This window comes from Pinus tabuliformis, chromosome 4_1 (genome assembly GCF_031772625.1).
Source record: "Pinus tabuliformis cultivar Carrire ecotype Pingquan chromosome 4_1, CPIR1, whole genome shotgun sequence".
Lineage (NCBI taxonomy): Eukaryota > Viridiplantae > Streptophyta > Pinopsida > Pinales > Pinaceae > Pinus > Pinus tabuliformis.
The window spans coordinates 188,158,403-188,230,491 of record NC_142303.1 but is presented as its reverse complement, the minus strand read 5'-3'; positions in this window follow the sequence as shown (position 1 = coordinate 188,230,491).

Here is a 72,089-nt window from a genome sequence, read left to right as displayed (position 1 = left end):
TAGCTACTTCTTGCTCCTCAATTTAAATTAGTTAAACTAAAGTAAAATTATTGAATTCAAATTAGTGTTAAGGTTAAGAATCTCGTCAATATAAGTTTTACTATTAGTAAATTAATGTATTTTATTAATTCTAATTATAATACAATGTAATTATGCCCAATTAAATTTTAATTGTTATAATATTTACCATCTCTGCGGTAATAATTCATGATCTCTCTACGGTAATAGAAAAACAATCTGCGATAATAATTCACGATCTCTCTGCGGTAATAGAAAATAATTTGGTTCATGTGCGTTTGTGGTTTGGCTTACTGATATTGATATCAGGTGCACATTCCTTATATTTTTCTAATATATATCTACTCATATATTTTCAAGTATGAATAATTCACCATAATTACCAAAGATTACCAAAGGTGAACCTAGCACAGTTACTTTATAGAGCTTCTATGAGTATATAGAGTCTTTAGAGAAATGTAAAGAAAGAGAAGTCAAGCTACAAACAGAGTTAGCAGTCATGTTGGAAAATAAATTCACATCTGTTACACTAAAAAATGTCACCATGACTATTTGCAGTTAGTATGGCTCCATCCACTGTCATACTATCCTCCTTGGCAAGTCTCATGCCTCTGCTCTTCATGTCAAACTTCAAGAAAGAGAGAAAAGTCATTTAAAGTCAATTATCTCTGGTACGTAGTTTCTCTTAGCCTTACCTGCGTGTACGCAACCCAAGTTCACAATACCTGCGTACTTGTACGCTCTGTATGTAAAGGGGTGGGTGCGTACCCCTGTAAAGGTCAAAAGGCACGAGTTTCATCTTAAAAAAGTTACTTGTGGTCATTTCTAGAGTCTTCTAGAAGCTTGTTTGACGTGTATGAAGCGCCTCCAGATGGTTCATGCATCCCTAACAAAGAGGAACTTATCCCATCAAGAGGGGAGCTATCCCATCCAAAGAGGGGCTTATCCCATTGATGGTGGACCTGAATAACTTCCTCTAGAGCACTATAAATACAGGCATTGGGCCAAAGGGAGGGGAGGTTGAAAGCTGAACATTCCTAAGGGTAGATGCTGCTGGAATTAGGACTTCCTTATAGAAGCTTGTGAGGAGAGATTACCATCTTTGCTTGTTTCATTTGGAAGTGGGTGAGCTGATCAGAGTAAAGGAGAACTCTTGTGGACCCTGGGAAGGACCTGCACAACACCAAGGCTCAGGTTGTAATGGTTCCTTTTGTTACCTTTTAATACAAATTAGTCCATTCTTCTCAACAATTTGTTATTTATGAGTTGTTTCATATACTCCTTGGTCTATATGTTAAATATGTTTTATTTTATGTGATATTCAGGTGCTATTTAATCGTTTGATTGTTAGTGAATTCAGGTTTTGAAGAGAAGGAGGAGCTCATCCGGATCAACGAAGCTAGACTACTACAACAACGTTGGGTTACAGGTAGGATCTAAACACTTGATTTCTCATATTGTAAATGCATATTTAGTGAAGGATTGCTCTTATTTGTCTTGTTTGTCACTAGAAAGTCTTAGGCTTCTAGGGAGGTCGGTTGTGTCCGCACTAACGACTCTTTCCGTGCGACAAAATGGTGACTCCACTGGGGACTCCATGAATGTGTTTGAGTTCTTTTTGATTTGATATTTTGGTCTGAGAAAAATCGCTTGTTTTCTGATTTTTGGCTGTCTAGCTGTGTATTTGGGTGGGTTAGCTTAGAGTCAAATTAGATTTTTATTTTTCTTAGCTTTGCCAGCAGTACACAGTCTCTGAGTTAGGCACAGTGCGTACTTGTACGCACTGCATCTTTGTGCACAGGGCGTCCCCGCGCCTATGTCAACAGATCACCTGCGTACCCCTGTCAAATTTGAGAAAATTTCATTTTTCCTCTTTTGCTCTTTAGATTTTGTTTTTACTTTGTTTTTACTGCCCAGATCCATTAGTTTACTGTCAGAGATCTTCACCTGAACTTGTCCCGTTAGTGTCGAGGGTTTTGGTGGAATTCATAGGGATTTTGCCTTAGGGTTTGATTTTTAACTGGTCCTGTAGTGACTTTGATGTTAGAGGTTGTCAAACTTTGGATCTCCTTGGTTTTGGTCAGTCCTCTTAGGAGTCGGGCCTGTCATAGAAGTCACCCTTGTGAGAGGCCTACCTTTGTGTCTTCTCTTTGCGAATCTCGAAAAGTTTGTTGGTAAAACCTTGAATTTCATTCTTGAGAAAAAAGAACAAAAAGATTTCGATTTTGTTTTTTGATTAGTTTATGGTTCTGCATGAACTGATCCTTAGTTGCATTTTGACTGAGTAAAACATCCGGGAATTATCCTTGTAGGCTTTTGTCCTCATTATTTTTTGCTTTTAGGTAAATTTCCTTTTAATTTGCTTTTGAGTGAATTTGATTTGATTGTCTTAGATTTGTTAAATTTGATTTGATAAATAGTTTTACATGCTTTATTAATATATAAAAAAAAAACATAAAAATTCTTTTGGAAAAAGTTTGCTTTGGTAGCATTTGTAGTCTCTTGGGAGAAAAAGGAAATTTCATAGAGTAATTAGTGGTCTTGAGTTGTGTGTTTTGAAAAGATAAAGAGATTGTTTCTTTGATTGTCTTTGCAAGAAAGTTGTTTTCTATAAAATTTGCATTTTCCAACTCTCTTAGTTAGGAGATTCATTGAAAAAGAAAAGTAGTGTAAATCATCTTAGGTGCATTTTTGTAGTGGTTGCGAGTCGAGTCTACACACCACCAGTTTCATCTCCACTACCTTTTTGTCTTTAAGAAAAACCATAAAATTAACGCTTAAAGTAAAATCAACTTAGTAACTTTTATTTACTAGGGCTCTGAAACACCAATTTAGATCAGGCTAGTGTCTTGGAGTAGGAGAGTAATTAACTCTCCAAGACAACAAAACCAAACAAGTAGCTTATCTTGTGATAGAATAAATCCCATTGTTTCATTTGTACTCTGTGAAAGCTCCTCTTAAAGGAGAAGCACGAGCTCGTGTCCGAACCAGTGAGGGGATCAATCCTCCCTCATTGGGAACGACGCCAGACACGCACGTATTACAAATGGTAAACCTCGGATTAACCATTGTTGAGGAGTCAGGGGTCACTTGTCGGTAAACCTTGGATTATTGTCAAGGAGCTGGCAAGGGGATTGAGCTTGATACTCTGCCCTTGCGTGCTGTCGGAGTGTAGACTGTTCCCCCAGGTGCATTTGTTGCTATTGGTAACCTTAGTGACCATTATCTTTAGGATTCTACCGAGGTGACGGTGGAGGGAAGATCCCACTGTACCTGGAGCAGACGTCGGCTAGACTCACTTGGATTTTCCGGGGGGTTCACTTCACTCGAGACGGTTAAAGTGGAGGAACTTGTGCCGGTCTATTCATTAAGCAGGTTGCCGGGGTAACTGTTCCACCCGCCACTTCTGTACTGAATCCAGCGATGTTGGGTTTCATCTCCAACTAGCGTTTTTGGTCCGGAAGGCTACTGTTTGTGCTTGGTTTGACGCCCTAGATTCTTTAGGCGTGTGATTCAAATTTGTTTGGTTCTTTAGAGACTTTAGGTGGTTTGCTTTGAGATTTTACTTTGTTTGCGTGTGCAGTAGTTAAAAGTTTTTAACTGTGGCGGAATTACCGAGACAGTCCCGTCGACTTCGGGGCAAGTCTCCTGAGGTTGTTTCTGTGGCCGAATCCTTTCGGCCCGAAGCTTCAAAGTCAGAACGTCGAAAAATTCGATTCCAGTCCCAACAGTACAAAATTATTGGAGATACTCTTTATCGTCGTGGGGCGGACTTGGTTTTTCGTCGTTGCTTAACTCATGAAGAGGCAGAAAGGGTTCTGAATGACTCTCATTCTGGAGCATGTGGCGGTCATATGTCTGGGTATGCCACAGCTCAGAAGGTGTTGCGTGTTGGCTATTTCTGGCCGTCCATGTTTAAAGATTGTATCATTGTGGTCCGGAAATGCCACAACTATCAAGTGTTTGATCGCAAGATGCGCGCACCACCTGCTCCTCTCCACCCTATAATTGCTGTTGGTCCTTTTGCTAAATGGGGTATCGATTTTATTACATGTAACCCTCACTCGGCCGGGGGGCATGCGTATATCATCCTTGCGGTTGATTATTTTACTAAGTGGGCCAAGGCGATGCCTACATTCGAGGCAGATGGCAAGACAACTGCGATTTTCGTATTCAATCATATTATTGCTAGGTTTGGTGTCCCACAAGCGATAATCACTGACCATGGGCGCCATTTTCGAAACATTATGATGACAGAACTCACAAGCCAGCTTGGTTTACGCCATGATAGTTCTACTCCTTATTATCCTCAAGCAAACGGTTTGGTTGAATCCATCAACAAAGTTCTAGTTATCATGATCCGACGAATCATTGGTATTCATCAGTCGAATTGGCATAACATGTTATTTTCAGTGCTTTGGGCATACCGAACCTCAGTGAAAACATCAACAGGGTTCACTCCTTTCCAACTAGTTTATGGTTTGGAAGCAGTGTTGCCCATTGAATGCGGAATCCCATCACTTCAAATGGCTATCGAATTACTCCCAGCTACTTCCGAAGAGGAGAAGCGTTTGTTATACTTAGCTAAATTAGACGAGACTCGACGTGATGCTGCTTTGGCAATCGAGACTCATGCAAAAAGAATGAAAGCTCAGTATGATCGTAACGTGACTCCTCGTAATTTTTCAGAAGGAGACCGAGTGCTATTATATGATCAAGCTAACGATAAGTTCGGTGCTGGAAAATTCGTTCCCATGTGGCATGGGCCCTACATTGTCAAGCGAAAGCTAGCAAAAGGGGCCTATGAGCTGGTAGATTTTGATGGGGACTCTTTGGATAAGCCCAGAAACAGACTTTACCTAAAGAGGTATTATGCTTAAATGGTGGGTATGGAGATTCAGTTAGTTTAGTTAGGTTAATTTTTCTTTCTAGCTGGTATGTTTTGTTAGTTTAGACAGTCTGCTTAGCTTAGAGAGTGTGTTTTTCGTCGCTATTCTGGCTTATCTTGGTTTTACTCTTGATATTGCAGATGTCGACGCCTCTCCAAACGTACATTGGATTTGCTGATGGTGCTTGTCGTAGTACACAGAATATCTCTTCCGCAGCTTGGGTTATCTATTCGCCCTCTGACGAGTTAGTTTCTATGCATGGGGTGAGCCTCGGTCAAACAACAAACAACATTGCAGAATACAGTGCAGTGATTGAATTATTATCTGAATCTATTTCATTTGGGATTCGGAGTTTGATAGTGAGGTTAGATTCTGAACTCGTTGTACTTCAGCTTAATAGAGTCTATGCCATTAGAAATCCAGTGTTATTAAGATTGTTTTTGAGGGTGCGTCTCTTGGAACGTGAATTTGATTACATTGAATATCAGCATATTCCAAGGTCTTTAAATACATTAGCAGATGCAATGGCGTCTCGAATGTTAAATAGACATTTGTAACAATCATAAATGTAAATTTATAAACATTTCATCACACATGTTTAACAAAATAAGCCGGTAATAATGATATATATAGATAGGAGTGTGTCAAAAATATACATCGTCTTCGATCATAGGTTGAAAAACACCTTATGATCGACAAAATGATAAGTACAAAAAACCAAAATGTCACATGTGTCTACAAAAAGTGACTAGCCAATCACTGGTGGTGCTCTCTATATGAGACCACTGCCCGTGCTACCCTACACAGGAACCTCCTGAAAGGTCCTGGGACTGCGACCACATAGCGCTGAAGTCGGATAGGAATATCGTCTATAGTCGTCTCTGGTATGCCCGCCGTGAGACGCTCTAGGTCCTGTTCCAGCTCGGCTAAGGTCTCTGCGGCCGCATCCTGTGGGGCTGGTGCTGGTGCAACTGGTACTCTTCTCTCAAAAGCCCGGAGATTGGCCAGACGCCATGGGCCTACATCTGCATTTTGAAAATTTTTGCTGTCAATTTTGAGAAGATATATAAAAAACAAAAAAAATAGATAATTTAAAAACTTGTGAAAAATTAAGTACCTCTGTCGTCCCATTGTTCTCCCTATGGAAGAACCATGTCCGGATCATTGTGAAAATCCATTCCGGCATAAGGAAAATCCTGAATCGCAAAGACCTGGCTCTCCAACCAGTGAAAGTAACCTGCAGGAAATCGGACAACTCCCGTTCCCTCATCAGGATGCCGGGCCATTACCGAAACCCATCGCGTGAACTTAGGCTCCCGAGGAGGCCCAACTGGAACAGTAAGATGCTGGGGGATCAGCATTGGAACTCTTTCTAGGGCAAAGCTCACAACTAAAGACCCATATCCAAAGGTCTTCAGTTGTCCGTTCTTTGCCCTAGTCAGTTGGCCTTTCATATTGGCCAGCACAGCATCGCACCAGTTGAAAATGGTGCCTCGGAAGCAATCTATAGCCATCCGCATTTGGGAACCAGTGGCTATGTGCAAAGCGGCAGCACTGCAAAGTCTGGTAACTGTAAAGGCAATTACCATAAGTTCAGGTCGGGATATGTATTTGATTTCTATCCCCTTCTCCTGGTTTTGATTGTTGCACCACTCTAGCCGGAGACTAGCAAGGGATTGGCCACCCGGCCTAGTCCCGAATAGAGAGAGTTGCTCGCCCCTGTTAGGCAAGCCAGTGAGAAAATATATGTCGGAGGACTCTATCTCGAGCTGGTGTTCTCCGATGTAGAAACATTGATCTTGAATATTCCACCTTTCAACCAGCCACTCTAAGAATGGCACCTGGGCCCTCATGCCAGGTATGGCCCAGTACTTGTAGAGACCGCATGCCTTTAAAGCATCAATGGAAGGTTGATGACCTATTGCGGCCAAATCGACATCTTCGTGTTCCCTTTCACGCCAATCTAGCATGGTGGGCAATCTACACACCAAAAAACATTGATTAGAATTCATTAAATCAAATTTTGATGGTTAGGTTTTGAGTTTGGGTTTTGAAAATCTGCTTTGCGCGGAGTACGCACCCCGCGTTTAGAAAACAGAGCGTGGGGACGCAGCTGTTCTGAAGGTGGGCTGCGTACTCCGACCATTTTCCCATATACGAAAATGTCGGGGTACGCAGGTCACCCATGGGGGACCTGCGTCCCCCGAAAAATGGACCCTAAAACCCCAAACTGTCCAAAAAATCAAACTAGAACTTAAAATGGAATTCTAAACGGAGGAAATTGAAGAGGAGGATGTTGTGAAATACCTGAAAGAGACGGCGCTCGATTCCGATGGTCGTATTCTCCACAAAGTCCATGGGAAGTTTCTTGTCAAAAGCCCTTTTCTCACCCTCAACAGTAAAATGGTAAAAATGACAAGGTAAAAAGTCTTTTTATAGGTTTTTTGGATAAATGAATGCTAAGTTTTTTTATTTTTCACCATGAAAGGATGTTTTTCAATGTATTTTTGCCCATATTAAATAGGTATGAGTAATGTGTTGTTTTTGTGCAGGACAAAAGGACTTTAGGGTAAAATCATCATTTTTCACGAACCAAGACATTAGAGTCATATTTTAAGCCCTTTTCTGACTCCTAAAACATGAAAAGATTGCCGAGCGTTTCTTTTACACTCGTTAAAACGAAATTAAAAGACGGTCCTCTTACAGCCCTTTTATGACCGTAAAAACAAGAAAAGATTGCCGGATTTTTGTCGTTTCAAATTCGATACTGGAAATAAAACGACATGCCTCTGATCGCTTTTTACTTTTCAAGTCAAAGGCATTAATCATGAAAATACTCCTTGGTCGCAAGATCAAGCGGTTCTCTCAGGTATTATTTTATACTTTTTCGGGCTTGGGAGACACAAATTTACGAAAAAGTTCACCTTGGAGTCTTCTTTAGTTTTTTCAGACTCTCTAAAAATTGAAAAACGTCGAGTTTCTCCTATATTGGACTCGTTAAAATTTCACAGTAAAGGACCTGTTCGATTACAAACAGGAACGGACCACTCCTTCTTAGGGTCCGAATCTAAACTAAGTTGGACTCATCTGAAGGATGAGCTTATAATCAAGCATATGTTATCCTCCTCAAGCTTGTAAAAAATAAAGAGGTACTTGCCAGAAATGGTGGGGGAAAAGAGAGAAGAATGAACCTATTTGTTATCCTTTGTTACAAAAGAAACTTATCACCGCTCTTGAACACGACACATTTCATTCACCTGGGTTGGGGAATCCTTTGCCTTAAAGCTGATAAAACCACTTTGAAAGTCTTCAACCGTTTCTGGGTATTAACTTTGGGTCAATCGTCACCAAGCCATCTGTCGTGTCGTTATGTGTTCAAGAGGTCTCTGCAAATAAACCATTCATATGCAAAATACTTGTCATCCATTTGACCATCCCTGAGTCAGTCCTTACAGCAACATTTCTTCAACTTGAACAATGATTTCGTGTTGTGGGCTTGCCTGCAACGGGTCGCTTTCTATCGACATCAGCACATTATCTAGAAACATGACTTAGAAATCGTCAGTACCTTGAAGTCTACATGCATCAATGGCAGGTTTCTCGCCTTTGACGACAGTTTACATCATTGACTTTCGATCAAAGGATTCCATGACGTGTTCGACATCAACCCATTCATTCACATTTCATGGATTGTACTGGGTACTTTGAGAACCATTGACATTACTGGTGGTCTCTCTCACACTTGTTAACAGTTTACATCATCGACTGGTAATCAAGTGGTTTCTACCATGTTCGACATCAACTCATTTATTTGCATGGATAGAATCGTACCAATTCAGGAAGTAGAGATGAAGACCTTGGATCTAGTTTCCACCATCCAGGCTGCGAGGAGTTTTGTATTCATTATATAGTAGACTAACCATAAACAGATGGCTGCGTCCATACTGTGTCTACAAAAGTCTACGATTGTGATGTACTACAAAATCATTCTTGTATCAGAACAATAGTTAGATTGTTAGTTAAAGTTTTCAATCTGAGTATGGGAATGCCTACCTCAGCGATGATATCATCTTATATATATATATTTTGTGTTGAATATTTGCAGGTTCTGACCGGGCTCTCCGCAAGATACTCCTTGAAATGATAAAGTACTTCACCCTTCCTAGATCATATAAAACCCTAATCTACTACAGGCTTCGCACTTTAGGGGGCAATCTGTTACACTAAAAAATGTCACCATGACTATTTGCAGTTAGTATGGCTCCATCCACTGTCATACTATCCTCCTTGGCAAGTCTCATGCCTCTGCTCTTCATGTCAAACTTCAAGAAAGAGAGAAAAGTCATTTAAAGTTAATTATCTCTGGTACGCAGTTTCTCTTAGCCTTACCTGCGTGTACGCAACCCAAGTTCACAATACCTGCGTACTTGTACGCTCTGTATGTAAAGGGGTGGGTGCGTACCCCTGTAAAGGTCAAAAGGCGTGAGTTTCATCTTAAAAAAGTTACTTGTGGTCATTTCTAGAGTCTTCTAGAAGCTTGTTTGACGTGTATGAAGCGCCTCAAGATGGTTCATGTATCCCTACCAAAGAGGAACTTATCCCATCAAGAGGGGAGCTATCCCATCCAAAGAGGGGCTTATCCCATTGATGGTGGACCTGAATAACTTCCTCTAGAGCACTATAAATACAGGCATTGGGCCAAAGGGAGGGGAGGTTGAAAGCTGAACATTCCTAAGGGTAGATGCTGCTGGAATTAGGACTTCCTTGTAGAAGCTTGTGAGGAGAGATTACCATCTTTTCTTGTTTCATTTGGAAGTGGGTGAGCTGATCAGAGTAAAGGAGAACTCTTGTGGACCCTGGGAAGGACCTGCACAACACCAAGGCTCAGGTTGTAATGGTTCCTTTTGTTACCTTTTAATACAAATTAGTCCATTCTTCTCAACAATTTGTTATTTATGAGTTGTTTCATATACTCCTTGGTCTATATGTTAAATATGTTTTATTTTATGTGATATTCAGGTGCTATTTAATCGTTTTATTGTTAGTGAATGCAGGTTTCGAAGAGAAGGAGGAGCTCATCCGGATCAATGAAGCTAGACTACTACAACAGCGTTGGGTTACAGGTAGGATCTAAACACTTGATTTCTCATATTGTAAATGCATATTTAGTGAAGGATTGCTCTTATTTGTCTTGTTTGTCACTAGAAAGTCTTAGGCTTCTAGGGAGGTCGGTTGTGTCTGCACTAACGACTCTTTCCGTGTGACAACATCTCTTGCAGACAAGATCCAAAAACAAATAGAAAATAAAATAGAATTATTGGAGAATAAGATGGAGGCAATGGAGACTAGGTTGCAGGTTATAGAAAAGCAAAACCAAGATATGAACCAAATATCCCAGCAAGTAGATGTTGATACTTTAGAGAGTCTTAAAATGAAATACATAATTAAAGAGCTAGAAGAAAAAGTTAATAGCCACCTCACCCTAAATAGTGTGGTAGGTAAATTAGATATCAAACCAATTAGAGATAAAATGAAAAAATTGATAGAATTAGACCATAAGCGTAACAAAAGGGCCTTGAACCTTATAATCTTCGGTTTGAAAGAGGAGGTAGACGAGGATAATTTAGCCATAGCCCAGACAGAATTACATAACAGATTACAAATTGAAACAACATGTCTCACAGAAGCAACAAGGTTGAGGAAACTAACTGAGAATAAAGGAAGGCTGATCCGAATAAAGGTGAGCTCTACTAACCATAAGTATGGCATACTTAGTAAAACCTCAAGTCTGAAAGGAAGGGGAATATTTATAAATGAAGATCTCATTCCAGAAGATCAAGCAGAATTGAGAAAGGATCAAGAAGAATTGAGAAAGGAGGTTCAAAAGGTAAAGGAAGCTAGGAAGGAAGGAGAATGAGCAATAATCAGAAATAGAAAAGCTGTTATTCGAGATAGAAACCAAAAAGATAATAATAAATAGTAATTCAACATGCTCCGGATTCTTTCTTGGAATTGTCGGGGCTTTCCATGGAACAAAGGCCCCAAGCTAAGTTGGATCTCGAATGATGTTGATATTATTTTTCTTATTGAAACTTGCAAGCACAAAGAATCTAAGGTCCCTGACATAGATGGCTTTACATTATGGTCTACTTGGAATAAGCAATCCTCCTATAGAGGCATTGGGGGTATAGCTTGTTACATTAAGAAGAACATCTCTCCCCATGCTAGGATTTATAAAAACGACCCTTACAACCAATATAGTTGGATAGAAATTACTGACATTTATGATAAAAATACCTACATAGCAATCTGTTATTTCCCCTCCATCAATTCTAACTTCTATAAGAAAAAGAACCTAGATAAAAATAGTCCTTACAATGGTTTAGAGAATGATATTTCTAGCCTAAGGAATGAATGCAATATCCTTTTAATGGGTGACTTTAATGCTTGAACTTCAAGCAACCAAGCTATTCTTGTAAGAAATCATTCCAACCCCAATCCTGTTTGGTTAGATGAAGATCTTCCTCTGGCTAGCCGGTACAAAAGGAGCTCTGAAGACCTTGGGGAGAATTTGTTTGGGTCGGAGCTAGTCAAGCTATGTAGTGCTCAAGATCTCATAATTTTCAACGATCTAAAGAAGTGGACCAATTCTAGTCAGATTACCTACATCCATGGGCTTGGTAGCGGCGTGGTAGACTATGTTATCTCTGATCTCCCTCTATACAACGAAATAACAAATTTTGACATCTTGAATGATCACGAGCATGACTCTAATCATAGGTCTTTACTTATAACTCTCAATTTTGTCATGCATAGAGATCCCATAGAAGATAATCCTTATAGCCAAAAGAAGTTAATCTTTGATAGAAATAAAAAAGATCTCTTTCTAAATGAATTAAAAACTAATTTGCTTCCTTTATCTAGTATAGACGACATAGAAGATCTCTATCATAAGTTTACTACAACCCTCTCATATTCTATTAACAAGTTCTCAATTGAAGTTTCAAGTAATAAAAGAAATAGCAAAACCAACCCATGGTATGACAAAGATTGTAAAAGTGCGAGGAGAGAAATTAAGGAAGTTGTTGATGAATCTCTTAAAATCGGCAAGATAAAAATATACAAAGCCCTAACTAAAAGGAAAAAAAGGCAGTATATTCGTAAAAGACAAGAGAATCTCTTAGACCTCTCTAAGGTAGCTCCTAAGAAACTCTGGAGGTAGATTCTAACTAGGAAAACTAAAGATAATAATAAAATTGCTTTACACGATTGGAATTCCTATCTTAAAAAGTTTTATGAATCTCCAAATGTCATGGATAACTTTGAAACCCTGCTCACAACGAAAGAATTTTTCTCATTAGAAGACATTTATTTTGGGGTTAATCACTTGGCTAGAGGGAAAGCTAAGGACATTGAAGGTTACCAGGTAGAAATCTTAAAAACTGGAGGTCCTGTCCTCATCCTTCACATTCACAAGCTTTTCAATCAAGCGGTCAAGCAAGGGTTCCCTAAACCATGGACTCAAAGCCTCATTATCCCTATTTTTAAAAGTGGGGATACAAATAACCCCTCTAATTATCAGACAATTATGATCAACCCTCTTCTAGCCAGGTTATATGGTATTATTTTGGAAAGGAAGTTGAGCATATGGCTTGAAAGTGAAGGTAAGTGGGCTAAAGGCCAAGCAGGTTTTAGAAAGCAACACTCAACAACAGACCACCTCGTTACGCTTAGGATCATTGTGGAGGAATGTCGCAATGATAAATCCAATCTTTTTTTTTGCTTTATGGACTTTAGAAAGTCTTTCGATACGGTTCCTAGAAACAACCTTTGGAATAGATTAGAAGAGCTAAAGGTTCCTTTTGAGTTGAGAGCTGCCGCTATAAGGTTATACGAGAATGTAATTGCCAAGTTAAAGAGCAATGAGGGGTGGTCGAAAGATATTAAGTGTAATATCGGAGTTAAACAAGGTTGCCCCCTCTCCCATACCCTATTTGGCATTTACATCGACAAGCTAGAAGGTTGTTTAGAGGAAGCAGGATGTTCTGACACGATCTTAGCTGGGATAGTCATCATCCTTCTTCTCTACACTAATGATATGGTTCTTCTCGGAAGGTGCCCATCTGATCTTGATAAGCAACTTATACTTCTTAAAGATTTCTGCTCTACCATCGGTATGATTGTTAACACTGACAAAACAAAAGTTATGATTATCAAATCCAAGAAGGACACTTACACTAATTTTATGTATGACAATAGTAACTTGAAGAAAGTGTCTTCCTACAAGTACCTAGGAATTGATATTCATCACAAGCTCAACTAGAACTATAGCATTGAGAAAAGGATTAATCAGGGATGGAAAGCTTATTTTGGTCTTGAAAATAATTGTAAGACGGCAAACCTCGTAATGTGGGATAGAAAGAAGTTCCTCTTTGAAACTTTAGTCACTTTGGTTATCTTATATGGATGTGAGGTTTGGGGTTGTAGCATCTCTAGAGAATCCTAGAGAAAGATTGACCAAATCTAGAAGCGTTCTATAACGTATAACCTCAAAATTAAAAGCAACACACCCTACCCTATTCTCCTTATAGAAGTGGGTCTTTCCCCTATCGAGAGCCTAGCTATGACTAGGTTTCTATTGTACAAGCACAAACTCAATAACATAGGAGACCATAGACTTCATAAGCTAGCTTTAAATTCCAGCCAAAACCATGTAAGGCTCAAACGAGGTTGGTATAAAGACACTAGGGCCTGGTTAAACCATTGGGAGATCGATGAGAATGTTGCATTGCAAAACATTAATAACATTAAAAATATTGTTACTTCTAAGCTCAAAGAAAAAATGTGGCGTGAGAAAGATTTAGCAGCTAAAAGAAAATTAAGATATTATAAGGAGGTCATTAACCCCACCCTAGAAGATCAAAAGTATCTCTCTATTTTATCTAGCTCAAAGAAGAAAATTAATATACCCAATATTAGAACAAACTCTCATGAGCTCCATAGTGAAACGGTTCATTGGGCAGTTCCTAAAACACCATGGATGGAAAGGTTCTGCCATCTCTGTTAGAATACGAACATCGAGGATGAAAATCACTTCCTCTTTACAACCACTCTCTATTTTATCTAGCTCAAAGAAGAAAATTAATATAGCCAAGATTAGAACGAACTCTCATGAGCTCCATAGTGAAACGGGTCGTTGGGTAGTTCCTAAAACACCATGGATGGAAAGGTTCGGCCATCTCTCTGAGAATACGACCATTGAGGATGAAAATCACTTCCTCTTAAAGTGCCCTGCTTAGATCTCAGTTTCAAAATCTTTGTTGCAATACTGACAGTCCTAGCCTTTTACGTTGTCAAAATTACAGTGAACTCGGGAGGATTCTCTCCAAGCTTTTTGAGCATAGGAATAAAATCTTAAATCAAACTAAATAATTCGTTTCTTTAGGTCCAATAGACCAAATATCATCAAATTGGATTTTATTTCAGTTTTTTTTTTTGTTAAGAGAAATTTTTTTAAATCATTTATCAAAAATATTTTTAGTTAAATTTTAATTTCTACCATAAAATTATTTTAAATCTTAAATATAAATTTGTTTTATTTAAATCTTAAATGCTTGCTTAATTAGATTTTATTTAAATTTTGGGCATCTTGTTTGATGTCCAGAATTTATAAAGCCTTGTGGCATAAAACCCTTTTTGTTGCAGATCAGTAACCAAAGAGTTTAGATGATCTTTTTTACATTATACATAACAAAGAATTCAACCTCATAAAGAATGAATTTTTCTTTAATCTCTGGTAACATAGCCCTAGTCTTGACTTTGATTTTCCATTAAATCTAAAGGGATGATAAAGGAAATATACAAAATATTTTAGAAGTATTTAAACTCACACACACTAAATACTTAACAAACTGCATTGCGTTGTCACGAGCTTGATACTTGCTAAGTCTCTTCGTTCTGAATCTGAAACCAACTCCTGATGAACCAGTGGTGAACCTACTCAAAAATTTCACACTTTTGCGGCTTTTTCAACGGCTTCCTCACCTAACACAGCCTTGGCATCCCTTCGTTCCTTTGGCGAACTTCCTGCGAACTTCGGATGAAGATACAGAGGCAACTACTACCTTAGCAGACAATTTTTGATGCACAGACAATGTATTCAGATGAAATGTATACTCATTTTATTGCAGAATGTATGCAAAGATTACAGAGAGAGTAGATCTTTACAGAGATCGACTATCTTTGCATTTATCGGACTTATGTCGTTCTCAAGGAACAAGCAATACCGAAGGCTTCCTAGCGATAGATAGACTCTGCCTCAGATTCAGACCACACGCATTTATAGACTGATAGACTCTGCCTCAGATTCAGACCACACGCATTTACAGACTGATAGACTCTCTGAATGATTTAGCCACTTTAGGTTCTCACCAGTGCCGAGCACACTGATGCACAGGCTTCCAAATCACCTAAGGACTTGAGTTATTCTCGTGGTGCAAGCAGATTAGACGTGATGTCCGCAGATGCATAGCAGGAGAGATACTCGACTCAGACACAAAACTTATACTGACTCCCTATGAAACTCTAAATGCCGATGCCTTGGTAATGAGCCATACCCTCCTTATATAGGAAATGAGGGGGGGACAAACCTCACTATAGGACATCTGTGACTTGTGGAAGTATCTCTTAATGCTGTAAATAAATGTTTGAACAATTTACAGTTTGATTCAAGTTTAATTTCTTCTTATACAAGAGAATCTTTGACAAAATTAGATGGAGTTGAAGAAAAATTAGTTGATCATCTAGATTCAACTAAAAATCTTATTACTGGTTTAAAATAAAAAGTTGACAAAATGAGTCAGTCAAAAATAGAGAAACCAGTCCCAAACTCCTTTTTAGTCAAAAGAAGTATCCAGATTCAAGACCCTGTTAAAAATATCAACAAGTTTCCTTTACTCTTTCCTAAAGAAGTCGCCTCTTCTTCAAAAGCAAAGCATACAGACAGAATAACCATTGCATCCTTATTCAAGGAAACAAATGAAGAGGAAGAAAAGGGAAAGAAACAAGAAACACAAATTCTCCCTATCTATGAGCCTCTGGAGCATAGGTTCACTAGATATTCAACACCAGACCTTGAGGGCAAAGGAAAGCTTCCTGAAGCTCACACCTTTTTTCCAGACTCTCATCGAGAATGGAATATAGATAACATGAGTGTTGGTAATATCCGACAGTTGATAGATCTAATGTATACAGAATACAAACTCATGTGTCTTAGAGGCAAAAGTGAAATAGATGCTTGCAGAACTATTATCCAATGTTTTACAGGGACACTCCTCAGGTGGTGGGAGATAGAATCCTCTCCTAAGCTCATTGAAACAAAGGAAGCTGAAGTTATTAAAGATGAGAAAGGAGATATAATTCATAATCCAGATGGCATAGTCATCAGCAATATGATTGGCGCACTTACATCAATGATTCTTGAACATTGGTGTGGAAGTGAAACTAAGATTGCTGATAAAAATGAAGTTATTTTGATGAACTTAAAGTGCCATATGATGTCCCAATATGATGACTTTCATAGAGACTGGATGCAGAGGATCTATGAAGTCAAAGACTCTAAGAACTTGTTATGGAAACAGGTATATCTTGCTACCCTGCCATCAAGATTTGTTGATTATATCAGAATGCAGGAAATATTTCAACTTCCTTTTGAGTCTTATACATGGGGTGAGATATATTCTCACATTACAAAAACTTTGATCAGCCTTTGTACAAGTTCAAAAGTAAATAAATCTTTGGAGAAACTCTCCAAATTGCCAGACAAAAAGTCCATCTGCAGCAAGTATGGACTTATAGCTGATGATCCTTTGGTTAAAAGAAGAAAAGCCAAGAAGAGAGCCAGAAGAGAATTCAAAGAAATCTTCTATAAAAACAGAAGAAATTATCCAAAGGATAAGAAAAGAATTCCAAAACCACCAAGAGGTCAAACCTCCCAAAGAAGAAAGGGGTATTATAAATATGTTCCAAAAACCCATTACTATCACCCCTCTGACATCCACCTGCACACTTCTAAGCAGGATAAATGGAACAAACTCACTTGTTGGCTATGCGGCCAAAATGGCCACACATCCTCTAGATGTCCCCAAGGAGAAGAGTCGAAGTTAAACAGAGGCAAAAGATCTCAGGAGATTGCTGGAAAAGCCAAGCAAGTGAAACAAGAAAAAAGAGAACCAATGCTTTGCATGAAATGTGGTTCTCGGGCACACCGCACAGAGCAGTGTCAAAATCTTGTTATCAGGGAACGTGCCCAACAACACCAGATAGAAGAATCTTCATATGATTCTTTCAGTACTTCTTCAGCAGAAGAATTACATGCTCACATAGAGCAATGCTCAGATTCCAGTTCTTCTAATTGCTTATGTTCTGACCCAGAAGAATGTGCTTGTCATGTTCAATATGAATCTGATTCTTCATATTTCAGTGATTCCAGCGAAGAAGAACAAGAGAGGCCCAAGCCTCAGAAAGAAAAAGTCCTCATGGCTGCTACAGAAGAAGACGAACTGAAAATCCTATCACACATCAGAACCATGGAGGAAGGAGACATGAAGAATCGCCTGATTGAAGCATTTACAGATCAACTCAAATCTAAAGCTTCAAAAGAATCAGGTAAGAAACCCCTATTCATTGATGCATCTTATGAAAGGAATACAAATTCATTTCAGAGGCATCATCAGAAGCTTGGACAAGTGATCAAGCTCAGCCTCAACTTCGTTCTGCATCTTTCTCATCAACCGACAGAGTCTAACCATGAATTGCCAGCTTGCAGCTGCTGTTTCAGCAGGACTTTGCAATAATTATTGACATGATACATATAACAACCACGAAATAAGCGAGGCGAGGATTTTCTTTACTCATTTATTAATTTTAGGAAAAGAATTTTACAAAACCAGGGAAATGAACCATTATCATTCATAGTGGAAGGCTAGAGTCGTCAACATGGATGACTATGAAGAGACACCAACGACTGCAAAGTAGCCGAGAGGGGACCACATATCCAAAAATATGATGCTCAATCTGCCATTACATTAAATTAAAACAGATATAGATAGAGAGAGGCAAGGGAAGGGTGCCCACAAGTTTTGGCTATGTAGATAAGATACGAGGAGCACAACAATTCCACAGGAATATCTTAATAATTCTCGACTCTAGTCATTTCCTTCAGTTTGTCTCCGGAGACTTTTAACACTCATAGCTGTGATTTAAATATCTATATTTTGCAGAGATTTTGTCACCAATTTTGAATAAGTTAGTGTGGTTCTTCATAAGGCCAGATGAAGATGTATATTATGGCACAAGGTTAAATAAAGGGCATTGTAGAAAACAAAATCACTAGTTTATAAAAAATAAAATCCAAATCAATCAACAAAATAAAAATAAATAAATAAAAATAAAAATAATATATATAAAAGAGGAGTCAAAATTTGATTAACGAGTCAAAATCCTATAACAAAAATAATAACTAAAGGGAATTAAAATTAAAATAAAACAATAAAAAAAGTAAATTTTTTATTTTATTTTTTATAACCGATAGTTTATGAAAAATAATATTTTAATAATGATTGTTAAGATCAAATAATATTCCTATAATGACTAGTTTATATATATATATATATATATATCCTATGGAAGATCTAAAAACACATAAAAATTAATAATAATAATAATTAAATGAGACTAAAATTAACACAAAGCAATCAAAAGGGAAGGTAATTTTCTTTTTCTTAAAGAAAAGGATCAAAATAATATTAACGTTAAAAGCAAATAAAACAGAAAAAATTCATAAATAGAAACGTCAAATCCTAAAAAAAGAAATCCGCAAACAAAAACAAACTAGGAGTATAGAACAGGGACCCATCTTCTACTAATTTTCCAACCAACATCTCTATTTAAATTATTGGGCCTTTTTTCGATTTCCAAGGCCTCCCTGAATTTACGACTATGGAAATGGATAATGTTGGCAATGACATGGGCTTCCTCAATGCAGATGTGATGCCTAGATTTTTCTAATTGTTATGCCAAAGAAGAGGATCAGGTTCTTCCATGCTTGATGTCAGTTGCATGCTCACGAATATTTTGATTAATCGAGCGACTAGTCTCACCAATGTACGAAGTCCCACAAGAGCAAGGGATAATGTAAACACCTTTCATATTTTTGAAGGAACCTCATGCTTCTATAGGATCCTCACAATCATGCCTGTAGTTCCATGGATAAAAGGGAGATGAACTCCAGAAAAATGATCCTTGGTTTCTTTCTTAGCCTTAGGATCTTTTTTAGCTTTGAGGAAAAACGAACCCTAGTTTCTTTCTTAGCCTTAGGACCTTTTTTAGCTTTGAGGAAAGCCTTAGTACATTGGTGTCTACTATACCCATTATTAAAGAAAACACTCACAAGGTGTGCTTTCTCCTCATTGAGATGGTTATCATCAGAAACCCTTAAATATCTAATCGTTAAAGTGTTGAGAACACCAATATTTTGAGCCGGGAAATGATGAGAATTAACATGAAGATATTGCTCTGTGTGAGTTTTCTTCCGAAAGACTTAATGAGAAAAAGATTCATCTTCATTCCTTGAGAGGAGGACGTCAAGGAAGGGCAGAGTATTATTACTTTCAAATTCCATGGTGAACTTTATAGAATTAGACTGATTATTAAGATGAAGGAAAAAATGGTCCAACTCTTCCTTGCCATGTGACCAAATGACACAAGTGTCATCAAAAGTTTTAAATTTTATATAAGTTTCAAATTATATATATATCTATATATCTATATATATATATATATATATGATGGTACTAAATAGAAGTGCATGGAGGCCAGACTCCATCATAGTCTTGGCATATGCCATAACTGGTGTTTGTGCACTACTCTCAGCTTTTTGTTACACATAGTTTGTAGTAGAGATAACATTAGCAAGAGGCCCCTTTAGTTATCTTCATATCACTTTTGGTACCATGGTTACTCAATAATGGTTATTTATTTATTATTTATTATACATGTGTTGTATTAGGACACTAGAAGACATGTTAGTGCTTTGAAAGGGGCCGATATTTTTACGGTGCCTTAAAAGTAATGTGATGGCACCTGAGTTGGCCTGACATGGGAAATTATGGGGATTAGGTGAATTTGCAGGATATTTTGTTGGATCCAATCTGCTCATCAAGCATGTCCTCTCAAACGTTGTTGTGGCTCACAATTATACTTCATATTTTCCAAGCGTATTTAGGATTATTCATAAAGATGCGTGGCAGCTAGAAGCGAATGGCCTAGCAGATGGGCACAACATGCTTGACTTTCCTGCCCTAGCTATTGTGATTTTTCTCACCATATGCCTTTGTGACAGGTGTCGTGAATTTGAATTTTATTCCTTGTCTGAGTTATTGGTTTGTCTCTTCCTTTGAGCAGAATAATGGAACTTATTAATTTCTTGCAACATAAAAGCGAGCTCAATACTAAACATAGCTGTGATGTCCTTTCACCTCCTCTTTTTCACATTTATCATCTTTGTTGGGTTCACTAACAAGGATGCCAAAAATCTCACGAATCTTGCAAATGTTTCACACCGAGGTGGATTTTCTCCATTTGGAGTTAGAGGCATTTTCAACAGAGCTTCCATTGTTTATTTCAATTATATTTGTTAGTGTAAATACACTTCGTTAGCCTTAATTAGCTTCATATAACTCTAGTTCTTTCATGTGATGTGCACTTAGTTAGAATTAGTTAAATCTAGTGCTTACATGTGGTGTGCAGTTGGCTTTAGTTATTTAACTCTAGTGCTTGCATGTGCATATTAACATAACATAAAACACTCTTAGTTTTAATTAGATTTAATTAGCCTTAGTTCTTGCATGTACAACTAAGCTTAACTTAGTTTTTTTATGTATTGATGCTCAAATCAATATTCATGAAGCAAATTCATTCTCTATTCAAATGTTCTTTTTCAATTCTTGCAAGTTTGCGTGTAATGCCACCTCCCACATTTACCCACTTTCACCAGCTTGTTGAGGTAAACATGAGTGGAGGACTACTATAACATGAATCAAAATCCTAAATACAGTTAAGGAAGTGGAATCGATAACTTGAAACTTTACTAACTTCCCTCAGCTGCTACAGGACCCCAAGAGTTAACCAACCACTCTAAGTACCCAACCCCTGAGTTAGCTTTCCTTTTGAGTCAACTGGAGCCTCAATCGCTCCCATGAAAAGGAAAAAAAGCATGTGTAATGCTGCAATTTCTCCCATGAGCTTGCTGCCGAGCGATTGCAACATAATTTACTCAGTTTTGTGCCAGCAACCCCAAGATCCGAGCCACTTTTTCAGGGCTAGGATCTAGACCTTTGCCTAGAAATTAATGAGACTCCAAGAAATAATAAATAAAATAAGGACAAAGGCTTTAACACAAAACTTGATCAGGTACTTAACCTAGCCCATTCTAACCATGAAAATCATTACATCAAACACGTTGATAATATGTAATCTATACGTCCTGAATGCATATATGAACATAAATATTTAAAAATTATGTGATGTTTACCAAGAAGCAGTAATGCCCTCTCATAATAGCTACAATAACATCTATTAGGTTATGCATTCAATAACCATTCATTTTTCAATCAACACATGATGAGAGTCATGACTAGAATTTGTCATAAAACCATGCTTATAACCAGCATATAACCAGAATGATAACAATGATAGAACAACCATCAAAGCCACATAATAAAAAGTACATTTACTCATAAAATACAAGAGTAACTTATCTCTTATTAACATATGTAAAATCCAACCAAGTCAGGGACTTCCACGTACCACCCTGCCATAGCTTAGGTTGAGCCAAATCTTTCTTTCAATGAATCACCCTCGTGCCATATTCCACGAACTAATGTGGGATCTCATGGGATAAACCAATTCATAGACAACCAAGGGAATCCAAAGGTTAAACCACCTCCACCCTCACCTTATCGTGATCTCACCTAAACCGGCCCCGAGATCACAAAACGAAACTGAGCTTAGATTCCTTAGTATTCCTTCACCATACCTTGAGGAATTTCGATCTCCATCCACCTGTCGAGGACTTTCAGGAGAAAACCATCTCCACCCCCAACCTTTGGGATTTTCTTCATAACACCTCACCTGAATCCAAAACCTTCCATAAATTCAAAGCTCAACTAAGAATGAATCCCATCACACTATGGCTATCTGAAAATGGAAAGGCAAGGCTGAAAGCACTGTCAAATGAAGAAAATCACATGTCAATGACAACAAATGAGCAAAATACACACATGCATATACCATGCCTTCCAAAACCATCTAGGAAATAATACATCCAACTAGTTAACTACAAATATTCTCATTGAAGCTACTTGATCCAACTCTTCCTTGCTTGATCCTTGCTTTCCTTATCCTTCCTTTGTTTTCCTTGTCTTTCCATTGATTTCCTTTTCTTTCCTTTGCTTGCTTGCTTTCCTTCTCCTCTTGGTGCTTGTTTCCTCTCTGAAACTGATTCCAAAACTCCAATGGAAAAATGCTCCAAACTGATGCTCTAGTGTCTTTTTATTATTGATGCCTATAATTTCTTAATTTTCCCTTTATTTTCCTTGAATTTCCTCCTCACATGCAACCTGTGACCTTTCGTCTCCCTTTTCTCCTATTTTCCATTATTTTCATAAAATAAATGCCAATAATGTCTTTTTGTCTTTTCAAAGTCTTTTTCAATGTCTTTGAAAACTTCCCCTTAGCCATAATAAACAACAAGTGATGCCCACTAGGATGATTTTCCTAACATTAAACTTGGAATATGTGTCCCATGACCTTGGTCTTATTTTTCCTTTATTAATTTTATTACATGAACTTTTAACCCGGGAATGTTACAGACCCCCCCCCTTAGGGGAGCACTGTCCTCGGTGTCCAATGACACCTATAACCAACAAGACTGCTGAAAACAAAAACATACTACCCATGGAGATTTATAACTTAGCTCGTTGTAGTATTTACAATGAACAACCTCCTCAAAAGAAAAACCATCATGACAAACATGACAATCGTACCACTTATTAGAGATTTATAACATAACTCATTACTATATTTACAATATCATCCATACATAAATATGTACATATACCAAAACCTCATTTTGTTCCATTGGTAAATAATGAAGGATACATAGCCCGCATCTGATCAACCATCTCCCATTTAACTTCTTCAGGCCCAAAGTGCTTCCACTTCACTTTAACTTGCTCAATTGCTCTGTTTTGGAGCATGAGTTGTTTCTACTACAATATGCAATGAGGTTTTGGCTAGAATTTTCCTTTTGGCTCCACTTGTAATACATACCAATCAATAACATGATCAACATCTGTGTTAAGAATTTTTTTGGTGATAATCAAATTAGAGATAAATTTTCGATGTGTTTTGAACCATCCAGTGTGGTTCATCATTAGGGAAAGAGAGAGAATCAAATCATGGCATCAAATTAAATTAGTAGGGCGATGTAGAGATAATTACTTCTAATGGGTAGATCTAACGACTAATTTTGAACAAGGAAAAATTATTTATTAATAAATAACAATATAATAAACATAAAACAAAAAAGAATTAAAAATAGAAGTTATAAAGAATAAAAGTAAAAATAAAAAGATAAAAAAAGGGACCAACCTATGATCAACATCTTTCACATATCTTTTAAGTAATGAAACATAGAAAAAATCATGGACTTTCACTGTCAGAAGTAGTCCAATTATGTAGGCCATTGATCCAATCCTCTCAAGGATCTCAAAAGGCCTGCAATACCAATGTGTCAACTTGACACATGATCGGTCCTCAAGGAGCTTTTCTTGTGATAGATGCGTAAGTACACATGCTCCCCAACCTGAAACTCCTTAAATGCCCTGTTCTGGTTTGCCTAACTCTTATGTTTGTTCTATGTTTCCTTTAGATTCTTCTTTATAACTTGCATTCCATTTTCCATCTCTGCTAACATGTCCAATCCTATAAGTACCTTATTCACTGGATCACTCCAGTTGATGGGAGTATTACAACTCTACCCATAGAGTGCCTCAAATAGATTCATACTCGGTGACTCTTGATAACCATTGTTGTAAGAAAACTCCACCAGTTGAAATACTCCTCCCACCTTCATTATGGATGCATAACATACATCCTCAACATATCCTCCAGTATCCTATTGACCCTCTCTATATATTCGTTTGTCTGTGGATGATAAGTTGTACTGAAGGCCAACTTTTTACCCAAACCCGTGTAAAAACCTGGAAGTGAACTTAGCATCTCCATCTGACACATTCTTCTTTGGAACACTGTACAACCTCACTATCTCCTTGATAAATACTTTTGCTACCTCACTAGTTGAATAAGTAGTCTTCACTGGAATGAAGTGAGCTACCTTGCTCAACCTATCAACCACAACCATGATGGAATAATTCTTATTTGATGTCCTCAAAAAACCTGTAATGAAATCCAAGGAAATGGCCTCCCATTTCCACTCTCGAATCAGAATAGGTTGTAACAAACCAATTGGGTTCTTACACTCAACTTTCACTTGCTGACAATCCCAGCATCTAGCAACAAACTCCACCACTTCCTTCTTCAAATTTGGCCAGTGTAGAAATTCTTCATACCTGTCAAAGTCTTTTGATATATTGGGTGACCTGAATATGGCTTGACATGAAATTCCCTCAAGATAAGCTCCTTGATCTCACTGTCATCCGACACATAGATCTTGTCCCTAAATCTCACCAATCCATTTGTCATGAGATGATAGTCCACATCATGTTCACTTGTACTCTGTTGTAACCTGTGCTTAATTTGCTGATACTTGTGATCTTGTTGTATTTCCTGTAAGATTCGATCTTGTAAATATATCCCATAAGAGATCACAACTGCAACATGGCTTACCTTCACTCTCATACTTAAAGCATCTGCAACCATGTTCTCATATCCATTAATGTATCTAATCTCAAATTAAAATTCACTAAGTGTATCCAACCATCTAGCTTTCCTAGCATTCAGATTAGGTTGGTCAAATAGATATCTCCGTCCACTATGGTCACTCATCAATACAAACCTCATACCAAGAAGATAGTGCCTCCACATTATGAAAGCATGAATAATAACTACCAACTTAAGATCATGTGTCACATAATTCTACTCATGATCATTCAATTTCCTTGATTCATATCACACCAGTCATCCCTCCTGAAACAGGACTCCACCAAGTACTCTCTTGCAAGCATCTATGCACACTATGAACTCTTTATCCAAATCTGCAATATTTAGAACTGGAGCATTTGCAAGAAACAACTTTAACTGCTCAAAACTTGCTACAAATTCATATTTCCTTTCCTCCATAATGATGTAATAGGTTATGAAATCTATGAGAAGTTCCTGATGAAATACCTATAGTAGCCTACTAGCCCCATGAATGATCTGACCTCATCCACATTCTTAGGAGTTGCACACTACATGATATCTCTTATCTTTTTCAGATCCATTGTTATGCCTTACTTCGAAACAACATGACCCAAGTAATTTACCTTTACCTGAAACGAAATTGCACTTGCTAAGTTTGGCATACAACTGATGCTCTCTTAGCAATCTCAATACTACTACTAAGTGTTCTGATTGCTCTTCCTCATTCTTAGAATATATCAATATATCATCAATGAATACAATAAAAAACTTGTCTAGATAAAGGCACAAAACACTATTCATCAAGCACATGAAAGTAGTTGGAGCATTAATCAAACCTAAAGGAACAAAAAAAACTCATAATGTCCATACCTAGTCCAAAAAGAAGTCTTGTAGATGTCCTCTTCTATGATGCGTACTTGATGGTATCCTGATCTCAAATTGATCTTTGAGAACAACATTTCTCCCTTCAACTATTCAAACAAGTCATCAATCCTTGACAACAGATACCTAGTATTTATGGTCACCTTGTTTAGTTGCATATAATCAATATACAATCTAAGAGTACCATCCTTCTTCTTCACAAGTAGCACTAGTGCACCCCGAGGTGATACACTTGGCCTAATGTATCCCTTGTCAAGCATTTCCTTCAACTGAAAATTCAACTCCACCAATTCTGGAGTGCTCATTTGGTATGGTGCCTTTCATGCAGGTGCTGCCCCTAGTACCAACTCAATAGAAAATTCCACTTCCCTGTGGGGAGGAAAATATGAAATATCTACTAGAAACACATCTTGATATTTCCAGGAAATAGGGTACCTCTGTAGGACTTCCACATCGTCAACATCCTTACCCTTATCACTATAAATATTAACTACAAATAGTACACACCCCTTCCCGTGACTACGCTTTTCCAACATAGTTGTAACCATACTCACTGATGTAGGCTTCTTATTTCCCCACAAGATTCTATTTTCCCCATTATCATCCACGCACTCAATAGACTTTTCATATCAATCTATTTTGTTCCTATGGAGGTACAACCAATCCATAACCAGAAGCATACTATATGATCCAAATAGAATCACATTTAGATGTGCTAATGTAGGGATACCATTCAAATCAAATGCCCAAGCCCTTACCCAATAATGAACTCTCTTATTAGTACTTGTAGTCAATTGCACCAACAAAGACTTTACAAGCACTTCTTTTCTCAAACCACACTTATCCACCAAGACAGAATTAACATAACTATAATTTGATCTAGGGTCAATCAAAATAGAAACAACTCAATCATAAAGCTTACCTTCCATCTCAATAATGGATGCATGGTGATCTACCTGCTTGTTTTCCACAACTACATAAATCTTAGGAGTGCTATGAAAATATCCCCAACTATATGCACCTCTCGAGTATTATAGATATGAATATTTCCACCCTGGTACAATGGAAAATCTTTCTTGCGATGCTCTTTTCCACAAATCCAACACTGCAATAGTCACCTACCACCACCTCTACTCTGATGCTCTCCAGGCTGTGACCCATTTCCCTTCTCAACTACATTAAAATTCTTGTAAGGAACCACATTCTCTTTCTCACCTGCATCCTAAGGTCTTCCCCACTTCAGTGACCACATCCCTTTAACTTTATCATTCCCTTCAATTCATGCTTAGGCTCATCTTTACACTTTGGTTGCTCATAACAATGCTTTAGTTTCCTGATGGCTTCCTCCAATGACTGTGGCTCATTAAATTAAATCTGGTCTATATATGTTATTGGAAACCCACTAATGAATATATAAATCTTCGCTTTCTCATTGTTGTGGTAAGGCACATGCCTCAATAGCTCCAGGAACCTGCTAGTATACTCATCATCTATCGTAGAACCCATTTGCGGCTCATAAAACTCCTTAGCTTTGTCATCATAATACGTCTCAGACAGGTACTTCTTCTTGAAGAGTCTCTCGAACTCATCCCAACTCAACTCTTCTTCTGGAATTCCTCTTACATTCTTCACATATTTCCACCAGATATTTTCTTTCCCTTTAAGACTAAAGGTGGTTATTTTGGCTTTCATGTTCTCTAAGTAGTTATGCAATCTAAATAATTTCTTCATCCCAAGCAAACATGCCTCTGCATCTTCTGACTTCTTCATCTCTCCATCAAATGTAGGGACTTAACTTTCTTGAACTCGTTAGGCATGTACTCATTCCTCCTATAAGGATGATGGTGGTGAGACTTATGTCTCATGGATGAGGAAATAGAATGAAACTCATACATACTAGTCCTCCTGTCAAGGGTACCCAATGATATACCACCTTTGACTATATACCTTCTATCCAACATGTATTATGACTGAGACCTACTACCATATGCCCCATTAGTCTTCTCTTCCAATTCTTGACTAATCCCCAATTGTCCCTGTCTCTGCAAGTCTGACAAACTATGAATGATGACTGCATTAGTCTCTACCTTCTTTTCTTGAGCCCTTGCAATTATTTCCTAAACCTCAACCAATTTGTCATTATTTGCCTTGAAACTTCTGATCTGTTCCCTCAAACTCCTCAACATATCTTCTATATCAGGAGAATACTCGTCTCCTTGCATCCCAACTGATATGTAAGGAGAGTCATGTGAACTGTAGTCCACCATTTTTCTCGTCATATTTGATTCTCTTCTTCCTACAAGTATACCATGTCAAATAAACCAAATAGATACCACAACCAAAATGATACCTAAATGACATTCAAGGGAGTCTTCTTTCATATACAAAATGAGTCCACATTAGCACGATACATGTATAATCATAATTACATCAATATGCAAACATCATGCATGACAATACGAACTGCATACTATGACCTCATGCATGAAATCAATAACCATGACAATGCATGCATAGCCACATGCATCTAGCCCATCTAGTCCAAGTGTTTGAACCATGCTCTTATACCACCATGTGATATTAGATACTACTCAAAGAGAATGCAACCTACTTCGATACCACTTTACAATGCCACCTCCCACATTTACCCACTTTCATTGTCTTTCTAGGGTAAACATGAGCGAAAGGCTACTATGACATGACTCAAACTCCTAAATGTGGTTAAGGAAGTGGAATTGACAACTTGACACTTTACTGACTTCCCTCAGGTGTTATAAGACCCCCAAGAGCTAACCAACCACTCCAGGTGCCCAACCCTTGAGTTAAATTTCCTTTTCAGTGAACTAGAGCCTCAATCACTTCGATGACAAGGAAAGTTAGTGAATGTAACCCTCTAGTTGATCCCATGAGCATGCTTCCCAGTGACTGCAACCTAATTTACTTAGTTATGTGTCAGTGACCCTCAGATCCGAGCCACGTTTTTTAGGGCTAGGATCAAGACCTCTACTAAGAAATTAATGAAACTCTTAGAAATGATAAATAACACAAAGACAAAGCCTTTAACACAAAACTTGATCAGGGACTTAACCTAGCCCATTCTAACCATAACAATCATTCTATCAAACACATTGAGAACATGTAATCTACAGTTCATGAATGCATATTTGAACATAGAGATCTAAACTTATTTGAGGTTTACAAAGAATGACTAATGCCCTCTCATAACAACTACAATAACATCTAAATTTAGGTCATGCATTCAATAACCATTCATTTTTCAATCAACACATAATAATATCCATGATTAGAATCTGTAATAAAACCATGCTTGTAACCAACATATAACCAGAATAATAGCAATGATAGAACAACCATCAAAGCCACATAATAACAATTACATTTAATCATAAAATACAAGAGCAACTTATCTCTTAATAGCATATGCAAAATCCAACCAAGTCAGGGACTTCCATGTACCACTCGACCATAAATATGGTTGAACCAAATATTTATTTCAGCCAATCACCCCAGTGCCATATTCCAAGCATGAATGTGGGATCTCATGGGATAAACCAATGTATAAAAAACCAAGGGAATCCAGAGGTTAAACCACCTCCACCATCACCTTATTGTGATCACACCTAAATCGGTCCTGAGCTCACAAAACCAAACTGAGCTTAGATGCCTCAATATTCTTTCACCATCCCTTGAGGAATTTTCCTGTCTCCCCCCACCTATCGAGGGCTTCCTGGAGAAAACTATCTCCACCCCCAACCCTTGGGATTTTCCTGAGACCACATCACCTAGATCCAAAACCTTCTGGAAATCCAAAGCTCAATCAAGGATGAATCCCATCACACCAAGTTATCCAGATATGGCAAATCATGGCTAAAACCACTGTCAAACCAAGAAAAACCCATGGAAATGACAACAAATAAAATACACACATGCATATACCATGCATGCCAAAACCAGCTAGGAAATCATACATGCAACCTGTTACCTACAAATATTCCGAATGAAGCTTCTTAATCGAACTCTTCCTTGCTTGATTCTTGGTTTCCTTGTCCTTTGTGTTCCTTGTCTTTCCTTTGATATCCTTGTAATTCCTTTTCTTGCTTTCTTTCCTTCTCCTCTTGGTGCTCTTCTCCTCTCTGAAACTAATTCCAAAACTCAACTGACAAAAGGCCTGAAAATTATGCTCTGATGTCTTTTTATTATTGATGCCTCTAATTTCTTAAAATTTCATCTATTTTCCTTCAATTTCCTCCTGACATGTAACATGCGACCTTTCACCTCCCTTTGCTCCTATTTTCCATTATTTTCATAGAAGAAATTCCAATAATGTTTTTTTTTCCTTTTCAAATCCTTTGCCAATTCCTTTTCCAATTTCCCCTTAGCCATAATAAACAAGTGATGCCCACTAGGATGATTTTCCCAACACTCAGCTTGGAATACATGTCCCATGAGTTTGGTCTTATTTTTCCTTTATTAACTTTACTACATGAACTTTTAACCCAGGGTTGTTACATTGTGTCTTTATTCTTCGGCTACATCCGTATCTATGATCTAATAATTTTACATGGTATCAGAGCTATAGGGGCGTCAATAAGGTGCACAAACAATCTTTCATAGGTTTGAAGATCAAGAATTGGAAATTGTTGGGAGATTTATTTTTCTAATCAAAATTTTAGAGAATTATTGCATTTTCTCCTACAATTGCAAGGTGAAAGAATGGAGTTCCCATATTAAGCTATTCTCACTTCATATAACTACGTCTAATGGAAGCCAAATATTTTTCTTCACCTTAGAGGAAAAGACTTGTATCAAATAGTTATAAATACAAAAGTTGAACCCAATCCAGCCATTGAAAATTCTAAATACTTCAACAAGATGGATGAGGCTTTCAGTATTCTATTGTTGACCATATGTCCAACATTGCATTTCCATGTGGACACATGCACCACTATGAAGGAGGTGTCGACAACCTTGGAGAATTTATTTGGAAAGCAAGACGAGATGTGGGCTCATATTCTCGAAAATGAGTTAAATTCTTTAGATCCAAACAACTTTGAGAACATTCATGATTTCTTTACAGAATTAAAATCATTTCTTCTTCAATTACAGGACTGCAAGATCAATAAATCCAAATAGGAAGGTCAATTGATATTTTTTGTTTTGTCTAAATTAGGTCTTGAATATGTTTTTTTTCTACCTTTCATATAGTTAGACTTGCAACCACAAATAAATGGAAAATGGTCAAACTTGATGCATTTATCGAGTCTCTCATTCATGAGTAGGATAAGTTCATCAATATGGGTTCATTAAAGTCTTCAAATGCACATGCACTTGCCATGCATGAAAGAGGAAAGTCCAACTCGAAACCAAATCAACAATCCAAAGGCAAAGGAAAGGAAAGAGATCCAAATCCAAGAAAGAGAGGAAAGCCAAAACCTCTAGGTGATTTTTCCATGTAGGTTTTAACCCTATAAAAGAATTACCTGTATACGAATTCTAAAAAATAGAAAATAAACAATGGCGAGAGCATAAAACATAAAATAGATATACACAGAGATTTTACCTTGGATCCCAAAACCGGGACTACCAGATTTATTTTTCATTATATTCCTTTCAATGTTACAATACATGTATATACATGTTGAAGCATCCATAACCCCCAATCCATTAACCATGTATTAGAACATAACTGTCGGACATAAAACCATCATGCCCAAAACCATGTGTGAAGTCCATGCACAAAACCATAGGTAGGTCTGCCCCCCTAATATACGGTCCAAAAAAAATTCCTGGGGCACTGCCCCAGACCTTGTGTAGGGGGGCTACCCCCCCCGTCCATATCCCCTAACAGGGGGGGTAGCCACCCCCCTTTGACCCCCCTGCTCATGGGGTAGTCGTGGAAATAATATAACACACATCAAACATTCTCCCCCTTGTTGTTTTCTTTCCATAGGAGAGATTAGTCATTGATCCAGCCCTGCAATGCCCATTGTTTCTCTACACCAAGAGAACTTCTCAGTGCTCACATACTTAGTCAATCCATCTGCAGTATTCTTCAAAGTGTCCACCTTTACTAGCAACACCTTTTTGTCCGCAACCATATCCATCACAAAGTGATACTGAACATCAATGTGCTTTGTCTTTGAATGATAAGCAGGGTTATTTTCCAAGAAAATTTCACTTTGGCTATCATAGTCTATCCGTATAGCTTGTTGTACTAACCCCATACTTGAACACAATATTTGCAAACAAATTGCTTCCTTGCTTGTATGAGTGGATGCCATGTATTCTACCTCTGTAGTTGAAAGTGCCACGAGAGACTGTCTCTTACTCATCTAACCGATTGTACCTCCAAATAGGTTAAACACATACCCACTTTTAGATCTTCTCTGATTCTGATCTCCAGCCCAGTCTGCATCAAAAAAGCCACAAATGTCCAAAACTCTGTCCAATCCTGGTCTTCCTTGGTAGCACAAACCATAATCACTAGTGCCACGCAAATACCTGAAAACCCACTTCACTGTTGTCCAATGCTCCTTCCCTATTTTTGACATAAACCTGCTCAATACTCCCATTGCATGTGCAATGTTTGGTCTAGTGTAGACCATTTCATACATCAGGTTACTGATTGCACTTGCATATGGAACATGGGCCATTTCCTCTTCCTCTTCTTGTGTCTTGGGACCAATAGATAACTTTACACCTACAAGAATATGAACCTTCACTAGTTTACTATCTTGCATATTAAACCGCTGTAGTATTGTCTTGACATACTTCCTCTGGTTTAACCAGAGCTTCCTCTTTTCCCGATCTCATTTAATTTCCATGCCCAAAATATAGTTTGCAGCACCAATATCTTTCATGTCGAATTTGGAGGAAAATTGGGTCTTCAAATCTTGGATAATTTCTTTGTCATTTCCAACCAGCAACATATGATCCACATACAAGATTAGATAAATAACACAGTCACCAATTAATTTAAAATACACACAGTGATCTTCTTTTCTTCTGGTGAAGCCAAGTCCCCATATAAATGTATCAAAATTTTGATACCACATCCTTGATGATTGTTTTAACCCATACAGGGACTTTTTTAACCTGCATATCAGGTCTTTCTTCCCCTTCACTGCAAAGCCTTCAGGTTTCTTCATGTAGATCTCTTCTTCCAGATCCATGTGAAGAAATTGTGTCTTCACATCCATCTCTTCTACCTCAAAATCAAAAGCAGCAATAATAGATACAAGTAATCTAATAGAAGCTACCTTCGCAACAAGAGAAAAAATATCACCAAAATCAATTCTTGGCACCTGGGAATAACCTTTTTCTACCAACCGAGCTTTGTATTTATTCACCCTACCTTCAACATTCATATTATTCTTAAACACCCATTTTCTTCCAATGGGTTTCCTTCCAGCTGACAACTCCACCAGATCCTAAGCCTCATTTTTTAGCAAAGATGCCATTTCATCAACCATGTCCTCTTTCAAGAGTTTTTCATCCTATGAATCTATTGCCCCCCTGATAGTTCTGGGATCATCATCAGTAAAGAAAAAGCAAAATTTGAACAAAAATAAGATGGAGTATACCTTTCTAGTTGCCTTATTTCTCGAATTGATCTTCTCACAGCTGGAGTTTGTGGCTCGTCATCTTCTGATTCCTCTTCTATTGTAGAGTCAGATTCTTCCTCCTTTAGCTCAAACTCTATCTTCTCATGTTCCTTTGGTCGGGCTTCATGTTTAATAACATCCTTCACCTCTCTAAACACTACATCTCGATTGTATACAACCTTCTTTGTTTCTGGGTTCCAAAGCTTATAACCTTTTAAACCATCCTTATACCCAATAAAGATGCACCTTTCAGATTTACTATCCAACTTTGTTCTTTTCTCCTTTGGAACATGTACATATGATTCACATCCAAATACCCTCAGATGTAAAAGAGAAGATTTCTTACGAGTCCATACCTCTTGTGGAGTCTTATCCTCCAACACTAATGAAGGTTATTTGTTGACCAGGTAACATGCAGTCTCCAATGCCTCTGTCCAGAATTCATGTCCTAACATGGCACCACTTAGAATGCTTCTTTCCTTTTCCATCAACGTCTTGTTCATTCTTTCTACAATTCCATTTTGTTGAGGTGTGTATGGAGTAGTCTTATGTCATGCTATACCACACTTCTTACATAACTCTTCAAATTTCGTCTTGAAAACCTCTCCACCGTTATTTTTCCTCAACACCTTTATCTTCTTCTCTGTCTGGTTTTCTACCAGAGACTTAAATTATTTAATCCTATCAAAGACTTCAGATTTCTTCCTATGGAAATATATCCATGTATTCCTTGAGAAGTGATTTATAAATGATACATAGTACACAGACTTACCCAGTGATGGAACTGACATAGGTCCGAACACATCACTGTGAACAAGCTCTAATATCTATTTCACCCTCTTAGCACCAGAGGGGAAACTCACCCAATTCTGCTTCCCATATACACAATTTTCATAGAAATCAAAATCCAGAGAGCAATTAGACATACCTTATACCATACCATTACCATGAAATATTCAAAGGCCCTTCTTTGCAATATGTCCAAGGCTTTGATGCCATAGCATGGTCTTTTTTCCAGAGACCACTAGATTTTCTACTTCAATTTCAGGAACTATAGAACTGTTGCACCCATCAATAACAATGCTACCCTGAAGCTTGTACAGTGTTCCAATTTGAACTCCCCGCATCAATACCAGTGCTCCCCAAACCATCTTGCAGTTATCTTTCTCGAACACTGTTTTTACACCTGCATCATCCAACTTTCTTACAGAAATCAAATTTCTGGCCAATGCAAGAATATGTAGAACACCCTGAAGTGTTATAATCCTTCCACCTTGCAACTTCAACTTGAATTTTCCTTGACCAATGATTCTAACCTTCCTTTCCTCCCCTAAGAAGACATCACCACCATCATATTTCTCATACTCACAGAACCACTCTCTATGGGGATTGAAGTGAAAGGATGCACCTGAGTCAATCAACCATTCCTCATGATCTATGTGTGTACTTGAAGAAGAAGCCAAGTACATATCCCCACCTTCATTTGAGGTGGTTTCACCTCTGGAGAAGGATCATCATCAGATCCCTTTCCTTTCTCAAGAGTTTTAGATTTATAGTCCCTTTTGAAGTGCCCTTCCTTTCCACATTTCCAGCACATCTTTAGAATTTTTCCTAGAGATTTAGATCTCCCACTACATTTAGATCTCCCACTCGAAGACTTATTTTTGTTTATGTTCTGGAACTGTCCTCGTACAGACAAGGCATCACCATTCTAGTCCCCCATATTTTTCCGTCTCATCTCCTCTGACAACAAGGATGAGACTATTTCATCAAACTGCAAGGCAATTGCATTGCTACCTATTGCAACAACCAGACTATCCCACAAATCTGGTAGAGAACACAAAAAACTGATGCACTTATCTTCATTTGAAATTTTAATATCAATAGATAATAACTGGCTTACCATAGTACTAAAGGCATTTAGATGCTCTGTCACATAGTCTCCATCTTTCATCCTCAGGTTATACAAATTTTTCCGTAGGAACAATTTATTCACCAGAGACTTAGATTGGTACAAAGTCCCTAACTTATCCCACAAAGCCTTCACCGAAGCTTCCCCTAATACATTCAACAATACTAGATCCAAGACACATAATCGTATTGTGCTCTTTACCTTCCGGTCCATCTTCGCCCAGTCTTCAGTTAGCATTTTTAGTTGGTTTAGTACCTGGTTGTACTATGATCCACTGATCTTTATCCACTAGTAGATCCTCCATCTTGACTTTCCACAACTCAAAACTTTGACCATTAAATTTCTCGATCTCTATCTTTCCACTACTCACCATCTTCTTTCACCACAAGAATTGATCCAGCAGATGTCCCACTAAACATGGTCTACCATAGGCCCGAGCAAAACCCCTCAGCAACAAAAGCGTCCCCTTGAAGCCAAAACAACTTTGATTCCAAATGTAGGTTTTAACCCCGTACATAAATTACTTGCATACGAATTCTAAAAAATAGAAAATAAACAATGGTGAGATCATAAAATATAAAACATATATACATAGATATTTTCCCCTGGATGCAAAAACCGGGACTACCAAATTGTTTTTTCATTATATTCCTTTCAATGTTACAATACATATATATACATGCTGAAGCATCTAGAAACCCCAATCCATTAACCCTCGATTAGAACATAACCATAGTTCCCTTGACTGTATCTACAAAATACCATGGACAGAAAAGCATCATGCCAAAAACCATGTGTGAAATCCATGCACAAAACCATAGGTAGGTCTGCCAACCTAATATAGGGTCCAAAAAAATTTTCCTAGGGCGCTGCCTTGGAGCCCGTGTAGGGGGGCTACTACCCACCAGCATACCCCCCAACAAGGGGGACATCCGCCGCCCCTGTGACCCCCCTACTACATCTAGTGCAACGTACAGGAGTGACTACCACCCCTCGCGCGTGGGGTAGTTGTGGAAATAATGCTACACACACCCAACATTCCAACTCCAAGGGCAAGAAGGGAAAGAAAGGAAACTCCAAGTGTCCTTATTGTAATAGAGGCTATCATCCTGAATCCTCTTGCATGCAAAAGACAATAGATCTAATGGAAAAGACTCTTCAACAAAATAATATTAGTCATCACATTCCAAAAACTGCAAGGGAGAAGACAGAGGAAAAACCATTAGAAACAAGGGGCAATGGTCATGGTTTTATTGACCTTAATTATACACTGTAACAATGGATCATCGATTTATGAGCTTCACATCATACAGATTCATTAAAGGAATCTTTTTCTTCTCTACATGCACACTTGGGACCTCCTATTCTCATGGGGGACAATTCTACAATAGAGGCAACTCGATAAGGGAGAGTGCAATTCAAAGATGGAAGTTTTGAGAATGTCTTGCATATTCCAAGGCTTTCTATGAATCTTAATTTAATGTATCAGATGACCCACACCGACACCAGAAGAAAAGTGGAATTTAACTTGGATTTTGTGAGAATTTATGATATGTAAACCAATATGAAGATTACATCTGGAAAGGTAACTGATTAATCTTGTCTATATACATTTTCTAATTTTTTTCCTCACTTAGACTCTGTTTTTCTATTTACGCATGAAAATGAAGAAAAAATGATTTGGGATTACAAATTTGGACACTTGAATTTCAGATATATGCAACAGCTTAGCAAGCAATGGATGGTTAAAGGATTACGAACCAATGAATTTTCAAATGGTGTTTGTAATGGATGTGCACTTGGAAAACATCCACAAGACAAGTTCGAGAAGGGGCATACATGGATAACCTCTTTTCTTTTGGAGCTTGTACATAGTGATCTCATGGGTCCATTTCCAGTACCTTCAATGAGAAAATAAATATTTTTGTTGTCATTTATAGATGATTACACAAGATTCACTTGGGTTTACTTCATGAAACTCAAGTATGAAGTTTTTCAACATTTAAATATTTTCAAAGAACATGCGGAAAATCATTATGGAAAACGCATCAAGATCCTCCACATAGATAATGGGAAGGAATATGTCAACAAAGATATCCAGAGTCTTTGTAATGAAGTAGGCATATAATTGTAACATACAGTTCCTTACACTCCACAACAAAAAATGGTAGTTGAGAGGAAGAATAGATATTTGAAAGAGATGGTCAGTTGCATGTTTCATGCAATATCTTTTCCATCAAAATTGTGGGCTAAAGCTATCAATCATGTCTCATACATCTATACTAGATCTCCTCATAAATATATTACTGGAAAAAACCATTTTGAGGGTTGGAATGGCATGCAACCTGAAGTTAATCATTTCTGCATTTTCGGATCTCGACCATGGGCCCGCATTCTTATAGAGAAGAGAAATGCTTTGGAGCCTTAGAGGAAGGCATGCATGTTTGTTATATATTATGATGAATTCAAAGGGCATATATTTCTTTATATCAATTTTCAAGAGCTATTTATCGAAAGGAGTGTAAAGTTTGAAGAAGATGCTTTGCATGCACCACTAGATGAACTTGTTACAAAGTTTCCCTCACCACTAATTGATGAGTATGTAGATGATACTTCAGATCATAATTCTAATCTAGATGAGCCTTTTCCTGTGACACTTGTTATACCACTAGTTGTTGAACATCGAGATAATACTTCCTCATGCAGTTCAAAAGATTCTTGACCACCTTCAACACAAAAATGGCACAACATGAGTGATCTCTTAGATGATCCTGCCACTATACCTCAGTTTGAGGAATCTCCAGAAGCACTCTTAGCTATGGAGCCATACATGCCCATGAATTCTTATATGATGCATGTATGTAATCCAAAAACTTATGTAGAATTAGCTGGGCATCATGAATGGGACATAACTATGGATGAGGAATACAACTTTCTCATTGAGAACCATACTTCAAACCTAGTTTCACTACCTTCCAATTGTAAACTTGTCATGTGAACATGGGTTTAATGGACCAAGAAAGTAGAATATGGCCAAGTTAGTTGATATAAGGCACGATTGGTGGAAAAAGGATTTAAGCATGTACATGGTTTTGACTATGATGAGACTTTTTCTCTAGTGGGAAAAATGGATTCCATTTGGATAAATCTCTCCATTGCAATAGCAAGAGGATGGGAGGTGCATCATATGGATATGAAGAATTAATTTCTTCACGATGATATCGAGGAGGAAATATACACGGATCAGCCATAGAGATACGTGAAAAAATCATCTCTAGTATGCAAACTAAAGAAGTCTCTCTATGGCCTTAAGCAGGCACCTAGAGCATGGTATGCAAAGATGGATTCCTATTTGTTATCTCAAAATTTTATCTGCTGCAAATTTGATTCCAATTTTTATTTGTTAAAGAAAATTCACTCCCTATTGATCATAGTACTCTACGTCAATGATCTTTTTATAACAAGTAGTTGAACTTCTTCCATTACTGAGATTAAAACTGCATTACATAAGTGGTTTTCTATGATAGACATGGGATTATAGTTTTTTTTCCTTGGATTGGAGATCAATCAAAGTGGTTCTGGGATTAGCATTTCTCAACCAAAGTATGCTATATATCTTTTGGCATGATTTCACATGAGTCACTACAAGTCAACAACCACACCTTTCTCATCAAGGATAAAGATTGAGAATGGAAAAGACCACCATTGGTTGATTGCACATTGTACTGTCAACTTGTGGGGAGACTTCTTTATCTCACTCACTCCCATCCTAATCTCTCATATGTTGTAGGAGCAGTTTCCAGATACATTCAGAAGCCACATGAGTTACATTGGAAATATGCAAATTACATCCTTCGATATGTCTAGGGGACAATCACTTATGGGATTTATTATGCAACACATTGTTCCTTGGATGTGATTGGGTTTACAAATTCATATTGGGTTGGTGACATCCTTGATCATATGTACACCTATGGTTATGTACTCAGTTTAGGATTCAAACCCAAATGTTGGTCGAGTAAGAAGCAGGATGCCATTGCATTATCATCAGCAGAGGCCAAGTACAAATGAGGAGTCAATGCAACTATTCAGGACATTTGGGTACAACATTTCCTTTCTGAGCTTGGTATGAGTGTTCATCATCTCACTGTCATATGGTGTGATAATCAAACCACACTAAAGTTTTACAAAGATCTAGTGAAGCGATAACGAACCAAACATACTGAGATCCACATGCACTTCATTAGAGAATTGATTCATGATGGAATCATCAATCTATAGTACTGTCACAGTTCTGAGTAGAATATCGACATATTCACCATTACATTCACTATGTAGAAGTTTCAATTTTTTCAAGATCGTCTCAAGGTGAAGTACACAACTACTTAGCATGTTGTCTTTTATCTAATTTTTACATTATATTTTGAAGGGGGCCTTTTCTTCCCACTAGGTTTCCCCCCTTTCCACTTTTCATGCATTGTACATGGGTACCTAGATTATGGCCTTGTTGCCGAGACTCATTTATTTTTTCTTCATACTCACCTAGGTTATGCTTAAGGGGGTGTGTTGGTGTACATGAACTTAGTTAGCCTTAATTAGCTTCATTTAAACTCTAATTCTTTCATGTGATTCACACTTAGTTGGCATTAGTTAAATCTAGTGCTTACATGTGGTGTGCACTTGGATTTAGTTAGTTAACTCTAGTGCTTGCATGTGGTGCATGTCCACGTTAACATAATATAAAACACAATTAGTTTTAGTTAGATTTAATTAGCCTTAGTTATTACATGTAAAACTAAGATTAACTTAGTTTCTGTATTAATTATAAAATCAATATTCATGAATCAAATTCATTCTCTATTCCAATCTTCTTTTTCAATTCTTGCAAGTTTGTGCCATTATTCTTCTGAGATAGATCCGTATATGTGTTGTAATAATTTTACATGGTATTGGAGCTACAGGGCCATGGAGAAGGTTCTTGAACAATATTTTGTAGGTTTGAATATCAAGAATTGAAAATTGTTGGGAGATTTGATTTGTAGATTAGAATATTATATAGTTGTTGCAATTAATGATACAACTGCAAGGTGAAAGAATGGATTTCTCATATTTAGCTATTCTCACTCCATATAACTAATTCCAATGGAAGCCAAAGATTTTTCTTTACCTCAAAGGAAAAGGCTTGTATAAGATAGTTATGAATAGGGAAATTGAATCCAATTCTGCCATTGAAAAACCAAATACTTCAACAGGATGGACAAGGTTGTTGGTTTTCTATTGTTGACCATGTCTCCAACATTTCATTTCAATATGGACATGTGCACCACCCTAAATGAGGTCTGGACAACCTTGGATAATTTATTTGGAAAGAAGGATGAGATGCAGGCTCATATTCTCGAAAATGAGCTAAATTCCTTAGATCCAAACAAATTTGAGGACATTCAAGATTTATTTACAAAATTCAAATCATTTCTTCTTCAATTAAAATACCGCAAGATTGATAAATGTAAACTGGAAGGTGAATTGATACTTTCTATTTGTATAAATTAGGTCCTGAATTTGTTGTTTTTGTTTCTACATTTCATACAGTTAGACTTGTAATTAGAGATAAATGGGAAATGTTCAAACTTGATGCATTTATTGAGTCTCTAATTCATGAGTAGGATAATATCATCAATATGGTTTCATTAAAGTCCTCAAATACACATGCACTTTCAATGCATGAAATGGTAAAGTCCAACTCAAAACCAAATAAGAAATCCAAAGGAAAAGGAAAGGCAAGAGATCAAGATCCAAGAAAGGGAGGAAATCCAAAACCTCCAGATGATTCTTCGAACTCCAAGGGTAAGAATGGAAATAAAGGAAACTCCAAGTGTCCTTATTGTAACAAAGGCTATCATCCTGAATCCACTTGCATTGAGAATAATATTAATCTGGTGGTAAGGAGTTTTCATCAAAATAATCTTGGTCATCCAATTCCATAAAGTTCCAAGAAGAAGATGGAGGAAAAAAACATTAGAAACAAGGGGTAATGGTGATGATTTTATTTCCCTTCATTCTACAGTACAAGAATGGATCATCAATTTAAGAGCTTCACATCATATGCCTTCTTCAAAGAAATCTTTTTCTTCTTTACACGCATACTCAGGACCTCCTATTCTCACGCGGAGAGGGGGGGATTTTGCAGTTGAAGCAATTGGACAAGGAAGAGTGCAATTCAAAGATGGAAGTTTTGATATTTTTTTGCATATTCCAAGGATTTATGTGAATCTTCTTTTAGTGTATCAGTTTACCCACACCAACATCGGAAGGAAAGTTGAATTTACTTGATCTGAGTTGACTCAACTCCCAGATTTAACCAAGATATTTTACTTCGATGTCATTAGAATTGCATTTAGAAGAGCATAAAGGAACATATATGCATGTTGTAAAGAAGAGGGAACATGACAAGAATCAGCAACATAAAACAAAAGACGTTGATAACGGAGTTCGTCCAGGAGGGACTACGTCTTTGGGCCCCAGTGTCAAGATGGTGTAGGCCACTGCATTAAGTGCTGGAAAGAGTGATGATGTACATGGATGTGTTTTCTCTATCATGCAAGGAATATGCCCTCACAGAGGAGTGGCTCCATGAGATGTTTCGCTACAGGAACTCTCATTCACAAAAGGGCTCCTATCAGCATGACATAATTTCACATATGATAGTAATAAGCATCTCGCCAACATGGCATCAAAGGGATCTCAATTCAAACATACATGGCGATAAATGAGTATCCCGTCAACATGGTGGAAAAGGGATCTCAATCAAGACATGACAATAAGTACATCTCACATTAAGAACAAAAAAATAACCCACATCATACATCAAACAGGGATCTATACAGCACAATGCATCGCAAGCAAAGAGATAAAGAAGTACATGATCACACTGGATATAACTCATATCAAGGAGTTATATGAAGAAGAGGATGATAAACTGTTGGATCTGGCTGTACCATCAATCTCACAGTGCCAAATATCATGGAAAGGATTGCTCTCACATTGAATGTTGATACCTACACTCTACTTTGAAAAGTGTCCGAAAAATGGAATGATCAAATGGAAAATCTGATTACACCATCAGATTTGTGGCGGCGAATAGTGTAGAATCGACTGTCAAATTTTTGAATTCTAACAAAGTGAAAATCCAGGGCTACAGGATTATTTTAGATTCCCCCTAGATTCTTCAAATATTCCTTCCTCCGGGTCATCTGAAGATATGTTGCTCAGATTAGAAAACTGATCTCACGATTGATATCATGGCAAATTTTGAGAAGAATGAGTATAAAGTTTGTTGCATTTTGACTATGGCAAATTTCAGCCTCCAAGGAATCTAGAAGATTCCCTCAAGATTCTTGAAGATTCTCCTCTGCTGGGAATCTGAAAATCCACTACTCAAAAGGTGAATCTGACCTTGCCATTGTGTTCCCTGCAAAAATATGAGAAAAATGACTGTAAACTTGATTACATTATGATAAAATGAATTTCTACCTCCCCTAAGAATCTTTGGGCATCAAAGAATATTCTACCTCAAAATACATGCAAATCATGGTTCCGCCTCAGCTCTGCAAATCATGGTTCCATTGTACGGAACTCCTTTGCAGCACCTCTATCCCGTTGGCTCTCTCCCCATTCTGTTCTACCTTCATTCCATCGTTTTGTGCTCCCCATGCAAATGAATTTGAAGGTTTTTTATAAACGTAGTTGGGTGGAGTTTTCCAAAAGAGTACCATTGGCGCATTCATAAAAAAGGTTAGTTTGTTAAGGGGAGGTTGGGAGATCAAATCCCACCTCCCCACGGAATTCGCGTGTGTATTCGTTTTAGAGCAAAGTTTGCATTGGCCGTTGGACCCATTACATGTTGTATGCCTTAACATGGTTTGGAGTAGTTACGTTGATGTTGTGTCGTGGGGTGTTAACAAACCCACTTGTTCTTATATTTCATTCCTTCATATTCATTTGTAACAAACTATAATAACAAACCCATTATATTTATGATGGTTTTTTTTATTTCATTCAATTATATGGAATCACATGAACCATATAATGACTTGAATTTTGTTAAATGGTTATTGAATTCACCATTTTTTTTTATATTTAAATGATTTTCCTTTTTTTTTAATGGTATTTTAATAATAATTTTTGTCTTTTTGTGTGGTTAATATGGGAGTTCCAATAAAAGGGTGCCATATGTCAATGGCTGATGGGTTGTCATGTGGGTCCCACTTGTTGACTGGGATGCCATGTTGCACACTGTGGGCCCCTCCTTTTTCCTTGTCTTGTCAAACTTTGAAGAGCCCTAAGTTGGTCACATGGAGTCGAATTTGAGCATTCTTCGCACCGTTGGAATCAAGGTGATGAGCACTTCGATATGGTGATGGTTTGGAAACATCTGACCACTTTGAATTTTGACCATTTTCGAGTCCTCTTGGACTTTTGCCTGTGTTTGGAGCCACCTGGATCAATCCTCCCCACTGAGGAGATTTTGGTCCTCCAAAAGCATGAAAAATAATCTGCAACTTCTTTGTACCTTGTCTGTGTGGAGCGATAAAAAGGTGTCTTTTTAACTCCTAACTACCTTCACATTAATTATCAACCCAGGGACAACTTTTTATCTCAAGAGTGTACTCAGTCTGAGGCGGCTATTTACTCAAGAGTAATGTTTTGCAGTATAGTGCTCAAAATCCAAAAGTAAATGAAAGCTAGAAATAAAATCTATTTACAACAAAGCACTTTAAGACTTAAATCATGCATTCGGAAAAATAAGCAATGTATCAGTCAAGGGTCCAGTAGCAATAACTCATCCCTTTGGAAACTGATGTAACCAAAAGTAATAAAGGAATAGATCATCAATCTGGGGACTAGACAGCAAATGCCAATGCCCACTACAGTTTCAGATCGTTATTCACACCAAAGCAAAGATAATGCGAATAACAGGAAATGGAACAGCAGATAAGAAATGGAATAGCAAGAAACTGAAATGTTCTTAAACTAAATCATTCACTCAAACAACCATCAATCGAGGATACAGTAGCAATAACTCATTCCTCTGGATATTGATGCAATTGAAATCAAACTGGAACAAGATAATCAATCTGGGAACGAGGAAGCAATAACCAATGTTCTCTACAGTTGACAGTCCTGCTTTAAAGCAATCAAAAGGAAATCGAAATTGAACTAAAGCTGTCATTGAAAGTAAACTAGGAAAACTCTTCAAAAGCACTCTTGCAATGAATCAACAGAAATGAACAACAAAGATTCATCTAACAAAAATGATTTATTAATGAAAAGGAATAGCAATGCTAAAATACTAAAATTAAACAGCAATCTTAAATAGAACCGAACAGCAAAACTAAGTAATTAGAAAGACACAACAACTATAAATGTAATTGAATCAGCAACCTATCAGCATGAACATTAATCGCAGTTATTGAAGCAACAACAATCGTAGTTATAATTGAATAGTAACTTAATTGAACAGCCATTGCAATTATAAATGAGCAGCAATTAAATGAACCATAGTCTTAATTAGATAGCGCAACATTAGATCAGAATTATCAGCAGGAAATTTCAAGTTATAATTAATAATTCTATCACTGACGCAATCCAATTATGATTTCAACGAAATGTTCATAAACAAAAGATTACTGAACAAAACAATTTAAAGAAATGAAAAGGAAATCAAACCATCACATGAAAGCAATTGTAAAGATATGATACACAACAGCAACAGCGTACTCCACCAGAGGCTGGGCCCTTAGCCGCCAGCGGATGCTGCTGGGCTACTTCAGATGAAAAGAATGAACAACAACTTCCAAATCAGGGATTAATCATTAAATGGTAAAATCATTACAACAGCAGCAGCTTTGAGACTTACAGCCTTAAACAATCCTTTCTTCCTCCTATCCTATCATGAATTCTTAATTCTAAATCTCTAATTCTAAATCATCAATTCCATCATTTTTCCATCATTCGAATCCCTCCAAAATCATCCCCATCTCTGATCTCTGTTCTGATTTAAATAAAGAGAGATCAGAGAGCAGTTACAATAAAGATAAGTACAACATGATTTCTATTACAAAATTGGGTTGTTTCCAACCAATCGATAAACAAGAAGATATATTTCCATCCAGCTTTCAACAAGAGCAAGACGAATTTGGCTTTGTAGCTCAGATTTGGAGGACGGCCGCAACAACAAATCTGAGAAAATCGTGCTCAAAGAACCCTGCGTTTCTCTCAGTACAAGCCGAATTTGGGCAAACCGTTCTTCATTAAAGTTAATTGGGTCCGTTCTGGACAAAACCCATGTTCTGGATTTTCCATATTCTGCTTCATTTGCTCAGAATCTCAACCGCAAAACCATCACTTCTTATTCCAGCGAATTTCTGAGTTGGCACTTTTAATGATCAAATCTTCAATTTGGAAATTATCTTGGAGGCTAAAAATGGTGAATAATGTTACAACTGATTTATAAAACTATCATTGATAAAATCATGCATAATCATCAATTTATTAGAAATAAAGGAGAATAAATAATATTCATTCATAGAAGCATAAATCATCATAAAATGGATTTATATAATAAATTATGACAAATGACGTGATGAAAAATGGTAGAAATGGGTGGAATAAGTGTTCACAAGTGATAATAATAATGGCATATTAACGACCCAACATACCCCCACACTCAATATGTTGCATGTCCTCATGCAACGAAAACTGAATATATTGCATGTCCTCATGCAACCCAAAGACAAAAACCCATGTGTTCACCAAGCAATAAAAAATATGTTCATCTCAACTCATGAAATGGATAGAACAAATGAATTCTTTCTTAATTAATGAATATTCACTTTTAGTAATCTTGATGAAGGCATAACAATTTTTACATTGACATTCAACTATATGTATATATGAAGTTGCAACAAAATATGATATAAATAACAGCAAACTTCATTAACCATTTTCTCAAAAACTAGAAACCAGATTTTGTTGAAATGTTGCAAGTAAATGTACAATATATGAATGCCTCTATGATCCAAAAATCAGATCGTTTTGATGCACGGATCATGAGATATAAACAAAATGGCTGTAGGTGAGAGTGCATGATTTCCGAAATTTTATGAACCAATTTATCTTGAAATTATCTAGGTATGTGTATTTTAATAGTATGTCTGTGTTTCCTAGAGATCACAAGAATTGAGTTCATAGTTTTAAAAATATTATGGAAATCAATTTCTACACTGAAATTGTATGCCTTAAATGAGAAAGAAAATAGAAAACATCCATCATGCGTAGCAATTCCTCCCCCTCTCTGAAAAATTAGCATGCCCTCATGCGATGCTAGAAAACAAATAGAGGTGGTTGCTACCAGCTGTTGAATTCTATGCTTGGTATAAAACAACATGGAAGAAGGGAGGTGGTGAGAAGGAATAAAAATAGCAATGGATGATAAAGAATATGAATAACATGGTTATAAGAAAGAAATGAATGAAAGCAACACTCCCCCAAATTGAAACATAATATGCCGCTGAAAAAGGGGAAGTGGTAAAGATGTGGAATGAAGGATGATAAATAATGCTTAAAATGGATTTCATTAAATTCTCCTAAATTCGTAATAAATAAGAAAATTATGCTATTTTACCTCAAGTTTTACCTCCAAAAAGAAAAATGTGGAATGACATATATGTACTAGCATTTGTTGAAACTGATGTAGGCAGAGTTGGCACTGAAAGTGATGCAAAAGGTGGGATCTAGGTAAGCACATCATGTCTGAAGAATTGTTCACGTTCACGAGTTGCTCGAGCCTCTTCTGTTAGTTGCAATAGTGTGGTCATGCTGCGAATAGAATTTCCCCCCATACTTGTTGTTCTCCTGTAAACAAATCACTATTTTGCATACAATGTTCTTGAATCCATAGTGTTAGCTTTGAAGAGAAATAGATAAGATGCATACAAAAATTTCAGTCAGAAAAACTTTTGTATACATGCAATATTAATATTTTGTCAAATCAACAAGTTATGGCAGAGTGCAGTAATCATATCGCATGCAATCCCATAATGCATACATTCCCCCCCCTCTAATTGGAAAATGAATTCCATGACCATAAAGCGTATGGGAGGGGTTATGTTGACGGCAAGGCACAAGAATGAACAATATATCAGTAAATGAAGCAGAGTACACTTATCAATGATAGGACAGCGATAATTATGGTTATAATGAGAGCAGAGTATGTAAAGATAGTTATGAATAAGAGATAGGACGCTTAGGATTGATGATAAGTTATGAAAAAGATAAAAAGAACAACAATATGCCAAAAAGATGCTTTACTGATAGTATGCTAGCTGAAAATGATGCGATTGATCATAAAACAATTTCTCATGCATAAAGGTTCAAAATAGGGAAAAAACAATTAAGGAAATAACTTCTCTGATAAAAAGAAAAAATAAGAAAAGGGTATTATAGTAATAATTGACGATAAGATATAACTTCAATACCATAAGCAGAGCCTCTGCTGCCAGCAGGCGTCCATAGCCTCGGCAGGGTTGCTTTTTAACCCATATGAGCCAGAATCCTCAATTTATAACTAGAGAGTTTCAGTGCTATTCTTACAGAAGAGACCAGTGCGCTGGCGTGGTAACAAGGTAACCACACTGCCATTCACTGGGATGTAGCAGAAGTGATCAGGCCGGCTCGTGATGAGACCTCTTGTTCCAAGGATAATCTGGTTATCCAGTGGATCATAACCCTGGTGTGGTGGCCATAATGAGAATGTCACTTTGTTACAGCCTTATGAACATGGTAAGCTGGCTCGTAATGAGACCCCCTATCCTCCATTTGCGAACAAAATTTTGTTGTTATTACACATTTTTATGATAAAAAGAGGGAGGCTCAGTACTTCTTAAGAGCAGGGATGGCGGAAGAAGTTGAACATGTCAATATAAAAAAATATACCCATAATCTCATTTATTATAGACAGAGAAGATTATAACCAGGAAGGGTGGAACCAACATGGTATTAAGATGATCAATCAACATCATGTTCAATAGAAAACAATGCAGTAAAGTAGTATATAAATAATTGTGTCCATTTGAAAATAATCTATCATCAAGAAGTTGTCTTGTTAAAGATCATAACATGAATGATATTAACTTGCTTCAAAAGAATCCATAATTCTTGTCCTCATAAAAATAGTGTACTTCATGCCATGAAAGAGAATCAGGAAAATATGGTTGAGATGAACTAGGAATACTCCCACAAGAGGAAGGAAGGGTTTCTCTCAAAAATAATCCCAAAGTGTAGCTTCTTTGAAGGAACAGCAAAAACACTCAAAAAAAGTGTTGTTCCTTGTAGGGAGCAACAAAGGAAATGCACACCAAAAAGCAAAAATACACATAAAAAAAGTGTGAAAATGCAAATGTCGTTCCTTTGGAAAAAGGAACAACAAAAACTAAAAGTGTCGTTCCTTTAGAATAGGAACAGCAAAAACGCAAGTGCCGTTCCTTTGGAAAATGAACAGCAAAAATCAAAAGTGTCGTTCCTTTGGAAAAGGAACAGCAAAAAAGCAAGTGTCGTTCCTTTGGAAAAGGAACAACAAAAAAGAAAAGTGTCGTTCCTTTGGAAAAGGAACAGCAAAAACGAAAAGTGTCGTTCCTTTGGAAAAGGAACAGAAAAAATGAAAAGTGTCGTTCCTTTGGAAAAGGAACAACAAAAACGCAAGTGCCGTTCCTTTGGAAAAGGAACATCAAAAATGAAAAGTGTTGTTCCTTTGGAAAAGGAACAGCAAAAACGCAAGTGCCATTCCTTTGGAAAAGGAACAGCAAAAATGAAAAGTGTCGTTCCTTTGGAAAAGGAACAACAAAAACGCAAGTGCCGTTTCTTTGGAAAAGGAACAACAAAAATGAAAAGTGTCGTTCCTTTGGAAAAGGAATAGCAAAAATGAAAAGTGTCATTTCTTTGGAAAAGGAACAGCAAAAATGCAAGTGCCGTTCCTTTGGAAAAGGAACAGCAAAAATAAAAAGTGTCGTTCCTTTGGAAAAGGAACAGCAAAAACGCAAGTGTCGTTCCTTTGGAAAAGGAACAACAAAAATAAAAAGTGACGTTCCTTTGGAAAAGGAACAACAAAAACGCAAGTGCCATTCCTTTAGAAAAGGAACAGCAAAAATAAAAAGTGCAGAAGTGTTGTTCCATTCGAAAAGGAATAGCAAAACGTGAAAGTGCAGAAGTGCTGTTCCATTCAGAAAGGAACAACAAAACATGAAAGTGCAGAAGTGCTGTTCCATTCAGAAAGGAACAGCAAAATGGACAATCATAAAATGCAAACATGCAAAAAAAACAAATTAGCTGTTCATGGCATTGATGCTGAGGATGAGTTACACTTTGAATGAAGTAATACCTGAAACACAAAATATAAGAGAAATTAGAAAAGAAACAACATTTTATTTAAAAACAATATGTAAAATAAATTAAGTTACAACAACTATGATATTATGTAAAAAAAAATGATCTTTTTGAAAAATGTTTTGGCAACAAAGACATGACATGAATCTTCAAATGGAAATCAATTCTTCATTTCTTCTATTATGAATCCGTTGGGTAATGACTTGGATGAAATTCCTTTGTTTCATTAAAATTTCTTTCAAAAATCACTCGTCCGTAAATTGACCTTCTTTATTTTCCCAAGACCTTCAAAAAACGAGTGTCTACCTGCAATAAAACATCAAATCATGGAGAAAGAGAGGTGATCGGGCTCCCCTAATCCAAGAATTATGCAAAAAACTAACAAGTAGTTACTCTATATAACAAATCGATAGAGAAAATAACAAAGTAAAATTTATTTGTCACCTGCGGGAGAGCAGTGGTCAACCATACTAACCAGCAGTGTTTTAATCACAACTTCTTTGTTTTTTGTCAAAAATGAGTGATTTCAAAGCCAGATGAGAGATAATTCAAAGGTATATCACCAGTAGAAACAAGTTTTAAAAATTTAATGATATTATATGTCAATTTTACTTAGAACAACCTGCATAACAGAGTCTTTTTCGATTACCCCACTTAGAAAAACAGTGAATGTTTTAAGCATAGATTCTTCGTTTGATGTCGGATTCAAATGATTCAAATTGGAAATTAAATTAGATTCATTTATTTATCTCCAATAGAAACAGGCTTTGAATACAAGAAGAATTGATAGGTCAAATACTATAAGGAACAGCCGGAAAGACATAGTTTTAAGGGTGTTGATTTACGATAGGAAGTCAGTATTTTGATCATAAATTCCCCATACGATATCGAAAATGAGTGATTCAAATTGCGTTGTAAACTAGACTCATAGAGGAATCTACCATAGAAACAGGTTTTAAAAATTCATTCATTTAGGCCTCCAAAAGCCGACTGTCCCAACTCTGTTCCTGAGCTGCCCGCTTGACACCCTGTCAATGTTTTGTTTCTAACTTTTTCATTTCAAATCCAAATTGAGTGGTTCAAATTGGGTTAGAAAGTAAACATCAAGGGCTACCTAGGGTAGAAACAAGTTTTAAAAATATTCACTTTTGGTCCCTCAAAACATGACTGTCCCGACTGTTTTTCCATAAATCTCATCAAGCCCGCAAGCCAAAAAAATGATATTCAACCATTTTTTCATATTGATGATAAATATGAATATAAGTGTTTGTAGAATTGTTATTTCTATTATAAATCATCTACATACACAAATCAATTGAAATATTTATCATCGATGTTGATTTCAATAGCGTGTTGCAACAAAAGAAACAACTAGTTTTACAAAAAAAACAAAATGCATTTATTTATTCCCTTATTTATTTTATTTTCTACACTAACCTATTTTGATTTGAAAAATGAATATGACTACGTATAGGAGTACTTCCAATGGAACCATTTTTGAAATAGGGCTTCATGTATGCACATACCCAAATTTGAAAAATGCATGTTAATGGATATTAGGGTATGAGAAGCCAACTTCCCTTCAAAAAATGGTATCAAAAATTGTTGAAGCATAGAGTGATGTTGCAAACAAATGATGGAGTGAAACCAATGTTCAATGTATCCGTTACTTTCTTGATTTCTCATATCCATCAGATCATGAAGTTCTTGAGCTTTTAAAATAGCTTGTTGATACATACTATAAGAAACATCATTTTCTTCCATAGCTTCTACAATTTTTGAATTTGAAACATTCTGAATCTCATTATAAGTTTTCTCTAATGGTGCATGTGAGATAGAATGGGTGGGAAGGGTGGGTAAATTTGGCAGTTCAACATTGTAAGCATGTTGTACTGGTTTATTATGGTGAGGGTGTGGAGAATTAGTTGAGCAAGAAAATGTGTAAGGAATGGAGCATTGTGATGATGTGGTTGATTGGGTTGAGTGGATGAATTTGGTATGCAAGCAGGATGTTGTGGAAGAGCTGGTGAAAAATATGGAGAATATGTTTGTGCTACAAGATGAGGGATGCCATCATAAGATGAACCATGCCCAACTTGTAAACAAGATTGGTGGTTATATTGAAATTGACATGGCTGCCCTAACACATTAGTATTCCATAATGGATTATGCAAGTAAGAGAATGAAGAGGAAGTGTTTTGAACCATACCTGTAGGCCATGATTTCCATGGTTTTGACTTTGTTGCATCTTCCTCATCTCTTTGATATGCTACTTCCATCCTAGATAAGGAATAATAACTATCTATGGACTGCTCCTTTCGGTCATGAGTGGAAAACACTTCATCAAATTCTTGATTTTTATGAACCTACAAAACATCCAATTTTTCATTTAGAGAGCTAATAAAATCAACTTTAAAATTTTCAAATAAAACATTGATTTCAGCTCTTATGTCTCCTATTCTTGTAGTAGATTTGGAAAACAAAGAACAAACGTCTCTGGAATTCTTACCAGCCTTGGAGATTCCTCTTGAATACCTTATGCACAATTCACAAACATCATCATATGATAACTGAAAAACATCACCTTTTCCTATAAGATTTAAGAGTTCTAAAAATTCATCTTTGATTCCTTTAAGAAGGAGTGTTTTTAAGATCTCTTTTTCCAAATGCTTATGCTTTGATTTTTGAAGGTTATAATGAAATCGATCTACATAATCCTCCAAACTTTCATCTTCCGCTTGTATCATACCGAAAATATCTTCATTGGATTTCCAATAGTCTTGGTACTTCTTCAAGAATATGTTCTTCATGTCCTCCCATGTTTGGATGCAATTCCCACCTAGGCTCATGAACCATCGGAGAGCTGCTCCTTTTAGAGTAAGAGGAAACACTTTCAATCTTTGATCATTAGTACAATAATCATATCCTCTACAAAGTATTTCGAACTCAAATAAGAATGTATCTGGATCTTCATTTGTCAAGCCATGAAAATTTGGTAGAGAAGATGGGGGAATTATGTGCATTTGTGTCACTCCTCCTAGATCTTTGATACGAAATTCAAAAGTAAAAATGTGATCCATTTCTTACCATAATAGAAGATGTTCTTCATGTGTTTCTTCGAGGCCCCTTCTTCAAATGTTTCTGTCAATCGGTTAGTGAAATGGGTGGTGCTTACATCACCACTTGAGAGAAATCATGAGATTTGTTTTTCAAAATTTCTATTTTTTTCTTTTAATTCATTCACACAAAAATTCAAACATCTATTTCTACCCAACAAAGCAACAACAAATCTGTTAGGAAAGCGGACAGTGGAGCAGGGCTTTTACATGCTCCGCACACAGGTTCTTACGTTCCGTTTTTAAGATCCAACTCTTCCTTAGCAGGCACTCATCAGATTCACACTACTCTTTAGAAATGGCTACACTCTCCCCGGCAACGGCGCCAAAATGTGGAGCGATAAAAAAGTGTCTTTTTAACTCCTAATTACCTTCACATTAATTATCAACCCAGGGACGACTTTTTATTTTAAGAGTGTACTCAGTCTGAGGCGGCTATTTACTCAAGAGTAATGTTTTGCAGTATAGTGCTCAAAATCCAAAAGTAAATGAAAGCTGGAAATAAAATCTATTTACAACAAATCACTTTAAGACTTAAATCATGCATTCGGAAAAATAAGCAATGTATCAGTCAAGTGTCCAGTAGCAATAACTCATCCCTTTGGAAACTAATGTAACCAAAAGTAATAAAGGAATAGATCATCAATCTGGGGACTAGACAGCAAATGCCAATGCCCACTACAGTTTCAGATCGTTATTCACACCAAAGCAAAGATAATGCGAATAACAGGAAATGGAACGGCATATAAGAAATGGAATAGCAAGAAACTGAAATGTTCTTAAACTAAATCATTCACTCAAACAACCATCAATCGAGGATACAGTAGCAATAACTCATTCCTCTGGATATTGATGCAATTGAAATCAAATCGGAACAAGATAATCAATCTGGGAATGAGGAAGAAATAACCAATGTTCTCTACAGTTGACAGTCCTGCTTTAAATCAATCAAAAGGAAATCGAAATTGAACTAAAGCTGTCATTGAAAGTAAACTAGGAAAACTCTTCAAAAGCACTCTTGCAATGAATCAACAGAAATGAACAGCAAAGCTTCATCTAACGAAAATGATTTATTAATGGAAAGGAATAGCAATGCTAAAATACTAAAATTAAACAGCAATCTTAAATGGAACCGAACAGCAAAACTAAGTAATTAGAAAGACATAGCAACTATAAATGTAATTGAATCAACAACCTATCAGCATGAACATTAATCGTAGTTATTGAAGCAACATCAATCGTAGTTATAATTGAATAGTAACTTAATTGAATAGCCATTGCAATTATAAATGAGTAGCAATTAAATGAACCATAGTCTTAATTAGATAGTGCAGCATTAGATCAAAATTATCAACAGGAAATTTCAAGTTATAATTAATAATTCTATCACTGACGCAATCCAATTATGATTTCAACGAAATGTTCATAAACAAAAGATTACTGAACAAAACAATTTAAAGAAATGAAAAGGAAATCAAACCATCACACGAAAGCAATTGTAAAGATATGATACACAGTAGCAGCAGCGTAATCCACCAGAGGCTGGGCCCTTAGCCACCAGCGGATGCTGCTGGGATACTTCAGATGAAAAGAATGAACAACAACTCCCAAATCAGGTATTAATCATTAAATGGTAAAATCATTACAACAACAACAACTTTGAGACTTACAGCCTGAAACAATCCTTTCTTCCTCCTATCCTATCATGAATTCTTAATTCTAAATCTCTAATTCTAAATCCTCAATTCCATCATTTTTCCATCATTCGAATCCCTCCAAAATCATCCCCATCTCTGATCTCTGTTCTGATTTAAATAAAGAGAGATCAGAGAGCAGTTACAATAAAGATAAGTACAACATGATTTCTATTACAAAATTGGATTGTTTCCAACCAATTGATAAATAAGAAGATATATTTTCATCCAGCTTTCAACAAGAGCAAGACGAATTTGGCTTTGCAGTTGAGATTTGGAGGACGGCCGCAACAACAAATTTGAGAAAATCGTGCTTAAAGAACCCTACATTTCTCTTAGTACAAGCCGAATTTGGGCAAACCGTTCTTCATTAAAGTTGACTGGATCCGTTCTGGACAAAACCCATGTTCCGGATTTTCCAGATTCTGCTTCATTTGCTCAGAATCTCAACCGCAAAACCGTCACTTCTTATTCCAGCGAATTTCTTAGTTGGCACTTTTAATGATCAAATCTTCAATCTGGAAATTATCTTGGAGGCTAAAAATGGTGAATAATGTTACAATTGATTTATAAGACTATCATTGATAAAATCATGCATAATCATCAATTTATTAGAAATAAAGGAGAATAAATAATATTCATTCATAGAAGCATAAATCATCATAAAATGGATTTATATAATAAATTATGACAAATGACGTGATGAAGAATGGTAGAAATGGGTGGAATAAGTGTTCACAAGTGATAATAATAATGGCATATTAACGACCCAACAGTCTGCACTTACAAGCATCTGATATGTCACCCTTCCTTCTCCTTCACATTTGTCCTTCGGAGCCATAAGCGACAAGCTCACACCTACAACCTCTGCAAACCTATAGTACAATGTTTTGCAAATTACATGCTTAATTTACAAGACCAACTAATGACCCAAGCATCCCATACTTTCCATGAGTTTATAACACATACACAATGGTCAAGTTTACATCAAAATGGAAACAATACCCCAGCTATCAAATCAAGGCCAAAATATCATTGTTGCTTCAACAAGTGATGGAAAACACATCATCACTGCAACATATGATTTACAAAAATAAGGCCAAACAATATTGTTTCTTTGACAAGTGATGGAAACAAAACATCACTTTCACAGTTTAAAATGCATCACAAAATAAGACCAGACATCATTGTTTCTTAACAAGTGATGCAAAGCACATCATCACCTTTACATTTTAAAATGCAACAAATGATTTACAAAAGCACAACCATTAAAAGCTAACATATTTAGAAACCATTTTTCACTTATTGATGTGAATGGGTCATCCCCCTGTGGTGGTTTTGCTTGTTAAACAACTTTTTCAACTGGTTCATGCACTGACACTTTGTCTTTAAGGCACTGCTCTAGATGGAGCCTCCAACATGTGGCTCTTTGATGGTCACTTTTGTTGCAATGAGTACAATAGGTATTCTTCTTCCAGATCTGCTTTACCTTCATCTTTGCCTGTTGTTGAGAGGGTCTTTCATGCCTCATCCTTTTGTGTGCTGCTATTCTTTTCAGCACTCAACAAATGTATGGTTATGTAAAAAAGTACATGTTTTTCGATGCCTTGATTCATGTCCATCATTAACAACATGATTGTAATCGAAATGAAAATTTGAATATCGAGACTGGTATACCTTTCCTCACTATCTTTGGTATCATTATGGCAATGAGAGCTTGCCTCAACTCTTTCCCTGCAATGGGCACTTCCATGGGATGATGGTGATGTGTTCCCATCATTCTCTTTCCTTGACAATTTCAAGGATTTCTCGGAACCATCTGACACCTTCAAGCATTCTCCTTCGGTGTATCCCAAGCCTGAAAATCGAGGTTTATGCACGACCTCCAATGGTTGAGTTATGCCTTGGTTATTAACACTAAGTTCTTCTCCTTCCTTGTACCTCATCCTGGTAAGAAGCCTCATGTTTGTCCCTGTAATTGGTATCTCCACATTTCCAATATAAATCATACTATGTGAAGATGAAACTAAAGGGAAATTGACATCTTTTACCTCCACTGTCGAGTTAAAAAGAACTAATGAGGGCTCCTCATCATTTTTTGTTGGTGGTTCATTGGTTGTCTTGGCACATTCCCCAACTTCCTTTCCAGCATACCCAAGTCCTACTTGACGGGGTAATTCCTCTACTTTGATGGGGTTGAAAATGCCTTGGCCATTAATGCCCAAGACTTTTCCTTCATACCCCATTTTCCTCAACAGTTTGGAGCCAATTCCTGTCGTATGATTTTCAAAAATAGCGAAATCATCATCAGGAAACATACATGAAGACGAAAAATTACCTTTTACCTCACATAGGTCACGCTGCAGCTTTTCCAAGGCCTCGCACTTAGCTTGCAGCTGGTGTAGCATACTTTGTTTTTACTCTTTCTCTTCATGTAGAAGCATCTTAAATTCAACGCTCAAAAATAACTTTCTCCAGGTCATCTAAAGATCTGCTGCTCAAATCAGAAAACTGATCTCACCATTGAGATCTTGATGAAATTCTGAGAAGAATGAGTATAAAGTTGGCTACATTTTGACTCTGGCGGATTTCAACCTCCAAGAAATCTAGAAGATTCCCTCAAGACTCTAAAAGATTCTCCTCTATTGGGAATCTACAAATCCGCTGCTCAAAAGGCGAATCCAACCTCACAATTTCATTCCTGACGAAAATCTGAGAAAAATGACTGTAAACTTGATTACATTATGATAATGAATTTTTACCTCCCCTAAGAATCTTCGGGCATCAAAGAATATTTTGCCTTGAAATACGTCCAAATCATGGTTCTGCCTTTGCAAATCATGGTTGCATTGTATGGAACTTCGTTGCGGCACCTCCATCTCATTGGTTCTCTCCTCATTCCATTCTGCCTCTGTTCTGTCGTTCGGTCCTGCCCATGCAAATGAATTTGAAGGATTTTTATAAACGTGGTTGGGCAGAGTTTTCCAAAGGAGTGCCATTGGCACATTGGTAAAAAAGGTCAATTTGTTAAGGGGAGGTCGGGGGATCAAATCCTGCCTCCCCACAGAATCCACGAGTGTATTCTTTTTAGGGCACGGTTTGCATTGGCCATTGGACCCGTTACATGTTGTATGCCTTAACATGGTTTGGAGTCGTTACATTGATGTTGTGTCGTGGGGTGTTAACAAACCCACTTGTTCTTATATTTCATTCCTCCATGTTCATTTGTAACAAAGCCATTATATTTATGATGTTTTGTTTTTATTTCATTCAATTATATGGAATCACATTAACCATAAAATGACTTTATTTTTGTTAAATGGTTATCAAATTCACCATTTTTTTATATTTAAATGATTTTCCTTTTTTTTATGGTATTTTAATAATAATTTGTCTTATTGTGTAGGGTTAATGTGGTAGTTCAAATTAAAGGGTGCCATGTGTCAATGGCTGATGGGTTGTCATGTGGGTCCCACTTGCTCACTGGGATGCCATGTGGCACACTGTGGACCCCTCTTTCTTCCTTGTCTTGTCAAATTTTGAAGAGCCTTAAGTTGGTCAAATGAACTTAGATTTGAGCATTGTTTAGACTGTTGGAATAAGGGCGACGAGAACTTCGATCTAGTGATGGTTTGGGAACAATCTAACCACTTTGAGGTTTGACCCTTTTTTAGTCCTCTTGGACCCCTGCCTGTGTTTGGAGCCACCTGGATCATTACCTCAGATTCCATGAGCATTTTTGATATGCAAACCAGCTTGAAGATTACATTTGATAAGGTACATGATCAATCTCGTCTGTATACGTTTTCTAATTTTGTTCCTCACTCAGATTCTATTTTTTTACTTATGCATGAAAACAAAGAAAGTAAGATTTGGATTGAGATATTTGGACACTTGAATTTTAGATATATGCAACAAATTAGCAAGCAAGGGATGGTCAAAGGATTTTCATCCATTGAATTTTCAAATGGTGTTTGTAATGGATGTGCTCCAATAAAGCATCCACAAGACAAGTTAGAGAAGGGGTATGCATGCAGAGCCTCTTCACCTTTGGATCTTGTACAAAGTGATCTCATGGGTCCATTTCCAGTACCTTCAATGAGAAAAGAAATATATCTGTTGTCATTTATAGATGATTACAACAAGATTCACTTGGGTTTAATTCCCAAAACTCAAGTCTAAAGTTTTTCAGCATCTAAATATTTTCAAAGCACATGAGGAAAATCACTTTAGAAAATGCATCAAGATACTCTGCATAGATAATGGGAAGGAATGTGTCAACAAAGATATCCAAAATCTTTGTAATGAAGCAGACATATAGTTGCAACGTATAGTTATTTACACTCCACAACAAAACAAGGTGGATGAGAGGAAGAATAGATCTTTGAAAGAGATGGCGAGTTGCATGTGGCATGCAAGATCTCTTCCATCAAGATTGTGTGCTGAAGCTATCAATTGTACCTCATACATCCAAAATAGATCTCCTCATTAATCTATTACTAGAAAAACACCTTTTGAGGCTTGGATTGGCATGCAACATGAAGTCAGTGATTTCCACATTTTCGGATCTCGACCATGGGCCCACATTCTTACATAGAAGGGAAAGGCTTTGGAGCCTCAAAGCAAGGCATGCACGTTTGTTCGATATTCTAATGAAGTCAAAGGGTGTCGATTACTTGATATAAACACTGAAGAGCTCTTTATTGAAAGGAGTGTAAATTTTAAAGAAGATGCTTTTCATGCACCACCAAATGAACCTGTTACAAATTTTCTCTCATCACTAATTTATGAGTATGCAGGTGATACTTCAAATCAGAATTTTGATCTAGATGAGAATTTTCTTGTGACACTTGTTGGACCACTAGTTATTGAACATTGAGATATTACTTCCTCATGTAGTTCGTAATATTCTTGGCCACCTTCAACATAAAAATGGCACAACATGAGTGATATCTTAGATGATCCTGCTACTATACCTTAGTTTGAGGAAGCTACATAAGAACTCTTAGTTATGTTTCCATGCATGCCCATGCACACTTATATGATGCATGCTTCTGATCCATAGACTTATGCAGAAGCACCTAGGCATCCTGAATGGAAATCAACTATGGATGAGGGAGACGATTCTCTCATTGAGAAACAAACTTAGGACTTGGTTTCAATGCATTCTTATATACTCTTGTTAGGTGCAAGTGGGTCTACCAGACTAAGAAATAAACATATGGACAAGGTAGTCAATATAAGGCATGGTTGGTGTATTTTTCTTTTCAACAGATAAATGGTTTTGACTATGAAGAGACTTTTTCTCCAATGTCAAAACTTGATTCCATTCGACTAGCTCTCTGCCTTGTAGCAACAAGAGGATGAGAGGTGCATCATATGGATGTAAAGAGTGCTTTTATTCATGGTCATATCGAGGAGGAAATCTACATGGAGCAACCACATGGATACATGCAAAATTCATCTCTTGTATGCAAACTAAGGAAGTCTCTCTATGGCCTCAAGAAGGCACCTATAGCATGGTTGATGAGCACCAGTGTTGCAGCAAGAATGCTGCAACTCCTGGGGCTACCAGCTTTACTTTATCAACTTGGGGTGCATACAAACTTGGAGGTGACAGTGATGTATACACAAGTAAAATTGATGGTTCTTTCTTTTGTCACTGTTTAGCTGGCAAGAGACCAATAGGGTTTTAATCCATACTTTTATGGATTCAGAAGAAGCTTTGTTACTAATGAAAGAAAGAGAAATCAACTCGAGGAGAAAGCTTGTCTATTGCAATAAGGAACAAGACTGAAATCTAATGCTAAAAACACACCATTTCCTAACTCACTATTGAGAAACTATGCTTTACAAGAATGCCAAGCTAACATGTATGAAATTATATTGTCCTAAGCATGGAAGTTCAAAACATCAAACATCACTACTATGCATGTAAAGGACTGAAATAAATCTGTTTTTTTCTTTTTATTCTTTTTATGGAAAAACAAGTGTGAAAGCTAATCTCTTTTGGTGGTGTGGTAGGCAACTTAGGGATGTTGGTGGATGGTTGGAAAGTTTGGGAGACCCTTAGGTGACCTTGTGTGGCTTCCTAGAGGTTTTCCCTCAATTCGGCCTCAAAATAGGCCACTATAGGAAAACCTACAGGATGTCCTAAAAACCTACAGGATTCCCTGTATTTCTACAGGATACAGCCAAGAGAAAAACGATGGGTGCTGAAGGTGATGGAAGGCTTAGGGAAGGTGGTTGGTGGATGGAATGGAGTGAGAAAATTCCTAGGATCACTCAGAACTCAAAACCAAGGTTGGGAGATGGTTGGATTTTCTCAACATGCTTGAAGAAGTTTCTGTAGGTTTTAACCCCGTACAGAAATTACCTGAATACAAATTCTTAAAACACAGAAAATAAAAATGCGAGAGCATAACACATAAAACACATACACATAGAGATTTTCCCCTAGATCCTAAAGCCAGGACTACCAGCTTGATTTTTCATTATGTTCCTTTCAATGTTACAATACATATTTAGACATGCCGAAGCATCCAATACCATGGACTGAAAACCATAGCGTCCAAAACCATGTGTGAAAAACATGCACAAAATCATAGGTAGGTCTACCCAACCTAATATAGGGTCCAAAACCAAAATTTTTTGGGGTTCTGTCCCCGGACCCCATAGATTGGGGTTACCTGCACCCCTCAAACCCCCTGTAACTCCTCCCGCTACGTAATCAGCACAATGAAGGGGGGGCTCCACCCCGCTTCTAACCCCCCGGTTAATTACGTGGGCTATTCGTGGAAAGAATATAACACACCCAACATTCTCCCACTTGTTGTTTTCTTTCCACAGGGGGCCACAAGAGAGATTAGTCATTTATCCAGCCCTGCAACGCCCATTGTTTCTCTACACCAAGAGAACTTCTCAGAGCTCGCAGATTTTGTCAATGCATCTGCAGTATTCTTCAAAGTGTCCACCTTTACCAGCAACACCTTTTTGTCTTCTATCATATCCCTCACAAAGTGATACTGAACATCAATGTGCTTTGTATTTGAATGGTAAGTAGGGTTCTTTGCTAAGAAAATTGCACTTTGGCTGTCACAGTCTCTCCTTATAGTTCCCTGTACTAACGCCATACTTGAACACAATCTTTACAACCAAACTGCTTTCTTGCTTGCATGAGTGGCTGCCATGTATTCTGCCTCTGTAGTTGATAGTGCCATTATAGATTGTTTCTTACTCATCCAACTGACTGCACCTCCAAATAGGTTAAACACATACCCACTTGTAGATATTCTTTAATCCAGATCTCTAGCCTAGTCCACCTCAACAAAGCCACAAATATCCAACACTGTCCAATCTTGGTCTTCCTTGGTAGCACAAACCATAATCACTAGTGCCATGAAAATACCTGACAACCTGCTTCACTGCTGTCCAATGTTCCTTCCCTGGTTTTGACGTAAACCTGCTCAATACTGCCACTGCATGTGCAATGTATAGTCTAGTACATACCATCACATACATTAGGCTACTGACTACACTTTCATATGGAACACGGGACATGTCCTCTTCCTCTTCTTGTGTTTTGGGACACTGTTCAAAAGATAACTTTACACCTATAGGAATAGGAACCTTCACTGATTTATTATCCTACATATTAAACCTCTATAATATTGTCTCGACATACTTCCTCTAGTTTATCCAGAGCTTCCTCTTTGTCCTCTCTCTTTTAATTTCCATGCCCAAAATATAGTTTGCAGCACCAAGATTTTTCATGTCAAATTTGGAGGACAAATGGGTCTTCAAATCCTGGATAATTTCTTTGTCATTTCCAACTAGCAACATACCATCCACATACAAGACCAAATAAATAACATATTCACCAATTAATTTAAAATACACACAGTGATCTTCTTTGCTTCTGGTGAAGCCAAGTCCCCGTATAACTATATCAAATTTTTGATACCACGTCCTTGGTCACTGTTTTAACCCATACAAAGACTTATTTAACTTGTATACCAGTTCTTTCTTCCCCTTCACTGCAAAGCCTTCAAGTTGCTTCATGTAGATCTCCTCTTCCAGATCCCCATGAAGAAATGTTGTCTTCACATCCATCTGTTCTACCTCAAAATCAAAAGCAGCAGCAACAGATAAAAGTAATCTAATAGAAGCTACCTTGGCAACAGGAGAAAAAATATCACCAAATTCAATTCCTGGCACCTGGGAATAACCTTTTTCTACCAACCGAGCTTTGTATTTCTCCCCCTTTCCTTCTGTATTTGACTTCTTCTTGAACACCCATTTGCTGCCAATGGGTTTCCTTCCAGCCGGCAACTCCACCAGATCCCAAGCCTCATTTTTGTGCAAAGATGCCATTTCATCAACCATGGCCTCTTTCCAAAGTTTTCCATCCTCTGAATCTACAGCTTCCTTCACAGTTCTGGGATCACCATCAGTAATAGATAAAGAAAAATATGAATAGAAAGCAGATGGAATATACCTTTCTGGCTGCCTTCTTTCTTGAACTGATCTTCTCACACCCAAAGTTTGTGGCTCTTCATCTTTTGATTCCTCCTTTGATATAGAGTCTGATTCTTCCTCCTTTAGCTCAAACACTATATTCTCAGGTTCCTTTGGTTGGAATTCGTGTTTAATAACATCTTTCACCTCTATGAACACCACATCTCGGTTGTACAAAACCTTCCTTGTTACTGGGTTCCAAAGCTTATAACCCTTTAAACCATCTTTATACCCAATAAAGACGCACTTTTCAGATTTACTATCCAACTTGGTTCGTTTCTCCTTTGGAACAAGTAACATATGCATCACATCTGAATACCCTCAGATGTGAAAGAGAGGGTTTCTTACCAGTCCATACCTCTTGTGGAGTCTTATCCTCCAATGCTGATGAAGGTGATCTGTTGACCAGGTAACATGATGTCTCCACCCCTTCTGCTCAGAATTCATGTCCTAACCCAGCACCATTGAGCATGCTTCTTACCCATTCCATCAACGTCTTATTCATTCTTTCTGCAACTCCATTTTGCTCAGGTGTTTATGGAGTAGTCTTCTACCATGTTGTACCACACTTCTTACAGAATTCTTCAAATTCCTTATTGCAAAACTCTCCACCATTATCTGTCCTCAACACCTTTCTCTTCTTCTCTATCTGGTTTTCCACCAAATCCTTAAATTATTTAAACCTGTCAAAGACTTCAGATTTCTTCTTAAGGAAATATATCCATGTATTCCTTGAGAAGTCATCTATAAATGAAACATAGTACACATACTTACCTAGTGATGGAACCTTCACAGGTCCAAACACATCACTGTTCACAAGTTCTAATATCTATTTCGCCCTCTTACCACCAGAGGGGAAAGTCACCCGATTCTGCTTCCCATATACACAATTTTCACATAAATCAAAATCAAAAGAGCTATTACTCATACCTTCGACCATACCTTTACCATGAGGTATTTGAAGGTCCTTCTCTCCAATATGTCCAAGCCTTTGATGCCACAACATTGTCTTCTCTCCAGAGACCACTAGATTTTCTGCTCCACTTTGAGGAACCACAGAGCTGTTGCACCCATCAACAATAGTGCTACCTTGCAGCTTGTACAGAGTTCCAATCTAAACTCCCCACATCAATACCAGTGCTCCCAAAACCATCTTGCAGGTATCCTTCTCGAACACTGTTTTTACACCTGCATCATCCAGCTTGCTTACAGAAATAAGATTCCTGGCCAATGCAGAAATATGCAGAACACCCAGAATTATTCTAACCCTTCCACCTTGCAAATTAAACTTTACTTTTCCGCGACCAATGATTCTAGCCTTCCTATCATCCCCTAAGAAGACATCACCACCATTGTATTTCTCATACTCGCAGAGCCACTCTCTATGGGGAGTGAAGTGAAAGGATGCACCTGAGTCAATCGACCATGCCTCATGATATACATGTGTACTTGAAGAAGCCAAGTACACATCCCCACCTTCATCTGAGGTGGTTTTTGCCTCTATAGAAAGAGCATCATCAGATCCCTTTCCTTTATTAGGAGCTTTAGATTTACAGTCCCTTTTGTAGTGCCCTTCCTTTCTGCATTTCCAGCACACCACATTTACAGGTTTTCCTAGAGATTTAGATCTCCCACTCGATGACTTATTTTTGTTTCTTTTCTGGGAGCATCCTCGTACAGACAAGGCATCACCAGTCTGGATCTCCATATTTTTCCATCTCATCTCCTCTGTCAACAAGGATGAGACTATTTCATCAAACTGAAAGGAAGTTGCATTGCTACCTATTGCAATAACCAGACTATCACACGAATCTGGTAGAGAACACAAAAAACTGATGCACTTATCTTCATATGAAATTTTAATAATAACTGACTTACCACAGTATTAAATGCATTCATATGCTCTGTCACCGAGTCTCCATATTTCATCCTCGGGTTATACAACGTTTTCCGCAGGAACAATTTATTGACCAAAGACTTAGATTGGTACAATGTCCCTAACTTGTCCCATAAAGACTTTGTCGTAGCTTCCCCTTTTACATTCAGCAATATTGAATCTAAGACACACAATCGTATTGTGCTCTTTGCCTTACAATCCAACTTCTTCCATTCTTCATTAGATATTCCCGTTGGTTTAGTACCCAGATCTACTGTGATCCGCTGATCTTTGTTTACCAACAGATCCTTCATCTTGAGTTTCCACAACTCAAAACTCTGACCATTAAATTTCTTGATCTCTATCTTTCCACTGCTCGCCATCTTCTGTCATGATCAGAATTGATCCCGCAGATCTCCCTTTGAACAGGGTCTACCACAGGCCCGAGCACAACCCCTCAGCAACAAAGCCATCCCCTTGAAGCCAAAACAACTTTGATACTAAATGTAGGTTTCAACCCCATACAGAAATTACCTGCATACGAATTCTTAAAACACAGAAAATAAACAATGTGAGAGGATAACACATAAAAAACATATACATAAATATTTTCCTTTGGATCCCAAAACTGGGACTACCAGCTTGATTTTTCATTATGTTCATTTCAATGTTACAATACATATTTATACATGCTAAAGCATCCAATACCATGGACTGAAAAACATTGTGTCCAAAACCATGTGTGAAAATCATGCACAAAACCATAGGTAGGTCCACCTAACCTAATATAGGGTCCAAAACCAAAATTTTCTGGGGCGTTGCCTCGGACCCCATAGAGTGGGGTTACCTACACCCGTTAAACCCCCTGTGATTCCTCCCGCTATGAAATCCGCGCAACGAAGGGGGGGGCTCCACCCCACTTTTAACCCCTCGATTAACTACATGGGCTAGTCATGGAAAGAATATAACACAACCCAATAGTTTCCTTGAAGAATGATGAAATTGGTGAGGGTCTTAGTGAAAGTGAGGAATGATCATTTATGGATGAAGTTGGAAGGAGGCTTCTTGCTATGAAATATTTCTTGATCTTGTGCTGGCTTAGCAAGTCTTCAATCATGTTGCAGGTAAACTGGCTACCTTGGTCAGTGACCAGTTCTCTAAGGTACCCAAACTTGTAAAATACATTCTCCCTTAAGAACTCAGCCACCTTCTCCCCTGTTGCTACCTTGATTGCCTTGGTTTCAACCCACTTAGTTACATAGTCAATGCATACAATGATAGACTGCTTTTTCTTGAAAGGAGGGTCAATAAGTCGAATGAAGTCCATGCCCACTTGTCAAATGGCTAGAAAGTCACTTGAGGTTGCAAAGGGATTTCATCTCTTGGAGTAGGCTTTCCCATCCTTTGGTACTGATCACACTGACTAGTATATATTTTCACATCTTGATGAAGAGCGGGTCAATAATAACCAGCTTGTAACACTTTAAATGTTGTCCTCTTTTCTGTAAAGTGACCTCCATAAGGCCCATCATGACAGGTCAGAAGGATTCCAAAGACTTCCTCCTTCCTCACACACCTTCTCAGAATTTGATTTGGGCCTAGTTTGAAGAGGTTGTCCCCAATCCAAGTGAAGGGGGACGCTCTTCCTCACAATATTTCTTTTCTCTTTGGAGGACAAATTTGGTGGGAATTGTGTAGATACCAAATGTTGAGAGCTAGTATTGCAGCAAGAATGCTGCAACTCCTAGGCTACCAACTTTACTTTTATCAACCTGGTAGTTCGTAACAAACTTGGAAGCGTTGGTGCTATATGAACAAGTACTAGTTCTCACTGTAGGTTGTCACTTGGTCAGCTGACGTGAGATCACTAGGAGCTCAAGCCAACTGATAAAGATTCCAGAAGAAGCTCGATGTGTGATGAAAGGAAAGAAAGATTACTCTACAATTGCTATTCTAACTGCAGAAAGGAGAAAGACCAGAATGTAAAGCAAACCCTAGTAAACCCTAATTAACAAGATAATTCTACTTTTGCCAAAAACACTATGAAAACCATGAAAGAACTTCAATTACCTACTCAAGGAAGTAAACAACATCTAACCATGCTATTTCTGGAAGTAAATAAGCAAAAAACATATTTTTGGATTTTTATGTGTTTTCATGTGAATTTAACATGCATCTAATTTATTTTGTGTGAGTGTGGCAGCGAACAGGTGGCGTTAGTGGGTGGTTTTGGAGCTTGGTAGGATGTAGGATGGTGTGGATGGGTCCTAGGAGGTCTTAGGTGGCCTTCTAGAGGCTTTTCCCACACTCAGCCTTCAAAATAAATCCTACAGGAAAAACTACAGGAGGACACAAGAAAACTACAGGAGGAAAATAGGGAAACTACAAGAGGCCTAAATTTTAGCTGTTTTGACGGTGTGAGAGTCAGTGGAAAAGGTGGATGAAGGTTGGAGTGAGGTTTTAGGGTGCCTAAGATCTACCATGAATCACCGGGAGAGAGAAAGATGATTGGGTTTCCTCAAGGAGAGAGGAAGAAGTTCTATGAAAAATGAAGGAAACTAGGGCAGAATTGAGGTGAGGTTTGGGAGACCATTAGGGCATGGATCAGATGGAGGGTGTGATTTTTGGTGAGCCAGACTATTTATGGAAGAGATATTCTGCATAGAAAATTCACAGTCAACCAAGAAAATCAAGCAACCAATTAAATGAGTGCATCCTAGGAAAAATAGAGTTTTGCATTAAAATGGCCTAAACTATGATGTATAGAAGGAAATGCTGGGAAATGTTGTAAGAAATGAAAGCATGAAAAAGGACTATTGAAAATTAGGAAGTGAACATGATAAAGAAGATCTAAACAAAGAAAAACTAGACTATCAACCTGCTAGAGAGCTGTAAACACTAGAAGTCCTAGGAATGAGGAAAAATTGTGTTTTTGGGGTAGCAAGAGAGTCTTTGCTTCAAATCATGGTCCTCGAGGGAGGAAGAGAGGCCAAGGCACTGTTGCTAGCCTTTTGAATCTTCTCTGATCACTTCTTAACCTTCTACATAAAGCACAAATGGAATCAAGCTACTAAATCATCAAAAGCAACCTATTCTTAACCATAAGAGAAATACATCTAATAGCAAACTAATCTACAAACTGAAGTAAAGCATACAAATACAAGTAAAGAGAAGCTTGGCTACTTGTATTGGGCCCTAACCCAAGAGCTTTAGCCCTTCGATGTAGCTCAGTGCTAGCTCAAAAAGGGTTCCATCTTCATTATAAAAAAATAGCAAGATTACATAAAACTGCCATAAAATAGTAAGCTCGAAATTTGAGCAGAGTTTACACAAGCAAAAAAAAGGTCAACCCTAATGAGGCCCTAGGCCTTTCTACTTATACATATGAAGCTACCAACAACTTCCTTAAAATCAGGGAGGCTTGGCTCCCAAAACTCGAGATAACTATCAATCATCTTCCACTTGCTCGGTTGCCTTCTAGTGCATGATTCGGCTGCTTGTACTCCGAGTTGAATGAAGAGGAATTCGAAGTGAGGAGAAATAAATGAGGGGAATTCTCTTGTATAAGTCCTCTGCTCTGTCTACTTTGAGTTATTGCTACAATTTTGCCACTAGATCCTTAACTTTGACCTCGAAATCCATCAATAATCGGCATTAAATACATGTTAGACCACATGGCATAATAACTAACTCAACTCACCCTATAAGCATAAATATAATCAGAAAATCATACACTAAGCTAAGAGAATGGTTGATTTTACTAGGTTAGCAACTAAAATGAGCCCATATAATTACCCATTTATGAGGCTCATCACCAAATAGTTTACTATGTCAGCAAACCATGGAGAGAGAGTTTAAATGGCGAATTGGTGCTCATCTGGTAACTGATCGTCAACCATTCCCTCCTCACCTGCATGCAAAGTTAATCTGGTCAAAAAATCTGCAACAACATTTTCCTTGCCAAGCTTATAAACAATAATTAGATCAAATTACTGTAATAAAAGTAACCATCTAATAATTCGGGCATTCACATTAGGTTTATTCATTAAATATTTGATTTCATCATGGTCATTATATACAAATGTTTGATAGCCTATAATATAATGCCTAAATTTGTTCAATGAATGCACAACGTCTAGGAGCTCCTTTTCAATTACTGTGTAGTTTAGCTCAGCCTTTGACAGATTCTTACTGATAAAGTAAATGGCATAAGGTAATTTTTCATCTATTTGGCCTAGGGCTGCTCCTCTGGCTTTGTGTGAGGTATCAACATGTATATGAAAAGGAAGGGCCCAATTTGGGCCTCGGAGAACCGGTGCAGTGGTTAACTTGTCATTCAGGGTGTCCAACGCCTCTTGATAGCTTTTTGACCTTGCAAACTCAGAGTCTTTGGCCAACAACCCAAAAAAAGGAGAAGCCAATTTGTTGAAGTCTTTTATAAACCTTTGGTAGTATCCAGCTAACCCTAGGAAACTTCTAACATCTCCCTGCTTTTTTGTAGTGGGACCCTTTGAATGATAGCTATTTTTTTTGGGTCCACCTGCAGTCCTTGCTGAGATATTGAACGACGTAACATAGTCCCTGCAGTCATAAAGAATTCACTTTTTTCGGGACTGAGAGATAGGTTCATCTTAATGCATTTGTGCAGCACCTTAGCTAAGTTGGACAGAGCCTCCAGGAAATCACATCCATAAGGTGTAAAATCATCCATATAAATCTCGACTGCATCATGGACTAAAACGACAAAGATAGTTAGGACTGCTCTCTGGAAAGTGGAAAGAGCATTGCATAGGCCAAAAGGAAGGACCTTATAGGCAAAAGTACCCCAAGGATAAGTGAAGGTGGTTTTATCCATGTCTTCTGGGCTGATCTGGATTTGATTGTACCCGCTGAATCCATCTAGGAAAGAGAATTTTTTTTTCCCTACCAGGCCATCTATCACTTGGTCAATGAAAGGTAGAGGTAAATGGTCCTTCTTTGTGGCTTTGTTTAACTCCCTCTAATTGACACAAATACTACACTTACCATTTTTCTTTGGAACCAACACCAAAGGAGAGACCTAATCACTACCTGAGATAGGGTAAATGAATCCTACATCTAGTAGATTTTTCATTTCTTCTTTCACTATATATTTAAGAGATGGATTCATCCTCCTTTGGCATTGTTGGACTAGCTTGTAACCCTCTTTGATATAAATGTGGTGAGTACACACCAAGGGGTTCACTTCCTTCATTTATTTGTAACTCCAAGCAAAGGCATCCAGGTGTTCCATTAGCAGGTTGCACAACTTTTCTTCTTGGTGAACAAAAAGAGATGGGTTGATTTTCAAAGCTCTCTCAGGGTCAAATTCTATGGTTTTGAAATGGATAGGGTTGGAATCGGCTAAGCATAGATCAATTTGATGGTTGTTTTGGGTTTCCTTTACTACTTACTCTAAGGACAATGTACTGGGAGTTGGACTTTGGAGTATGTGTTTAATCAAATCATCTTCATCCTATTGTCCCCCTCCCATGGTTGTTTCTAAGGTATAGAGTTGGGTAGAATAAACTTCATCTTCCTCCTCCTCTTCCAGCCACAAAGGTAAGTCATGTTCTAGAGATGGCTGAGTAGGAGGGTATAGGAATAACTGCTTGGACATATGCCCATTCTTAATAGTCATATTTCCAGCCCTACAGCTAATGTAGGCATCAACAATGGCTAACCGGGACCTCCCAAGGATGAGAGGGTAACTTGTAAGCTTAGCCTTAGGCTGGAGAACTAGGAAATCTATAGGGTACTCCCAAGAGTCAATGGAGACCATCACATCCTCCACAATCCCCTCAGGGGTCACTATGGAGCAGTTTGCAAGTTGCAGAACTATTGTGGTCTTTCTCAATGAACCTTGGAGGTTGAGCTTGAGCATGGTGTCCTTGGTCATCAAATTAATGGAAGCCCCAAGATTGATCAAAGTGTGTGGGACAATGGTGCCATTGATGTGCACATCTACTACAGGGCTTCTAGGGTCCAAATACTTTGGACAGATTACTTGCCCCAACATTAAGTCAGATAGTTGCCAATGAACTTAATGGTAGGGGCATCTCTTCATTGCCTCCCTGGATGCTTGAAGAACTTCTCCTTAATCAACTTGTTGTAAATAGGTATATCTTTAATAATTTGGAGAAGTGCAATTTTGACACATAGGTTTTTCAATTATCCCAGAAATTCAGTCTCTTTTGGGGTAGGCTGGAGTGCTTGGGTTAACCTCTCAGGAAAGGGTGGTGGATTTACTTTAGGCATGCTTTCCTCTCTTTCCTCCTCAACCTCCCTAGGTGGGGGTGGAGGTTGGTTATCTGGGAGTACTCTCCTAGATCTGAGGTTGATTTCCTGAATCTCCACAACATAAGCTATATAGGATATCTCTCCACCATATACTTGATGTGCCTATTTTTTTTTTGGGTTCGGATTTGGCTGGGTAGGCATCTGGGGTTGTTTAGGTGGAACAAAGTGTAAAAGATATGGTTGAGTAGGTGGTGAAGGAAATAAAGTTGGAGCATTGTTGTATGGGGTCTCTACCCCTAGGGTTGAGGCCCTAAGGTTGTGGCAGAGAATATGGTTGAAATGACTAGCTGACTGGCTGGGAATGATACTGAGGTGCGAAGGACCAAGGAGGAGGTGTAGACCAGGAAGGATGAGTAGGGGGGCCCAAGAAGGTATGGATGTGGTTTGGTTGGGGTTGTAATATGCATGGGATGACCCTTGCATGCCCTGCTAGTATGGCCTAGGCCCATGAGGTCTTCTTTGGTTTATGTAGAAGAGCTTCTTAGTTACCTCTTCGGATCCTTAATATACAAATTTTAGTCTAGGTAAAGAAGGGAACTTGTCTGTGGAGTGGTTTTCTTCACAGACTGAGCATATTTCAATAGAATTCAATGGACATTCATTCCTAGGGTGCCTCCTGGTGCATCTAGGGAAGAAAATGGCTAAGGCTGTCTCTGCTTCCTCTTCTTTTCTCTTAATGTTCATAGTGTCCATCCGTAGGGAAATGGTTTGTAGCATATCATTATTGAAATCCTCCAGCATGTTTCCAATTTCACCCTTGATGGATGAATTGGAAGAGGATGGACTGACCATAGGTTGACTACCCCTACCCTTTTTCCTA